General features: G+C 31.6%; 3 protein-coding genes across 5 annotated transcripts; 2 read left to right on the top strand and 1 right to left on the bottom strand.

Annotated features, from left to right (window-relative positions):
* The first annotated feature begins 21531 nt into the window (after positions 1 to 21531).
* Positions 21532 to 22823, top strand: LOC112289285 (DNA replication complex GINS protein SLD5). 2 transcript variants are annotated; one of them, XR_002971825.3, is made up of 3 exons: positions 21532 to 22277; positions 22409 to 22560; positions 22701 to 22823. XR_002971825.3 is itself a non-coding variant. In XM_024534382.3 (2 exons), exons 1-2 carry the CDS (start codon positions 21694 to 21696, stop codon positions 22506 to 22508), a joined length of 684 nt encoding a protein of 227 aa, XP_024390150.1. In that variant the 5' UTR covers positions 21532 to 21693; the 3' UTR covers positions 22509 to 22823. The 2 variants fall into 2 exon arrangements, 1 of the variants encoding a protein (XP_024390150.1); XM_024534382.3 differs by having other exon boundaries at positions 22409 to 22823.
* A 6359-nt stretch (positions 22824 to 29182) lies between these two features.
* LOC112289199 (uncharacterized) lies at positions 29183 to 36087 on the top strand. 2 transcript variants are annotated; one of them, XM_024534214.3, is made up of 22 exons: positions 29183 to 29854; positions 30182 to 30261; positions 30544 to 30630; positions 30927 to 30977; positions 31218 to 31335; positions 31641 to 31697; positions 31841 to 31905; positions 32073 to 32156; positions 32303 to 32353; positions 32584 to 32646; positions 32872 to 32915; positions 33053 to 33122; positions 33268 to 33330; positions 33551 to 33640; positions 33831 to 33869; positions 34037 to 34186; positions 34383 to 34460; positions 34646 to 34731; positions 34924 to 34972; positions 35081 to 35161; positions 35347 to 35440; positions 35780 to 36087. In XM_024534214.3, exons 1-22 carry the CDS (start codon positions 29737 to 29739, stop codon positions 35902 to 35904), a joined length of 1743 nt encoding a protein of 580 aa, XP_024389982.1. In that variant the 5' UTR covers positions 29183 to 29736; the 3' UTR covers positions 35905 to 36087. The 2 variants fall into 2 exon arrangements, with proteins under 2 accessions (XP_024389982.1, XP_090111070.1); XM_090254944.1 differs by lacking the exons at positions 34924 to 34972; positions 35081 to 35161; positions 35347 to 35440; positions 35780 to 36087 and having other exon boundaries at positions 34646 to 34735.
* Positions 36088 to 55072: 18985 nt separating this feature from the next.
* Positions 55073 to 59379, bottom strand: LOC112289983 (lysine--tRNA ligase). Its single transcript, XM_024535801.3, has 13 exons — positions 58901 to 59379; positions 58606 to 58771; positions 58270 to 58449; positions 58070 to 58176; positions 57766 to 57840; positions 57427 to 57552; positions 57002 to 57284; positions 56667 to 56763; positions 56373 to 56544; positions 56019 to 56162; positions 55826 to 55894; positions 55567 to 55710; positions 55073 to 55437 (listed from the first exon to the last, which is right to left on the bottom strand). The coding sequence occupies exons 1-13, from the start codon at positions 59111 to 59113 to the stop codon at positions 55354 to 55356; spliced, it is 1860 nt and encodes a 619-aa protein (XP_024391569.1). The 5' UTR covers positions 59114 to 59379; the 3' UTR covers positions 55073 to 55353.
* Positions 59380 to 72089: the final 12710 nt, after the last annotated feature.

Raw genomic sequence — 72089 nt, 5'->3', positions numbered from 1 at the left:
TCAACATAACAAAGCATACAATACAATATATTTTAGACTATTACAACCAATTTCACTATCCACAACATGTTGAAAGCAGGTGACTATGGATCTTATTATGTATTTGCTGCAGATGCCTCATAATCATACTGCAGTTGCTATTTTTATGGATCAACTCTTGAAGCAACTTCACTTGGCGACAATGCGCTTGGATATTGATACCCTAATAATTGTACAAGACTTCTTTGATACCATCTTTCGTCACCATGGATTTTCTCGTGTCATCATTTCAGATTAGAATCCATACTTCACGGAAAGTTTTTGGTAAGCCCTATTCAAGCTACTAAGTACACGACTTGCCATATCTACAGCCTTTCATTTCCAAACATATATACAAACAAAGTGTACAAATCAAACCTTAGAGGATATATTGTCGGCATTTGTGGTGGTTCATCATAATGATTGACATGAATACTTGACGTCCTTGGAGTTTGCTTATAATTATAGTATTCAAGCAAGTATTGGTCATTCACCATTTTTCTTGAATACTTGTCAACATTCAATTACACTAATAATTTTTTATTCTTCCATCAACACCAATAACCTAACTATGGAGGAATTTATACAACAAGTTACAATGGTCTTACAAGAGTCATGGCACTACGTCTTGATTGCACAAAATCAACAAAAGTAGTATGTGGATAACCATCGACAACACAAGACCTTTCGAAAGGATGATCAAATATTACTCTCTACACCAAATTGCCACTTGCTACATCAACCCAAATCTGTAAACTAGCACCTCAGTGGTTTATCCCTTTTCACATTTTTGTAGTAATTTCTGATGTTGCATACTCCCTCGAGCTTTTGCCAAATATTTAGATTCATCCAATCTTCCATATTTCACAACTAAAGGAATTTCACACCAAGAACAAAATCTCATTAATTGCTAAGAAACAATTTTGAGATACCATCGAGAGTGAAATGAGGATGTTCAGCATTAGTGGCGGAGGATTCACTATAGCAAAGTATAGATAAGATAATTGTATAGATAGATAGAATCATGGAAGTTTTTAGAATTGAGGTTAGGTTAGTAGATCACATAGGATCCATTGTATAATGTTCTAGAAAGAATTTAAGACGATTATTTAAGTGGGATCCATCATCGAACCTTCTAGAAAAAATTTAAGACAATTATTTAGATAGGACCCACTATGAAACATTCTAAAAAAAAAATTTAAGGCAGTTATCTAAGTAGAGTCAATCACGTAAGAACATTCTAGAAAGTCCAGGTTAGTAGGACAAGATATAAATAGGAATGGCTAAGGCCTTTTGAGACATCTAATCAAATATGGCTTCAGATCCTATCTCTTGGTAAAGTTTGGTTCTGCATCTTTTTGTTCAATTATGTTTTATTCTATTTTTGTTTGTTCACTTTGCCTTATATATCATATCCTATTTAATTCTATTCAATTCTATTTTGATCTATTTTATTCTATTTTGTGATGAGATTTTATGTTACTATGGAATAGAAGGATCTTGGATTTTTGAGATAGTTTGGTTTTGTTTCATGAGTAGTGTGGAATACATACTTTTCTATTTTGGCATATAATCTTGTATCTCTAAATTTTTGTATTATACAATGAATATAAAGTTCATATTCAATTGTATTCTTAGAGTAGATTAGAATGTTGTCTAAATAATAGACAATAAAATCATCAAGAGACTCACAAAAAATGTCATTCATAAGATGTTGAAAAGTAGCTAATGCATATATAAGTCCAAAATGCATGACATTATATTTAAAATATCCATATCTAATTCAAAAAGTAATCTTCTACTCATCTCCTACTTTGATGTTGACCAAATTATATGTTTCTTGTAAATCTATTTTTATATAGATCTTTGCTTGATTGATGTGAGCCTAAAATCCTCCACTCTATGGAATTAATACTACACAATGAGCTCAAGAGGTAGAATAGAAGAACTCCCAATTGTGAAATTGTTAAGTTAATTTAAATGGGAGTATTTGTAATTCAATTAAAATTAACGCCTTCCAAGAAAAATAATTTCACTATGTAAAAATGATAAAAATAATTAATTAAAAATTTGAATTTTTTCATATTAAATTAAAATATTAAATAAAATTTATTATACAAAAATGATAAAAATAATTAATTAAGTTATTATTATTAACTCAAAGTAAGAATAAAAACTTAAGTTAAAATTATAAATTAAAAGTTAAATTTAAAAGTTAAAGTTGAAAATTAAAGTTATAGTTAAAGTTAAAAGTTAAAATTAAAAGTTAAATTTAAAAGTCTAAGTTAAAAGTTAAAATTTAAAAGTTAAAATTAAAAGTTAAAGTGAGAATATTAAAAGTTAAAACTTAAAATTTAAAAGTTATTAGCCAAAAGTTGAAATGTGCAGATTACAAGTCACTCTGAAGATAAAAGTAAAAATAAAATAAGAAAGTATGAGGCCAAATTTCACCGCTTGATGAAACCTATGCCACACAACAAGTTTAAGAGGTTGAATTAGAGAGCTCTCAATTGTGTAATTTTTAGATTAATTTAAATCTTTATAATAAAAATTCAATTAGTTTTAGGCCTTCCAAGCAATGGTTATCAACATTAAATTAACATGTTAATTGAAATTTACTATGTAATACAATAAAAGTAATTAAATTATTACTATTAATTGACCATAAGAATAAAAACTTAAGTTTGAATTAAAAGTAAAGTTAAAAGTTAAGTTAAAAAAAAATTAAAGTTGAAAATTAAGATTAAAAGGTTAAGTTAAAATTTAAAATTAAAGGTAAAATTAAAAGTTAAAATTAAAAGTTTAGTTTAAAAGTTAAAGTTAAAAATTAAAAATTAAAGTGAGAATATTAAAGGATAAAAGTTAAACTTAAAATTTATTAGCCAAAAAGTGAAATGTAGAGCTTACAAGTCACTGTGAAGATGATAGTAAAAATAAAGTGAGAGAGGTGAAAGCGAAGATACCTTGACAACACATAAGAATTGAGGGCAACGACCCCCTTCTACTCTAAAATAATCCAAAATTTGTAATTGGCTTGTATTTGAATGATTCTTAGCTTCTTGCAAGGCTGACTTGAAGATGCTTTTGATCCAACAATCTTCGTTGCAATCTAATGAGCCAGTCGTGAGAATTCTTCCTTTGAAGTTGAGTGATCCAAACTGCCGCGGAGACCAACCCTCTTCACTTAGAAATTCACTAAAAATTCAAATTATCTTCAAATTCAACAAAACTTATGCCTTTCAGAGATTAGCTTATAAATATTGATGCTTTCAAAATTTCAAATAAATCTAATCACCAAGCACTGAGAAATGCATTTCCAAACTCGATTGACTCAAACTGCAAAGGCAGTCGACTCCCTCAAACTCAAAAATTCACCAAAAATTCTTTCTTACTCCAAATCAAATAAGTCTTATCTTTTTGGAAAGTTAACATCAAAAGCTACAACTAATCAGAATCTCACATTGAAGAAAAAGAAATTAAGTGACTGAATGAAGAAAATCCGAAGCCCTTGAAACCCTTGGGATATTTGAAAGGCCGAGGAGATATCTACCTCAATGAAAAATATTCTAAAACTTAATGACCATCCTTCACAATACAAAGTCCATACATACACAATCACAAGGTTCACAATGAGAGTTAAAATCTAAATAAAATTAAGATTAGGATTTTGACCAAATTTTGGCATGGCTCGGCCCTTTACCCAAAAGAAGAGAGAGAGAAGGCTTGGAAAACCAAGCCTTTCTTATACAATTGAATAGAGGCTCGTAGAAGGGTGGCTACATCTCCACCCTTGATTTTTAAGATCCCTAATCTAGATCTACGGCCTTCATTCATCCAAGCACCAATCTTGTTACCAAGGCTGATGGCTCTTGTAAGTGGTCAAGAAATCATTTTTTTGTAAATCTAACTTCACTATTTTGTTCAAAACACCTTTTTAAGCCAAGATCGACTAATCACATGCCTCAATCCATGCTCAATTATAATTTTCATGGAAGTTTTTACTTACAAGGATCTTGGCAATTTTTGTGAAATTCTTCAAAATGAGAATTTCATTGTTTTTCTTGTATTTTGAAGGAGAGGTTGCTGATCTTGTTTTCTTCACTCCATAAGGTAAATCTGGTGCCACCATTGCATTAAAAAGACTTCCATTAAGTAGAAGAACCTCCATGTCGCTTTAATTTGTCGAATTTGGAGGAAAATCCAAAATTACCATTGCTAACTTCTCTAAATCTTTTAGAGAATTATAATTCCAACTCCTAAATCATGTGAATGATTATAGATGCACTCATAGGCTTTTAGTAAATCCTTATAGTAATGACTAACAACCACTAAATTATTAAACTAACTAAGTTGCTATTATAATTTTCTAACTCTTATTTTTTTTAGTCCTAATTAACCTAATTCAAGGAATTAGGCTATGATTTATACCATCAAGGTTTGTAATCCTAAAAATTCTATAAAACTGAATTCCACTTATATAAATCCTAATCTAACATGTTTAATTATCATAAAATAGGAAAATAACAAAAATTTATATTTTAGAGTATAATTGAGAGCTCATAGAGAGGTAAAAGCAAAGATACCTTGATAATGTCTAAAGATTGAAGGCAACAAATCCCTTCAACTCCAAATTTTGCCAAAAATTTTAATTAGCTCTAAATTGAATTGTTCTTAATTTATTACAAGGTTAACTTAAAGATGCTCGTGCTTTAATAAATTTTGTTGCAATCTAGTGAATTAGTAGTGAGAATTGCTCTTTTGAAGTTGAATGATTCAAACTGCTATGACAACCAACCCCCTTCACTTATAAATTTGATAAAAATCCAAATCTTCTTTAAATCTAGCAAAACTTATGTCTTTCAAATATTAACTTATAATGCTCAATGCTTCCAAAATATCAATTAAATCCAATTATAAAGCACTGAGAAATACCTTTCTAAACTTGATCAATCCAAACTACGAAGGGAATCAACTCCCTTGCACTCAAAATTTCACCAAAAATTCAATTCAAGTCTAAATCAAGCAAGCCTTATCTTGTTGAAAAGATAAAAACAAAAACTATAATCATAAGGAATTTTATATTGAAATTAAAAAATAAAATGACTGATTGAGGGAAATCCGAGGCTCTTAAAATCCTTGGAGTACTTGGGAGGCCAAGAGAGCTATCTACCATAATAAAGCATTTTTTAAAATCCAATGACTATCATTCACAACTAAAAATCTATACACATCTACCTACAAAGTTCATAATGTGATTTAAAAATCTAAATGAAATTGAGATTAGGATTTTTGGCCAAATTTTGACATGGCTTCGTCCTTCACCAAAAGAAGAGAGAGAGAGAGAGAGGGCTTATATAATTTCTCTCTCAATTATATAAGAGAGGGCTTGGTTTCTCTCTCTTATATAATTGAGTGGAGGCTTATAAAAGGGTGGCTGCATCTCTATCCTTGATTTCTAAGATCCCTAATCTATATCTATGGCCTTCATTCATTCAAAAGCTAATTTCATTATCAAGGTTGATGGCTATTATAAGTAGCCAAAAAAGAAATTTTTGGTAAATCTAATTACACCATTGTGTTTAGAATATCTTTTTATGCTAAGTTTGATTACTCACATGCCTCCATCTATGTTTATTTGCAATTTTTATGAAAGTTTTTATCTCTAAAGATTTTAGCAATTATTGTAAAATCCTTCAAAAATAAAAATTTCATTGCTCCACTTGTATGTTGGAAGAGAAGGTATTGATCTTATTTTCTTCATTTCATGGAGTGAATCCAATGCTACTATTGCATTTGAAAGCCTCTATTAATTAAAAAAAACTGCTTTACCACTTGAATTTGTTGAAGTTGAAGAAAAAACTTCAAAACCGTCAGTGCTAAATTTCATTAAATCTTTTAGGAAGTTCTAATTCTAATTTTCTCTAAATCATATAAAATGATTATAGGTGAAATCATAGGCTCTCAGTCAACTCTTATAATAATGACTAATGACCTTTAAATTACTACAATTAACCAAATTATTATTTTAATTTTCTAATCCTTATCATTTTGGTCTTTATTAACTTAATTTAAGGAACCAAGCTAGGATTTATACCACCAAAGGTTAAAATCCTAAAAATTTAATAAAACCAGATTTTACTTATATAAATTTTAATCTAACATGCTTAATTATTATAAAATAAGAAAAAATCAAAAAATAAAATTTTAGAACATAAATAAGAGCTCACAATTGGTTTCATCAAAAAGTCCTAAAATCAAAGGTAGAAGATATCTATTCTTGATGGTGACCTTATTAAGTTCTTGATAGTCTATGCATATCCAGAGAGATCCATCTTTTTTCTTTACAAATAAGATAGGAACTCCTATTAGAGATTTTAAATAGTATATGAAGTTTTTGACAAAATCTTCATCAATATATTCTTTTTGTGTAGCTAGCTTATTTTGAAATAAATTGTAAATATATTTGAATGATACTTGAGCTCTTTCTTCTAAATTAATTAAATAACCATGACAACAATGCTTTTGAAGAATATTTGTATTTTCGTTTTCAAAAACGTCCTATAAATCTTGATCATAGTTAAGAATACTACATGATGTCTTTTCTTCTTCAAAAATAGGCATGGCATATAAAGCAAAACATGGTACTTCTTTTTGAGCATGTATGAAAGCTCTTCTACTTATCAGTTTGGATTTGGACATACTAGACTTATATATTTTTATTTGATAAATAAGATTCTTGTTTTAACTACTAAAAAATTTATAATTATAAGAAATCTAATTTATTTAAAGATTATATTTTTTTAACTATAATAATCCTAAAATAATCAGATTAAAAAGAAATCTTATCATATTAAATATTATTATACTATTATGAACTTTAATTACTACATATAAAGTAATAATTTGATGGATAACATGTCTAAAAGATAACAAACAACTATCTATGACTTCTACATGTATGAGTTTAGTTTTCTTGATTAAAGATATTTCTTATTTTTTGACAAAGTCTTTGTCTATAAAATAGATTGAGGCTCCTAAATCTAACAATACAAAGACATTGTGAGTTTTAGGTCCTAAACATACATCTATTGTAAAACAATGTCAAAGATCTAATCTCAAGGATGTGAGTTCTACCAATGGATCTTAATTGGTGGATTAGTTAAAAATATAGTATTGAATCATTTAATGAGATAAATACTAAGGTTGGAGAGTCTTTTTGACTATTTACATAATTATTAGAATTTAGAAGTATTTATAAGTATAAAAGTCTTATTAGAAGAAAAGTTACAAAAATAGAATATTAATAAGACTTGGAGGCAATTATCTTAGTTGGTTTAGTATTTTTACTCATTATTGAATATTAATGATTAGTAATTGAGATAAATTTCTATATTGGCCTCATATCTACATGTATTACTTACATAAATCCTATCAATGATTAGTTGATAGTTAAAAGAAGCATGAAAAAGAACTTCATGTCTTTTAAGTTATGTATGTAGATAATAGGATTTTTAGTGGATTTAAACTGATTTTATTGATATAAAAAATCAAAAAAATATAAAAATACAGCCTTTTATGGATATTAGTATTATAGAAGTATTATAATATTTTTTAGAATTTATTTAGAATTTATTTAGGATTTTTTATGAATTTTAGAGAAAATTTCAAGACCTTGGTAAAATTGAGATTTACCACCTTGAGAGCCACTATGAAGAAATGAAACAAGATTTGAAGCCTGTACAAGTTTTCTAGGCTAATTGGGTATTTTTGAACACCATGGTGTAGTCAAAAATGCAAAAAAAGTAGTTTTATTAGTAGAAAATAGGAGGACCAGTAGCTAGTGTAGTCCTTGTAGGAAGAGAGGTGCATAATTTCCATATAGATTGTAGCACCTTCGGTATAGGTAGAAAGATAAGACTAAGGCCTCAAGGACTCTTTAGAAGACTAATATATATTATTTGTGAGCCTTGGTGAGGTTCGAACTCCTGATTTCTTAAGCTAGTTACCCTTCAGGTAAAAATTATTCACTTAACTTTTTTATTTTTTAAATTCTATCTTTAATCTATCATAACGAATTCATAGTAACTTGGAATTATATGATTTTTATGTCATTGGAAAGATAAAAATACTATCTGTTTAAAAATGTATTTTTAAATTTTTAATTTTATCTTTTACTAGGTAAAAATCCAGTGAACAATCTATGACTAGTTTAATAGTGTACAATTGCTTGATTGCACTTGTTTTACTTATTTGGTGTTGTCCTTATTTTTTTCTTGTTTATTGCTACTTCTACTAATTACAAAAAACTCTTAATTAAAGCCATCTTGTAATTTGGGATGAGGAAGAAATTTATCCTCACAAAAGATATAAATCTCAAAGAAAGAAAATCCTCAATATACTCTTGTGTCACTCAAAGGAACTAGAAAGTCACTCAAAAATGATATAATATTGAATTAGAATAGCTATTGCCAAAAACAAGAATAATAGAAAGACTTGAAATGTATTGACAAGAAAGAAGAAGGCTTCACTCTTGTCTCTATATATACTCATAACTATGAGCTACATGGCAATGTCCTATAGGACCTTCAAAACGTATTGACTTTACTAGTCACATGTCTTAACTTGCAAGGCAAGTTATTTATGTATGCGCCACATAGTTAACTTATTGCACAAGCTACTACACGGAGTTAACTTGTTCCATAAGCTACTAATGTATGATGAACTTATTGGCCAAGTTTCTATCCTATAAACACACCTAAAGTCAAAATTGTGTCTATAAAGCTTCTAAGAAGATCTTCTAGAAGATTTTATGAAATTAATCTATATTTACTTACTTCTACATAATCATGTAAGTAAATATTAAGATAAATTTATATATTTATTATTATATTTCATGGTTTTTTTTGTGGGAATACATTAAGTACCTAGCTGTAGACAGTTTAGTTTTAACTTATTAGCCAAGCTTCAATAAGTTATTTAATCTTTTAAATAGAAAAAAAATAAATATTATAATATCAAAAAGATATTGTACTAGCAAAATCTTTTCAATTTAAGAAGGTTTATACAAAAAGCTTTCTAAAATATCTAGGAGTTTCCTAACATTCTTGATTATACCAAATCATAACTAACCATTTGCTGGTAAGTTAGATTTTCAATATTCTCAAAGAAAATCAATAATCTCTTTTCAAAAAAACTCATCTTTATATCAAAATTTAACCTAAGCTCTATATATCCTTGTCCAAAATACATGTAAAGTCTTGAATTCCAAAAAACCCTTTTATTTTGTATAAAATACTCAAATTATAATAAAACCCCTTCAAAACATATTTTTTCTACAAAAGTTTTTTTCTTTCCAAATTTTAGAAATTCATATCTCTCAATCCAATCGTTCAATTTTTATCAAATTTACAGATAATATAGAATTTATTCTTAAAAATTACTATAAAAAATACAACTAAAAATTTGATATCAATTGTTTGGCATCTTAAAAATCCTAGCAGGTACTTCAAACCCTAATTCACAAGCTCTTGAGTATAATTTTCTTCATATCTCACAAACCCAAAATTCAAATAATACAAAATTTATATATAAAAATTACTAATATGATTACACATATTCTTGGATGTGATTACACATTCATGTGATTACACATTCATGTGATTACACATTCATGTGATTACACACATTCTACTAACATAGATTTTACCATGTTATCTAGTATATTGTATATTTAATATATAAATCCATTATTTTCCTATGGTAGCCAAACTACAACACAACATTGTGACAATACCTTCCTTTCTAGGGACAAGTTTCATGAGAAAAAGTCATTATCTTTTATGGATCTTTACAATTCTTCATCTTGACTTTGATGGATGTTGTCGATGAAAGGTTTTAATCTTCTTTATTATATTTGCAAGATTCTTTGCTAGCTCCTATGTGAGTTCACTAATATTATTTCTACGCCAATGAACAAGTTATTCTAACCTATTTTGGTGTCACCTTCAATCTAAGACTTCTTCCACCTCAAATTCTTAATTATTATCTACTTCTATATGAGGACGTGGTATTTGTCTTCTTTCCAAAATATTCACTGTCTTTTACGACTTAAGAAGGGCCACATGAAATACAAGGTAGATCTTCATAAACATTGGTAGATATAATCAATAAGCAAGAGAATTGATTTTTTTACAAATAGAAAAAGGTCTTAGCCTAGAATAGACCAACTTATTTTAAGGACGATTAGTCTTAATATTATGACAAAGTAACAATACTTTATCCTCTATGTTGAATTGTAGCTGCTCCTTGTAATAGGCATTTATGTTGGTCTTTTTTTGTTCTTGAGCTTCTTTTAATTATGTCTTCATTATTGCAAGTAACTCTAATAAATAATTTTCTAAATTTTTTACCATAAGATTATCAACTTTTAAGAAGATAAAAGTATCAAGTTATGGATGATAACCATAATTGGTAAAGAAAGATATTTATTGAGTGGAAGAATGTATTAAATTATTGTGTACAAAATATGCCAATAGCAAAAGATTTGTCCAATCATCTTAATGATAGTTGATGATACACCTAAAATGCTACTCTAGAACTTGATTCACCCATTTTGTTTGTCCATCAATTTAAAGATGAAAAGCCAAAGAAATCTTTATATCCACTTTTAGAATTTTAAATAAGATTCTTTAGAATCTTGATACAAATTGAATCCTCCCATCCAATATAATATCCTTTGACAATCCATGATAGCAATAGATATTGTCCATGAAAAACATAGCTATTTTTTCACCTGAAATAGATTTTGTACATAATACAAAATATACTATTTTAGTAAAACGATCTACAATTATGAATATAAAGTCATATAAATCCAAGACTAGAAGATCTGTGATAAAATCCATAGAAACAAAAGACCATGATTGTTTTGGAATTGATAATAATTGAAGAAGTTCATATGATCTATAGCAAGGAGTTTTGGATCTTCAACAAGTATTGCATGATTGTACAAAATCTTTTATTGCCTTCCACATTTGAAGCAATAAAAAATATCTTAATATTAGTTCCAAAGTCTTGTTCTATCCAAAATGTCCGACTGTTAGAAAATCATGACAAACTTGAAGGACACATAATCGTACGTCACCTTCTGGAATATATACGTAATTTTCAAAATATAGTAGGTTATTTTTGAATTCAAACTTTACAGTGTCATAGGACTTAGAAGAAGTATTCTTAATATCATAAATGAAAGGATCAAAAGACATAATTGATTGAATTTGTTAAATAAAGTTTGAATCAACAATCAATGTTGACTTTATTGCTCAAAGATAAAAATACTGAGGTTTCAAGAAAATCATTCTTTGTTGATCAAAAGATACATTTTTTTTTCTTTTGATACAAGATAAAAACATCTAGAAAAGATATCTAATAAACCTTGTTGTTTTTTGGATCAATAAGTAATCTTGAAATTAAATCTAAATAAAGACATGCTCCATTGGGCTTGACGATGATTTAAAATACATGTTGATATGAAGTACTCAAGATTCTTATGATTCCTATACATGGTAACTAGACTTGAAGCACCTTCTAGATAATGACGCTATTCTTAAAATGAATCCACGATTGCAAAGAGCTCTTTGTCATGGATTTTATAATTAATTTTGACAGCTCAAAATTTCTTAGAATAAAAAGCTATTGAATGGAGTTTGTCATTTGTTTCTATTTGTGACAACATGGCACTCATAGCAAAGTCTAATGCATTTATTTCTATAAAAAATATCTTAGAAAAGTCGACGTCATACAAGATTGGTACAGAAATAAATTCCTTCTTTAAAGCATCAAATAATGCTTTTACTTATTCATTCCACTAAAATTTATATTTACAAGTTAAATGTATAAATAGAGCTACAACTTGACAAAAGTTCTTAATGAAGATTTAATAGTAATTAGCAAAGCTCAAAAAGTATTGCACATCTTATACTGTTCTTAGAATCTTTCAATCTATGATAGTTTGGACCTTCTTGGGATCTATGATAGTTTGGACCATTATAAGACCTTTGTTGAAAATGATGTATCCTAAAAAGTCAACTTGAATAATGTAGTATACAGACTTTTCTAACTTAAAATATAATTGTAGAATAGGTAAATAAATTTTGTGGTAAGTTATTGGTTGGTTATTGACAACCTTAAGAATTAGACTAATGGTTAGGCAGTTTAGTTGATAACAATAGGTTGTTAGTAGAATAAATGGTTAAGAATTCAAAGGGTCATAATCTTTGGAATCCGCTGGCCGACGGATCATCTTTTGATAGGATAAACAGATTGAGAGTCGTAAGCCGAGGGCCAGATTGAGAGTCATAAGCCAAGAGCTAGACTAAGAGTCATAAGCCAAAGTAAGCTTGGTACTACTTCTTTGTTTTTTTATTATTTGCTTATGAAGAATTGTGATTGAGAGAAGTATTGTTGAATTGATAATCGTAGAATGGATTATGGGTTGAATTAAGACGAAAGTAGTAAGCTCTGATGTTTTGTAGTTTGATAATTGATTTCAAATAGCCAGATTACAATCAATTGTGACACTAATAGATCCAATTCATATAACGAGTCTTTCCCCGTGTTTGAACTCACCTCTATTAGTTCAATTGCTTTGGTCTACTAAAACTTGAACTCAACAAGAACAACAATAATCTTACATTTTTAAATTTCTGTAATAGGCAAGAAACATGAAGTTCATATTTTATAGTATTCTTAAAGTAGATTAGAATGTCGTCTAAATAACAAACAACAAAATCATCAAGAAACTCGTAAAAATCATCATTTATAAGATATTAAAAAGCAGCTAGTACATTCTTGAGTCCAAAAGGCATGACATTATATTCAAAATATCTATACCTAATTCAAAAAGCATTCTTTCATTCATCTCCTTCTTTGATACAAATTAAGTTATCTGCTCTTTGTAGATCTATTTTGGTATAGATCTTTGCTTGATTGAGATGGTCAAAAAATCCTGAAATCAAAGGCAAAGAATATCTATTATTAATGATGATCTTATTGAGTCCATGATAATCTATACACATCCATAGAGATCCGTCTTTCTTCATCACAAATAAGATAGGAGTCTTAGTTGGAGATTTAAAATGGCATATGAAGCTCTTTGCCAAATTTTCATCAATATATTCTTTTAATGCAACTAACTCATTTTGCGATAAGCTATAGATTGTTTAAATGATGGTTGAGCTCTTTCTTACATATCAATTGATTAATTATAAGGTCGATGCTTTAAAAGAATATCTACATTCTTCTTTTCAAAAACATCTTTAAATTCTTGATATTGACTAGGGATACCACTTGATATTTTTTTACCATTAGAAATGAATATAGCATATATAGCAAAAGATGATCATTCTTTTGTAGCATGTATGAAGGCTCTTGCACCTATCAGTAAAGATTTGGATATAATATATTTATGTAGAATTATACTTTCAAAAAAAGTTAAGGTTACAAGAAATCTAATCTATTTGAGGATTATATTTTTTTAGCCACAATAATTTTAAAATAATCAAATTGGACAGAGATATTATTATATTAAATACTATTACTTTTTAATGATCTTTATTTACTACATCTAAAGGAATAATATCATAGATTATATTTCCAGAATACAACAAATGACCATCTATGACTTCTACATGTACGGATTTAGTTTTCTTGACTAAAAGTATTTTTTGATTTTTGACAAAAACTTCATCTATGAAATAGTTTGAGGCTCTTGAATCTAATACAGTAAAGACTTTGTGATTTTTAGGTCCTAAATATACATCTATTATAAAACAAGGTGATGGATTTGAGGAGAAAATAGGACCTTTATTAGGTATTGTACATGATTTTAGCCAAATGATTTCTATTGCAAGAGAAGAAACTCGTTTTTTGACACATTATCTTCTTTGGTAATTGTGGTCCTCATTTTGTAATTGCATTGCTTCTTTAGATAATGTTGAGCAGTGGGTTTAGCTTCTCTACAATATAAACACAAATCTTCTCAGTGACTTAGAGTCTTTTTCTACTCTATGAGAGATTTTAAAGGTATTGTATCAATTTGCATTAGTTTTGGCCTTGATGAATATGTTTCAAAAAACTTGAGAGCTGCCACCATTATTTGATTTATTCCTCTTTAGCAAAGTCTTTTTTCTTGAAATATTTTAAATAATCAATTATCGCATGTAATGGCTTGAGTAATAAATTATTCCTAAGATTTGATTTCCATATTATTAATAATAAATATTTGCTTTGTCATTCACGTCGCAAGCAAGATTTTGGAATTTAGCAGTATATGTAATGGTAGATCATGATCCTTATCATTAAGATAAGAATTTAGTTTGTGCTACTCATTCTCGATCACTTTCTCTAAATATAGTGATAATCACTTCTACGAATGAATTTAAATCATAAAGAAGTCATGAATCCTTTTCAATCAAAGGTACAAATTAAGAAAGAGCACTTCTAGATAGAAGTATGCTTATGAAGGCAACTTGAGTAAATCATTCAGTGTATTGGAAAGGGTGTAATTTTAAGTAGAGATTAACTTGTTATAAAAATCCTTAAAATTTTGATCTTGTTCTATCAAACTTCTTGCGCATACTAATTCTTGCCTTTCTTGAGCTTATAGAAGCAAGACCCCTTGAATTTGGTTGTGAGGCTGATTGATTTATTTCCTCAATTACACAATTTCTTGACGTAGACTCTGGACTTCTTCTATAGGTATAGAAGTAGTGCTCCTATAGATGACATGAGTGATGCATGAAATTTTTGCCCTAAGAATGTTGATAAGCTTGTGAAGATCTGCAATAATTGTAAATCTATTCTTATTTCTATTAGGAATAGCATCCATAATCTTTTCTTTCATAGAAAACTCAATTAAATCCAAAAAATTAAATTAGAGGAGGATAATGTATAATCTCTAATAAAAATTTCTATAAAGAGCGATAATCCACTCTTTTTAAAGAAATGATTAGTATTAAAAAATAAGATTTTTTGTTTAAAGGTAGATAATCTATTATCTTCAAAATACAAAAATAGATGTAGAATAATCCATTCACTTCTAAAATGAGATAAAAATAGTATATTAGCACTCTTTTCAAATTATCAAAGATATCAATATCGAAGAAAGAAAATCTTCAATACACTCTCGTGTCACTTAAAGGAACTAAAAAGTTATGCAAAGATGATAATATATTGAACTAGAATAGCTATTGTCAAAAAAAAAAGACTAAAAAGACTTGAAAAAAGACCAAGGACTAGAAAGGCATTGATAAGAGTAAAGAACACTTCATTCTTGCCTCTATATATACTCTTAATTAAGAGCTACATGGCGATGTCCTATAGGACCTCCAAAACATGAAGACTTTACTAGCGACATGTTTTAACTTGCAAGACAAATTATCTATGTATATACCACATAGTTAGCTTTTTCTACAAGCTACTACATGGAGTTAACTTATTCAATAAGCTACCAATGCGTGGTGAACTTCATGGCAAAGTTTCTATCTTACCAACACATGGAAAGTCAAAACCATATCTATAAAGTTTCTAAAAAAATTTTTTAGAAGACTTTATGAAATAAATCTATATTTACCTACTTCTACCTAATCATATAAGTAACTATTGAGATAAATATATATGTTCATTGTTGTATTGTGATTTTGCTACCATGTGAAAATAATGTGCTTATACATTTAATACACAATATAGTGAATAATATGGTGAAGGCTATATTAGTAGTTTTTTGTTGGTTATAAGATGTGAATAGATTACTACCTCAAAAAGAGGTTGTTTAAAAGGGCTTCTATTAGAATTTATATACTTTTATTTTCTTTTGATAGTGACTTTGAATTTCATCTTATTAGTAGTAAGTTTTAAATATTTAGAGTTACCTTTGTTAGATATTGGTGACCCTTAAAGTCTTATTTTGGTTCTTTAATTTTGTATTTAGGGCATATATTGAGTAAATCTTGTAAAGAAAAGAGTTGGAGAGGGATTTTTTACCAAAAAGAGAGTTTAGGACATCCATATAGATGAATGGAAATAGATGATAAAAATCTCCATTCCTATTGGTCAAAAATCATGACTAATGGGCTTCAAGGAGGCTGGCCGAGGCCATATTAGAGATTAGGGTTAGTTTTTCGGAGGCATTCGACCTTTGGAGGCTAAGGTCAGCAATTTTAGCTATGGTTTTTGGCTATGGTTTTGGTACAAATTTTTAGAGATTTGGAATTTATATGAAAGAGATATGGACACTCAAAGTTAGGGTGTTGATTTTGTATCTACTATCACTCTTTTGGATATAACGCAAGCATACAGAAAGAAACAAATGATTGGCAATTAGGATTGAAGAGAACACTTTCTTGGCTATATTTAACATATATTGCTTGATGAATTCTTAGCTTGGATAAAGGAGTTATTGGAAGTTGAAGTCAGCATTTGGAATATAAGGAGTTATAAGTGACCCAAATTACTAGTAGTTGTGTTTTGAGCTATATCTTGTGCAATTTGATAAGATTTTAGCTAAGACCTTCTAAGAATGTTTATTTTTATATTACTAAACTTTATATATAAGTTTTTTGATATTTGGGCTTTGATGTTGTGAGATATGAAGAAAATAGTACTTAGGTGCTTGTGAATTAGGGTTTTAGAGTACCTACTAGGGTTTTTAAGATGTCGGACGATTGATGGCGAATTTATAGTTGAATTTTTGTAAAGTAAAGCTTAAAGGTGAATTCTATAATATCGGTAAATTTGGCAAAATCTGAATAGTTGAATCAAGTGATATGAATTTCTAAAGTTTGGAAAGAAGAAATCCTTTGTGGGAATATTATATTTTGAAGGAATTTTATTATAACTTGAGAATTTTATGCAAAATAAAGGAGTATTTTAGGATCCAAGACTTTGTATATATATATATATATATATATATATATATTCATTGAAGATGGATATATAGAGCTATAGTTGAATTTTGTATAAAGATGAGTTTTTGAGAAGAGCTTGTGGATTTCTTTTGAAGTTATTGAAAATCTAATCTATCAGCAAATGGTTAGCTATGATTTGGTATAGTGAAGAATGTTAGAAAATTTCTAAATATTTTAGAAAGCCTTATATACAAACCTTCTTAAATATAAAAAAGATTATTAGTATAATATCTTTTTGATATTGTAGTATTCATTTGTCTTTTACTTTTAAGGTTAAATAACTTATTAAAGCTTGGCCAATAAGTTAAAACTAAACTCTCTACATCTAGGTATCCAATGTATTCGCAAATAGAAAATCGACACCATTGTCATATGGCATGATTTGTAATTTGAGAATATACTTGATACTTACTTGTAAAGAATTTAGCTTTGGCTAATATATGATGTCTTGTTTCTCCAAAAAAAATTCTTTATCTTGTACAAAAATTTAAATTATAATAAAATCCTTCAAAATATTTTTTTTTTACAAAAGAAGTTTTTATTGTGAAATTTAAAAATTTATATCTCATGATCCAACTATTCAATTTTTTTCAAATTTTTATTTAACATAGATTCTATCTTTAAGCTTTATCACAAAAAAAATGAATAACAAATCTACTACTAATCTTCTGACATCTTTAAAACCCTAGAAGATGCTCTAAATCCTAATCTATAAGCACTCAAAAACTATTTTCCTTATATCTCAAAAATCCAAAATTCAAATGCCACAAAATTTATATATAAAGTTTACCAACATAATTACACACATTCTTGGAAATTTTGAGCCAAAATCTCATCAAATTGCTCAAGATATAGCTCAAAATATTATTAGTGAATCGGGTCACTTACTACCCTTAGATTTGCAAGTGCTGATTTCAACTTCCAATATCTCCTTCATTCTAACTTCGAAGCCATCAAAAAATATACCAAAACTATAGCCAAGAAAGTACTCTCTCCAATCCTAGTCGTCAATCCTCTATTCCTTTGTGTATGCATGCATTATACCCAAAAGAGTGATAGTAGATACAAAATTGACACCTCGACTTTGAGCACCTATATCTCCTTCATAAAAACTCTAATTGACTCAAAATTTGTACCAAAACTATAGCCAAAAATCTGAAATTATTGACCTTAGCCTCCAAAAGCTCGAATGCCCTGAAAGTGTAATCCTAATCCCTAATATGGCCTCAGACAGCCTCCTTAAAGTCCATTGGCTATGATTTTTGACCAATAGGAATGGAGATTTTCATCATCTATATAGATATCCTAAACTCTCTTTTTGCTACCATAATCTCTCTTTCAATTCTTTTCTTTACAAGATTTACATAATATATGCCCTAAACACCATATAAAAGAAACAAAATAAGACTTTAACGATCACCAATATCTAACAAAGGTGACTCTAAGTGTATGAAGTTACTACCAATAAAACCAACTTCAAAAGACACTATCAAAAGAAAATAAAGTTATATAAATTTTAATAGTAATCATTTTAAACAACCTCATTTTAAAGTAGTAATTTTACCATAGTCTACAACTAATTAAAATCCAATAATATGGCTCTCACTATGTTACTAAATAAATTATACATTAAATATATAAACACATTATTTTTATATGGTAGCTAAACTATGACACAACACCATCACATCTAAAGAGAGATTAAGACCTTAACTAGATATTGTACATGATTCTAACAACGAGTCTCTATTGTAGCTAGAGAAACTTATTTTCTGATATATTGTCTTCTTTGGTAATTGTGCTCCTCATTTTGTAATTGTATTGCTGCTTTGGATAATGTTGAGCAATGTGCTTAGCTTATCTACAATATAAGCATAATTTTTCTTAACAACATTAAATTTTTTCTTGCTATATAAGAGATTTAAAACATATTGTATCAATTTACATTAATTTTAGCCTTAATAAATAAGTTTCTAAAAACTTAAGAGCAACCATCATTACTTGATTAGTTTTTTTCTAGCCAAGTCTTTGTTCTTAGCACCTTTTAAATAATTGATTGTTCTATGAAATGACTTAAGCAATAAATTCTTTCAAAGATTTTGCTTTCAATATTGTCAATAAGAAATATTTGACATTATATTTCAATTCATATTAAAATTGATTAATAAGAGTTTTGTTATTTGAGTCCACATTGCAAGTGAAGTTTTGGAATTCAACAACATATATAGTAATTAACTATGATCCATGTCATAAAGACAAGAATTTATCTTTACTAATTTTTTTAATCATTTTTTCTAAATATAGTTGTAAATACTTATAAAAATGAATTCAAATCATATAAGACTCTTGAATTTTTTTCTATCAAAAGTACAAACTAAAAGAGGGTACTTTCAGATAGAAGTGCGCTTATGAATCCAACTTGAGCAAATCCATCAAGATGTTAGAAGAAATACAAGCTTTCATAGAGTTTGACTTATTGCAAAAATCCTCAAATTTTTGATCTCGTTCAATCAAACTTCTTGAGTATACTAATCCTTATCTATATCATACTTGTAAAAGTAAAACTTCCTAAATTTAAATGTGAGTTTGATTTACTTACTTCTTTCAATTACACAACTTCTTAACATACACTTTCAACTTCTTTCATAGGTATAGGATTAGTATTTTTGTAGTTGGTATTGATAAATGTGAAATTTCCACTTTAAGAGTATTAACAAGTTTGTGAAGATCTACAATAGTTGAAAATCTATTTTCACTTTTGCCAAATATAGCATCCATGATTTTTCCTTCTATTTCAAATAACTTAATAAATCTATAAGTCAAATTAGAGAAGGACAATCTGCAACCTCTAATATCAAATGAAAATTTCTACAAAAAAAAAGTAATCTGCTTTCTTTAAGGAAAAAATCAATGTTGAAAAATTAAATGATTTATTTAAAGGTAGATAATCTTCAACCTTCAAAATACAATAATAAAACTATGATAATCTAGTCACTTCTAAAACAGGACAATAATAATGAATTAGGACTCTTATTAAATTGTCAAAAACATAAGTCTCAAAGAAATAAAATCTCAATACACTCTTATGTTACTTGAAAAGTCTAAGAAATCACTCAAAGATGGTAATATATTGAATTAGAATAGCTGTTGCTAAAGACAAGAAGACTAGAAAGTCTTGAAACAAGACTATGGACTACAAAGGCATTGACAAGAATGAAAAAGGCTTCATTCTTGCTTCTATATATACTTTCTAATTAAGAGCTACATGGAAATATTCTATATGACCTCCAATACATGTTGACTTTGCTGGACACATGACTTAATTTGCAAGGCAAGTTATCTATATGTGCATGACATAGTTGACTTGTTCCACAAGCTACTAGCATGTGTAATATATGGCTAACTTGTTGACCAAGTTTCTAGCCTATCAATTGATTACGAACACGTGTAAAGTCAAAGCAACATCTTTGAAGCTTTTAGGAAGCTTTTCTAAAAGATATTTTGAAATTAATCTATTTTTTCTTACTTCTACTTAAATATAAAGGTAATTATTTGAATAAATATATATACTTGTGATACTTTCTTACTTTTGAATCCAAATTTTTCTTTTACACACCAAAGACATGAACATAGGCTGAACATCCAAATACTTGAAGTCTAGAGTAATCATTAATCTTATTATTATAAATCTCTTCTAGAAACTTGCATTGAATTTTAGTGCATGATAAAAAAATTATCATGTAACATATTATATTTATTACTTCAATTCAAAAGTTCTTTTAAAGCCTTCTATTATTTAACATACAACGTGCCTTCTTTAGCAAGGTTATATTCATCTTCTTAGCTACTCCATTTTTTTGACATTTACATGGTGTAATGAAATGATGCGTTATCCCACATTCCTTGCAGAAGTGTTTAAATTATAAATTATTATAGATTGATATATATATATATATATATATATATATATATTAATTAAACTTTTTTTATTATTAATCAAGATATTTTTTGAATATATTAAGAGACTTATATATCATATATTACATATAATTTTATTTCTTCAAAAATACTTATATATATATATATATATATTTTACTATTTTTGAGATGATGATATCAATTTATTTAGAATATCCATCACATAATATTTTAATTTTAATTATATATATATATATATATATATATATATACTACACCAAATCTTTACAAATTAATATGCCTAAAAATGTTTTGTTCAATTCTTTTTATAACCAATCAGAAGAAGAATAAAAGTACACTAATGAATTTAACAATTTAACAATTTCGATGTATCCGATAAATCTGTTGTGAATATTTATTAAAAAAATATGTAAATGTAGTGGAATTCATTCTATTGCAACACGTAATGAGGAACTAATAAATACAAGAATACAAAAACATGTAATTGGGTAACTGGATGAACGTGGATGATAAATACCAGGTGTTTCATCCGATTTTAGAATCAGGGTGATGGATGTGAAGTGTCCGCGACAGCTTCAAATCCCGTCCCGTCGCGTCGCGGCGCGGCTTCTGTGAGTGAGGAAATGAGAGCTGGGTTGTTGCCGCAACAGGATGGCGCGCGTGGCATTGCAAGCACCCTCTGCGTTAGATTAGGGCGGAGAAGCTGGGGTTTCGGAGGCCCTGGTGGTGCTGAAACAGAGACGGGAGCTGTAGATCTCCCAAGCGTTAGATAATGGACAGCGCTAACGGCAGCGAGGAGGATGCATTGTGGGGGAATGACGATGACGGCGGACAATGGAGCCATCAAGACTTGCCCAACGACGTGGAGGTGCTCAAACGCATATGGCGCAATGAGAAATCGGCCCCTGAAATTTTGGGCTACGAGACGTTGCTCGTGGAGCGCGTCCGAGAACAGATCGCTCTGATGGAGGAGAATCTTGCAGCGTACGCGGAGAGCTTGGACGACGTGATGCTGTCGCTCTTTGAAATGGACGTGAATCGGCTCATGTTCCTGTTACGAGCGTATCTTCGCGTTCGCTTGTCGAAAATTGAGAAATTCGCGTTGCACATTATGAGGACCGCAGAATTGTGGGACCGTCTTTCTGCACAGGAGCAGGAGTACGCGCAGAAGTTCGTGGATGTCCTGTCTAAGCACATGCACGACTCCGTTTTGGGAAAGTTGGAGAAAGCGTATGACTCGATGGTGAAGCAAGCTGCTTCAAGTGAGGAGAACGACATGATCGTGGAGCCGCAGTTGGACACATATGTCTTCTGCAGAAGTAAAACCGCTGTGGGTTCATTTCAACTCGACGATAAGTAAGCCATTCATGCCTGTAAGAATATCTGGTATAGTTTCCTAGTTGATACATTGGATAGAGCTAAAACAATTATGTGCTGAATCCTTTTTTCATACTGATGCTATTGATTGTTGGCCGAGCGGGTGGCAGAGGCGATGAAACTGTGGATTTGATGCCAAACGATCTTTACATCCTTAGGTACAGACCTGTGAGGGGTCTTTTAGGGACCGACAGCATCGAACTTGTATGAATTATAAATGCAAGCCTGAAACTCACGACGGGGAAAGAGAATCTTATGTCAGGTTAACTCTCTAGTCTTTGAAATCTTGACTTTCAATGACAAAGAGGATATGTCTGCATCTTGTACTCGGTCGCCTCACGAAGTCCTAAGCCACTCGTCATGGAGGGGAAAAGTTAGTGAAGAATTTAGACTATTGTGCAGGATTTCGCGCTTCAATTTGAACAATTACTAGGGATTAGCATCAGCCATTCATTAAGGTACTTCAAATCCATTATTTCTCCATGCATAACCCTTTGAATGCTAGTATTTTTTTCGATCTCAAAACCAATCGAGGTTTTTAGGGTTTCAGTTCTTTTGGGCCTTATTGACTGTTCGAAATCCGCGTTGCAGGGGGGAGGGGGGTTCTTCATTAAGCTTATTTGTATTTGCCTAATTGCAGTCTTCTGTCTACTCGTGCTTTTCTCTAGTCTAATAATCCAGCATATTCTGTTTATTTATCTCTGTAAGTAAACATCTGAATGCAGAGATGTTCGACGAAACCTTGACCTTTTCTTAAACACAACTTAGATCGTCTTTTACAGTGAATAGACAATAATGTAGCAGATGCTGCATTGAAGATTTTCTTTGATCGTCTCAGCTTCCAATGCATTATATTGATGCAAACTCTACATGTCTAATGCTGACTTCATCCATATTTCTGGATCCGCTGAAATTTATGGCTCGTAGCTTTAATCAACGGGTGTTTTAGAGTGATTAGTTCATGAAGCGGCTATCGGGACGGACTTATCGGCACTACCGTAAATTACTGTTATGAATGTGGACTTCACTCGAAAAGCACCCATTGCATTGGCACTTTTCCTTGTGACGTAAAAGTAACTTCTCACGTAAACATGAGCGACAAAGTATTTTCTTTTGAAGAGATGAAAACAATGCCATAACTACAAACACAGCAGTACAATAAAAGAGGCTTGAAACAACAAGAGAATAAATGATATCAATGTAACAGTGATGTCAGAATTGAGCTGGTATGGAAAAACGTGGTTATCATTTCTTGCAACAAGCTCGTGGTGATCCTCGTTGAGAAGACATTCTAGCCTGTACGGGGACGCCGTTTGTGAGATCGAATGTTGTGGGGCTGCATCTTTACTCTGCCGTCTTGCCAAGAACCGTAAAGTAGGACGAGAATTTGCAATGAAATGGCGTATATGTTTGAGAGACCTTGGAAGATAACATGAGTCACTGACGCCCACCAGTTCACTACCGGGTTTCATGCAATTTTATCAAAATCGGTTTGGCTGCTGAAAGGCATATCCATGTCCATGCGACACACCCATATCGTAGTCTTTGTGAAGAATGCTGTATATATCAGCCATATTGTTTCAAGAGAGTCCACGTGAAACGTCGTGTTGTTTACCTGTTTGTAAGTAGTAGCAAGATTTGCTTGTATTCATGGAATCAAGGCCAGATGCGATATAATCATGCTGTTGATACTGAATATAAACTTACTTTTCAATTGTTGCATTTGCTTATTGATGTAAAGTCCTTCATTTTGTTTTTTTATTATATATAAAAGTTGTTTCTTTTGTACATCAAATGAGTTATACATTGCAAGATGTCTATGTAGTTGCATTTAGAACAATAATTAAATTGAAAAACTCCCTTAAAAACCAAAACATTTATTGTATTTTGAGATAGGAGTATGTTGCCTAAGACATGGATTTTCATGGAAATACAAAACATTATTATTTAAGAACAAATCATTCCAAAAAATTCAAAATTAATCACAATTATTTATTTTTTTATAATTATTTTTAAGTATAAATTTTGACCATGTTGAAAACTCTTAATTAATGCCTAATATAACTTATAGATCTAAAGATTATCCATATTTATTGCAATGATGAAAATAAAAATATCAAAGTATTAGATGTTGTTGAGGTATAGAGAGTTTGCTTTAAGAAAGCATTAGGCTTCTAGCTGTTATAAAATATTCAACCAAGCCTTTAGATAAAGGAAATACCAAATCTATCTATAAAATTGTCCCTATATGGGCAATTAAATCCATACATAAGCCTTAAGTACCAAAGATCACCAAAAAATTGATAAAATATCATAAAAAAATTGTATATCCTTAAACTAAATTTTTCTTGAACTTCAACAGCTCATATCTCACGATCGGATCGTCCAAACAAATTCAAATTTTAAATGAAGTATTAATATATTTTTAACAACCACTACAACAAATTTCAATAGTAAATTCATTACAAATCTTGAGATATCACTAAAATTCTAACAATAACTTCAAACCCTTGCTTACATATACATCTGTGTAAATTTCTTCATATTTCACAAATTAAGTATTCAAATACCATAAAATTTAAATATATAGCTTTTGAATTCAATAACACATACTTTTAGAAACTTTTAGTCAAAAATTCATTTAGAAACTCATGATATGGCTCCAACCATTACTATCAACAAAATGACTTACTTACTGCTTCTGAATTACATGTATTATCTTCAATACTCTATAACTTCTTCATACAAACTCCAAATGCAAAAAATTCTTTATGCAAGAAGTAGATCTAAAAATCATCCTTGTAGCTGCACCTCTTGATCTCCAAAATCAACCACAAAACTCCTCGTAACCTCAAAACAACAATAATACATCTTAAACAATATCTTAACATAAACTTCATGTTTGTCGCCTATTATAAAAACTTAGAAATGCGAGATTATATTTCAAGTTGGAAAAGTGTGTATTCTATATTACTGAAGTTGACTTTTTAGGATACATCATTTCTAATGAAGGTCTTATGATGGATCCTAAGAAAGTCCAAACTATCATAGATTAGAAGATTCTAAGAATAGTATAAGATGTATAATACTTTTTGGGCTTTGTTAATTAGTATTAAATCTTCATTACGAACTTTTCTCAAGTTGTAGCTCTACTTATATGTTTGACTTATAAATGCAAACTTTAGTAGAATAAAGAAACAAAAGCATCATTTGTTGCTTTAAAGAAGGAATTTATTTCTACATTAATCTTGTATAATGTTGACTTCTCCAAGATAATTTTTATGAAAACAAACGTGTCAGACTTTGCTATGAGTGCCGTATTGTCACAAATGGAAACAAATAACAAACTCCATCTAATAACTTTCTTTTCCAAGGAATTTTGAGCAATTGAACTTAATTATGAGATCTATGACAAAAAAACTCCTTGCAATCATGAATTCATTTCAAGAATGGCATCATTATCTAAAAGGCGCTTCAAGTCCAATTACCATGTATAGGAATCATAAGAATCTTGAGTACTTTATGTTAGTACATGTTTTAAATTGTCGTTAAGCCCGTTGGAGCATGTCTTTATCCATATTTAATTTTTAAAATCACTTATCGACTTGAAAATCAACAAGGTCTATTGGACGTCCTTTCTAAACGTTCTTATCTTACACCAAAAGAAGGAGATACATCTTTTGATCAATAAAGAATGATTTTCTTGAAGCCTCAGTATTTTCATCTTTAAACAATAAAGTCAACATTGATTTTTGATTCAACCTTTATCAAGTAAATCTAATTAAGTATGTCCTCTGATCCTCTTGTTCATGATGTCAAGAATCTTTTTTCTAAGTCTTATGATATTTCAAAGTTTGTGTTCAATAACAACCTTCTCTATTTTGAAGGATGCATATATATTACAGAAGGAGAAGCATGTCTACGTGTTCTTCAAGCATGTCATGACTTGCCAACAACAGAACATTTTTTATACAATAAGACTTTAGAGCTTATATCTAAAGATTTTTAGTCGCCACAAATGTGAGAGAAAAAAAAAATTATACAATTATGTGATACTTGTTCAAGATCCAAAACTCCTCACCATCGATCTTATAGACTTCTTTAACCATTACCAATTCCAAAACAACCATAGTCTTCTGTTTCTATAGATTTTATTATGGATCTTTCAGTCTCAAGTTCACATGATTCCATATTTGTAATTATAGATCGCTTCACCAAAATGGCACATTTTATACTATTTACAAAATCTATTTGATGTGAAGAAACAACTGAGCTTTTTTTTGATAATATCTATTGCTATCATACATTGCCAAAAGATAATATAATAGATAGAGGGACTCAATTTGTATAAAGATTCTTAAGAATTCTATTCAAGATTCTAAAGATAGATATAAAACTTATTTTAGCTTTTTATCCTCAAATTGATGGGCAAATGAAACAAGTAAATCAAGTTTTGAAGCAGTATTTGAGGTGTACCATCAACTATCATCAAGATGATTGGACAACTCTTTTACTATTGGCAAAGTTTGCATGCAATAATTTGGTACATTCTTCTACTCAACAAACACCTTTTCTTGCTAATTATGGTTATCTTCTATAACTTCATACTCTTGACTTTTCAAAAGTTGATAATCTTGTGGCAAAAGATTTAGCAAATCATTTATCAAAGCTACATACAACAATGAAGATAAAATTAAAAGAAGCTCAAGAATGGCAAAAGATCAATGTGGATGCCTATTGCAAAGAGCAACCACAATTCAATATAGGTGACAAGGTATTATTACTTCGTCAAAATATCAAGACTACTCGCACTTGTAATAAGTTAGACTATTTTAGGCTAAGACCTTTTTCTATTTGTGAATAAATCAATCCTGTTGCTTATTGATTACATCTACCAAAGTCTACAAAGATCCACCCTATATTTCACATGTTCCTTCTTGAGCCGTAAAAGATAGTGAATATCTTGGGAAGAAGAAAAATATCACCTCCTCTTATAGAAGTGGATAATAATTAAGAACTTCGAGGTAGAAGAAGTCTTAGATTCAAGGTGGCATCAAAATAGGTTGGAATATCTTGTTCATTAGCATGGATATGATGTTAGCAAATTTACATGGGAACCAACAAAGAATCTTGCAAATGCAACAAAGAAGGTTGAGGCCTTTCATTGACGACATCCATCAAAATCAAGATAAAGAATTGCAAAGATCCATAAAAGATGATGACCGCTCCTTGTAAAACTCATTCCTAGAAGAGGGGATAATATCACGGACATATACATTTACCTCAATAGTTACTTATATGATTAGATAGAAATAGGTAAATATAGATCAATTTTATAAAGTCTTCTAGAAAAGCTTTCTAGAAGCTTCATAAACTTGGTTTTAACTTTAAATATATTTATAGGTTAGAAACTTGGCCAAGAAACTAATCACGTGTTAGTAGCTTGTGGAACAAGCTAACTATGTGGTACATACATAGATAACTTGCCTTGCAAGTTATGACATGTAATTAACAAAGTCAATATGTTTTGGAGGTCCTATAGGACATCGCCATGTAGCTTTTAGTTATAAGTATATAAGGAAGCAAGAGTGAAGCCTTCTTCACTCTTGTCAATGCTATTCTAGTCATCAGTCTTTTTTCAAGACTTTTTAGTCTTCTTATTTTTGGCAATAGCCATTCCACTTAATATTACATTACCTTTTGAGTGACTTTCTAATTCTCTTTAAGGACACAAGAATGTAATGAGGATTCTCTTTCTTTGAGATTCATGTCTCTGACACCTTCGACCAATAAGAATAAAGATCTTTACCTTTTGCCTTCATCCAACCATGCCTTGATTTCATCCCTCCCCATAAACCTTCTAGTAGTTTAGATTTTTATCCTTAGGCTTCTTCCTTCTCTTAAAGCTCTATACAAAACATCTAAATCTTATATAATTTAAATAATATAATAAAAATGGATAAAATTCAAAATAAAGTTTCTTATATCCACTCTCTTTAAATTAATTTATTAACAATTCTAACACACATTAAGACTTATGAATATAAAATATATTTTAAATATTTTTTACATACTATAAGTATTTACAATACAACAATGCTTAAATTTAATATAATAGGTCGATTGATGTAATATGATTTATCTATAGATTTTTAAAGAAATTTTCTAATGTATGGTCTACATGTGAATAATTATTCCAACAATCTTTATATTAACTTATTAACACTTTTCTTAATTAATATTCTTTCAAAAAACTCATACATGTTTTGGATTTTAGTATCATTTTTAAATTTTTGTACTTTCTTTCTTAAATATGTGTTATGGAGATTTTATAAAATAAACACTATAAGAGTAAACATATACATATCTTAACAATTATTTTTTAGAATTTTATTTATTTAATAGCTTACAAGTTTCCATGTATAGTAGCATATATAATCTTGTATTCTTATTTTTTTCCTTGCAAAAATAAAAATACATACTAATTTCTAAATTTTGAAACATAAAATTATTTAATAACAACTGATGTGTCAAAATGCAGCTTGACAGTATTAACAAACAATTTATATTCTAAAATTTAATAAATAAAAATAAAAACTTGTGTGATTCTCAATACGAGAGTGTGCAAATGATTGAAATTTGAATAATATTTGCAGTTCCAACCAATTCTCTAAACGCATGAAAAGTACCACCCAACTGGGATGGATCTGAAACAATGATACAAGATGGGGGTTTCCAAAGGCTAAAGGTGGAAGCCCTTCGGACCCAAAGCCGAGGGAGGCCCATAACCGAGTAGGGCCCATAGCCGAGTGGGGCCCATAGCCGAGTGGGGCCCAAAGCCAATGGGGAGGAGGACCCGGCGCAGAAAGCCGAAGGCAGAATGCAGAAGAAGAATGCTCAAGGGACACACAACGAGGAGAGAAAGCGAGAGAGAGAGAGAAGCAAAGGCGACGGATGAGGAGCGGCGGCCGCATTTCCTCCTCCTCCTCCGTACCTTCCTGAATTGCGTTATTTAACCACCTCGCTGCGCCGCACTGATCACCATCACCATTCCCCAGCTCAGCACCCTGTGTGGAATCTAATCCCCAGCGGGTGGTTCTCGAGACAATCAGCTTGGTTGCGCGTGCTCCTCCTAGTAGACTTCTGTCGGAGGGCTCTGTGTGGGGTATGGGACACGCTTGCTGCATTTTGGAGGAGAGAGTTTTGGGGGAGGACTACTGTGGGTTTTGAAGACGTGGGACAAGATTTTGGGTGGAATGCTCGCTCTGCGTTGTGTTAAAGGGCGTGTCTAGCTACGGAATTGAGCGCGCTGTGACTGGTTTGGGGCTGCTGATACTGGCGGCTGGAGAAGACGCAGCGAGTGAGGGGGTGTTTTCTGTGTACTGCTGTTTCCTTGCACCGAGGCATTCGAGTGTTAGTGCGAAGTGGTTGGGTGAAGATGAAGTATGTGATTGTTACTGGAGGTGTGGTTAGTGGCCTCGGAAAGGGGGTCACGGCCAGCAGTATCGGCGTGGTGCTTAAGGCCTGTGGTTTGCGGGTTACCTCGATCAAAATTGGTACGTGCATTGTAGGAAGCTGGTTATTTTCGATCGAGTTGTGCCGTAAGATCAGGTTTTGGCGCAGGGTTTAGGGTTTAGGGTTTGGGTAAATTCATCTGCAATCACGGATTAGCTGATACTAGCGTTGCGGAGGGCGTGTTGAAGTCTTCGGATTCATGAAGCCTAGACTTTTCTTTCAATAATGTGGTTCCATGTGAAATAGTCAAAAGTATTTGACCTTCATTCTAGTTGACGATGATTTGTTTGAACTCAGTTAGAGTTTGTTCGTTTAGAACGAGTGTAATTGCTTTCTGATGCTGCTTGTCTCATTTTGTGCACCCCCAGATCCGTATTTGAACACCGATGCGGGGACTATGTCACCATTCGAACATGGAGAAGTCTTTGTTTTAGACGATGGCGGTGAGGTGAGCGATGGGGAATCTTGATTTCTGGTACAAAATAGTTAACATTGTTGAAATACGAGACTGCTTGCGAGCTGGTAGCAGGTGACGTGAAGAAGCCAATGCGCTTCGCACTTTTCTTGGTTTGTAGTCTGATTTTAATGTATATGTACTGACCGATTCGTGGGATTAAGTGACAAGGCTGATTGTCTCAAGGGTGTTCTAGGAATGTTCTCCTACAAGCTGCGTCTAGTTGGTGCTTCTCCAATTTTATGAAAATTATCTTGTGCTTTGTTGAATGTGTAGGTAGATTTGGACCTTGGTAACTATGAGCGATTTTTGGACGTTACTTTGACTCGCGACAACAATATCACTACCGGAAAAATTTACCAGGTATCAGGCAGAATACATATTAGAATTGTTCTATCATTACGTGTAATTCTAACAGTATTTGTGGTAATTCTGTATGCGGTTCCCTTTAATATACGTTCGTTGAGGGTTTTGAATTGGATTTAATATAAATACTGACCGATTCGTGGGTTTAAGGGTACTGCTCGATTTTCTTAGTATCTATTAAAATGGCTTACTTTCCTGGTGTTAATACGTCATTTTTTGGCTGAAGGGTAATACCTGGCTGCATTCTGTTCTCTAGTTCATTGATGTCGGATCCGATTACTATGGTTCTACAGGCAGTAATAGAGAAGGAGAGGCGAGGTGACTTTCTGGGGAAAACTGTACAGGTTTTTGACTCTCAAACTATCAGCCTCTATCTCGGTTTTTTGGTCAATCGTTGTCTCCTTTGTAACGGATAATTACATGCCATATACAGGTTTATATGTTGATTGGGACTGGGCATGCTACTACATTTAGCTGGGAGAAGACTACTGCGGTTCCTAGTTATCAGTTAAGTCTACTCATTTTTACCGTACGAATGATTAGATAATAATATCTTGTGGTGGTACATGTCGGTCATGAGATAGGTTGTACCACACATCACAGATGCCATCCAGGACTGGATTGAACGAGTTGCCAATGTACCAGTGGACGGACTCTCCGGGTGTGCGGATGTTTGTGTCATTGAGCTGGGAGGCACTGTTGGTATATTTCTACACTTCATTTGTTTCATGATTTCTGGACGGCGTTTATGTTTGGGGTCAGGTCTCTGTCAGAATGCAGTGTGAATGGTTGTTCAAGAAGAGAGTGTCCTCCATTGCGGCGTCTCTTCAAGTAATTGTGTCCCTGTGTGGGTTGGGCTTTTATTTCCTTGATTTTTCACCACGTTCATGCTCTTCTCCAGTTGTGTACTCTACATTGCAAAGCAGTGCAGATTGATTGTGGATTTATGTTCTCTTCTTTATTAGACTACTGTATCAATAATTGGGTTAACCGAACTTAGTATGCAGGTGATATTGAGTCCATGCCTTTTGTTGAAGCTCTTCGACAGTTTCAGTTCCGAGTTGGTAATTTCCTAAATCACTCCTTAGTTTTCAGTGGCTGGAGACAATCCTGTTGATGTGATAGCAATTGCTACTCTTGTTACGTTGAGTGTTTTCATCGAACTAGCTTTGATAAGTAGTTCCTCACTTGACGATTTGTCGTGCAGGTAGGGATAACTTCTGTTTAGTGCACGTGAGCTTGGTTCCCGTTCTCGGTGTGGTGGGCGAGCAGGTTGGAACAATGATCTCGTTTATACTATGTTTTTAATTATGTTCCTAATTTAAAGGAACTATTGGGACTTTGGGTTGCGTACTTGCCTAATACTTTCAACTGTTTACGCTTTTTAGTTTGAATTTGAGCCCTTCATTGACCTTGTAAATGTCTGAATGTTTCAACAGAAGACGAAACCAACTCAACACAGTGTTCGGGAACTTCGGGCACTTGGTCTAACTCCTCACTTGCTGGCTTGCCGAAGCGCTCAGGTAAATCCCCAAATGATATATATACACACACATATCTTTTTGCCTTTGTCTTTACAAGTTATTTGTGCAATAAAATAAATTTGAAGTAAAAAGATTGTAGTAGATTATTTTACAGGGGTCCTTGACATTTGGTTTCTTTGACGCAGCCCTTGGAGCAGGTCACTAAAGAAAAGCTCTCTCAGTTTTGTCACGTTCCAGTAAGTGGTGTACATCTTCAGTTTATGAGTTATCTGCCATACTTACGACATCCTCTTCGCTCTTTTGGAGGATGACATTCTGTTGGATTCGTTTGATGCTATTTTCCTAGGAAGGCATGTGATTTGCACATCGATTTCCCAAGGTTACACGTTGGTATTATTTTATAGAGTTTCTGCACGAAGGATTGTAAGAATTAATGTCAATGTTACTGAATGGATTGGATGTGCAGGCTGAGAATATAATTAACATATACGACGTTTCCAACATATGGCACATTCCTCTATTGCTGCGAGTATGGTTTCTTTTCAACAAGTACCTCCTAGTATTGTGCGCGTTGTAGTAGCAACTTCAATTGTGATATCTGGTTTGAGAAGAATATTGCAGATCTTAGACGTCTTCTTTGCTATCAGTTCTGTATCTTCTCACAACAGATGTGGTGAATAATTAAACTACCGAAAAGTCAACTCCTCTAAGTCATTCTAAAGCCGTGTTCTGTGAATGTTTACGAAATGAACAGGATCAGCAAGGGCACCTAGCAGTACTTAACAAACTGCAACTGAGGTGGGTCTCTAATGTTTGCGTGTCCCTTTCTGTATTGGAAGTTGGTTTTGTGTTGGATATGTTAGTCTAAAAAGGAAAACAATCGACATCTTAGTGCTGTAATCGACATTGTCGTATTTTTATAATGTATTATGCAGTTCTGCACCACCTCCAGCGTTGGATTCATGGGCTGCGCGAGCTGAGCGATGTGACAACCTTACTATCCCAGTAATTCTTCTGACTTTCAACTTCTTTTTGTAATGAACACAATATGGCAGTCTTCTAATTCGATGATGTTTGTTTGTCTATTTTGCATTGTCTTCACTGTGAGAAGTTTGTTTTTTTTTTACGTTAAATGGATGTTTCTTTGCAGGTGAAAATTGCTATGGTCGGAAAGTACACGGGTCTTTCTGATTCCTATCTCTCAGTCCTCAAGGTAGTATTCAAAATCGATCTTAATGTACTTTTCGCAGTCTATTATCTGAAAAAACTGTGCTTCATACACATTCAAACTAATATTGCAGCCGACCAGAATGTCATTATAGCTGAGTCAGTGTTCCAGCATTCTTTTACATATCCAGCATCATTCATCCAGACTTTGGTAATTTGGATCCAGGAGTTCTCTACAGAATTTGATTTTTTGTGGGTATGGTCAGGCATTGCAACATGCATGCATTGCATGCTCAAGGAAGTTAGTGTTGGAGTGGGTTGCCGCCACCGATCTAGAGGATCGTGCTAAGGAGCAGGTATTATTGACTGTACCTGATTAGCGAAGGTGTAAAGAGTGTTGAACTAGGCCATTGTCGGGATACATGGGTTATTTTTGTGAGGTGATAAACATGCGTATGGTCGACTTTGGGCATACTCAAAATAATAAGAGTATGTAATTTGCTCTTGTATAGTTGAGGCTGAATTGTTTTCTATCCACTTGTGCAGACTCCAGAGGCATATGCTTCCGCGTGGAATACCTTAAAAGTATATCATCGGACCTGTTTGCACCACTGTTTGTGCATAATCTTACTTGCACTCGGTGTCATTCTAATTTGTGTGCTTGCTTAATATGCTTGATGCATATTTGCGATATTTACGATAGTTCAGCTACTTGTTGTGGCGTATTGATTTTTTAATTATGTCTTGCACAGAATACCCATGGTGTGCTTGTGCCTGGTGGATTTGGTGATCGAGGAGTACAAGGAAAGATCTTAGCTGCTACTTATGCACGTGAAAACGGAGTACCGTACCTGGGGATTTGTCTTGGAATGCAGCTTGCTGTTGTGGAATTTGCTAGAAATGTATGCATCCTTTTTTCTTTCACCTATATTTCCGATTTTTCTGTTGTGTTTTGCAACTATTTAGTAATGGAATGTAATGATGATCTAAACAAGATGGATTTCTACTTTAAACTATGTTCACTCGAGCGAAGACGAGTAAAATATTTGATACCTTCTTAGAAGTAACCCTCTGTTAATATTTGGTCGTGGCTGATAGGTCCTTGGGTTGAAAGACGCTAACAGCACTGAGTTTGACTCTGCCACACCGCATCCTTGCGTTGTTTTCATGCCAGAGGTGTGTAATCTTCTTCTTTTTCTTTAAGCCTCTTAAGTTAAACTGATTTAGAAGCTTCATTTATGGTTGTAAATTGAGATATCTGAGCTACTCAAGTTCCTCGAATTGTTTCCCGAGTTCTTCATTAATGCAACTCCAAGAGATTTGATGTGCCATTGAGTGCTTTTACGTTTCTGACTGTGAAGGTCTCCAAAACACAAATGGGTGGTACAATGAGACTGGGAGCTCGCAAGACATTGCTACAAACTGCTGATTGCATATCCGCTAAATTGTAAGTTTTGTTAAGCTACGGTTGAGCAATTGGTTAAGCTGTTCTGCCAATTTAGTCCGTTTCCGCCTGCTGCTCATATCTTTGCGTCTGTTTGAGTTATTCATCTTTTTTCAGTTTCTTTTCTTTGTTTCGTGTTCGTAGCTTTCGAGTTCTGTTTTATCTGAACGTTTTTGATCCGTCTGTTTCTTGTAGGTATCAGAAGGATACATATGTAGATGAACGGCATAGACATCGTTATGAGGTATTGATCATTTATCCTTCATGTTGTGTCAGACACTTGAGAAACTATTTACATTTTTTCTATTGCAATCTACTTGCCTGTTTAACCTAAGGTTACTTGTATTGGCAGGTGAATCCAGAGATGGTTGAGAGTATAGAAGCTGCAGGACTTCACTTCGTTGGGAAGGATACGACGGGACGTAGGATGGAGGTATCTTATAGCTGACTATTACTACACTAAGAACCGTTAGTTGAATTATATGTGATTTGCAAAGAGATGCATTTGCTATTAGTTCTCACGCTAGTTTCGAATTCTAGTCTTAGTTCTTAGATGACAAGGTGAACATAAACCATGCTCCTAATTCGGTGCTTCCATGCAATCTTGTTTCTGTTCAGATTTTGGAGCTGAAGGGGCATCCATATTACGTAGGTGTTCAATTTCATCCAGAGTTCAAATCGCGCCCCGGCAAACCTTCTGCGGTCTTTTTAGGTGAGGTTCCTGGTTAAATTGGTCCTCAAATTCAGCCCTATTGTGTGTTAATCTGCATGTCAACTTGCGGTTCATTAGTTACCTCAGCCATTTTGTGTAAGGTCATTTCTCTGATATGGAATGCTTAGTCCTAACTTAAATTGGGTAGCTTTCAAGCAATAAATTTAACTTGGATTTAGTACATTGCGACGTTAACATGGAATCTCACCCTCATCTCTAATTTACTTTTTCAGGTAGTGTACATAAACAAGTAACATCCTTGAGGACGAAAGTTATGATTCAGCATATTTTACGTGTGATTTTGCCGTAGTGGTAATAATTTTTGGTCCTCATGTGCAGGTTTGATTTTAGCTGCGTCAGGTCAGATGGATTCTTACATCAACGGAGTGCATCCATCCACAAAACTAGCGAGATCAACATCTGAGACTATTCATCCCACTCCCGACTACAAGCATGCTGATTAATCTGTATGCATTTCTTCAGACTGTGCATAAAATTTCGCCGCCTAGAGTAGATTTTTCCCACTATATCTGTTTTAATTGGTTCGGTTGCCAGAGTACCGTAAACCATTTTTTTCACCAAGTGCGTAAATTGTGAACCAAGTATTTACCGTTTTGAGAGAAATGATTCTTCCCCAAGTTACTGGATTTTTCGCCTTGTGACGGATGTGGAGATGATTTTGCAATTCTGGCACTGTTCATGCTTGTGCATTTGACACACTTTAACCCTGTCTGCAAGTGACTGTGTGTCATTTCGATATAAGACCCGTACTATTTGGTTATTATGAAGTCGAAGAATGTGCAGTGCATTTGGTGCACTCAACAAAGTCCAAAAAAGGAAGACTGTTTATGCTGCGAAAGCACTGATTTAAGTGGTCCAAACCTTTCTTTGCATGTAAATTTCATGAGTATATTTCCGAATACAACCGCTATGATGTGTTGTCGTTGGTGTGTTCACCTCATTTCCATCAATTGAGCGATTTGCATATGTGGACTTGTGTATTATGCTGTGAACGATTGGATTCAAATGTAGCCAAGGAACACAGTGCCTAACAGTAGTATCGATACTTGCACATGCGTAGTGGATTGACAGTATTAACTACAGTTGAAATACCCAATATTGCAACCTGCGTACAAAGTTTTGATTCTAATTCGTTCATGCAAATAGTGCTGAGACAAATCATATCTCAATATGTTAACATACAAAAAGAAATAAAATAATGTAAAATAAACTACTGCTTTACTTTGAGCGCATTTTAACATATGGTACTCAATTATTATTATTATTATTGTTGTTGTTGTTCTATTATCTAATAACTTGGAAAATATATTCGACATTATAACAGTTTTTCCCGTGATATTTGCCCAAATGATGGGAGAAAATCACGATGGAATGAATGGCATGAAACTCGTCGCTCTTAAAGCAAATAAAACGTTTGTTAAGTTTTTTTTATAAAATTTATGATTGCATGGCACTCTTTATATCCCTTTTTTTATTTGAAACATTAAAAAGTCATTATCTTCATGCTGGGTTTTTCCTTTACAGAGGTTTGGATAGAATGTAGCTGGGATTTGAATTGCCAACCTAACAGTACTATATGAGAAAATTTGCTCATGCACAAATTTTTGAAGTCATTTCGTTTTATACAATATTCTCCAAATATTTTTTTTGTGACAGTAATAAAAAAATAATAATTAGATTTAAAAGTGCAAAAATTTTAAGTTCCACATTTTTTCATGATAATATTTTTTGCAAATTAAATCCTTCCGAAAAATAGCACAAAAAGACCTTTCGAAATGAATAATTTTCATCCCAAAGATTATTTTTATGAGTGTGACTATTTTTATGGGATAATTATATGACCCCATTGTTGACATAGTCTCTAAAAATCTAAAGTAAGAAATGAAATAAATTAATAATATATTTTTAAGGTGAGAAAATTTAATCAAACAATCAAGGTTGACATTGGATTTACACCATGCAATGTGGTGTTGTGATGAGGGTTGTTTGTTAGCACTCCCAGCATGAAACTGAATGAATATTGTGTTGTTACAATTAATGCACTTTAGAATGTGGTTGAAAATCAATTTTTGGCTTGACAATTAGAAGAAATAAATACATATTCATGAATAACCTATCTAAAAAAACACTGGAAGTAAAAAATATTGGAGCACATAAGGAGTGAAGTGGAGAATATAAACATCTATTCTCAATATTTTCAATTGAACTATTTTTTTTTTTTTTAACATCAGTAAGAAAGAAAAGCTTAACCCAAAACACAAAACATGTCAGACTTAAAATTTAAAAAGTAAACTTGAAAAGTGCAAGCCCAGGTCCCCAAACTATCTTTTCTAAATCATAGAGGACGTGTCTCAAAAACAACACCCTTGGGTCACCACCTCAAACAAGGTTCTCCAAAATGATCACCAGCACATATACACACAAAAAAAAAAAAAAAAAAAAAAAAAGGAAAAAAAAAAGACAAAAAAGACAAAAAAAAAGACAAAAAAAAGATAGTTGAGGAAGAAAGATAGAGAGAGGATCAGAAGCGTATAAAAGAAGACACACACGCACATATCTATATATATATATATATATCATTGAGTCACACAACTGATTCCACGACCCCAATTCGGAAGAACAAACCTCATTCATACTCTCTCTTAGAGGCTTGGATGGAATCAATCCCATGAGACCAGGGGTTCCGTCCCCAATCCATGAATTGAATGTGGACCAATACAGAAGCGACAAAAAGGACCAAGGTGCTGCTTTTGCTTGGAGGCGGGGGCCGCCTGGAAATGGCCTTTATAATCCATATCAATGGAGGCACAAAAGGCAAAGTAAAGGCAAAGGAAAGGGAGGGATGGGGCGGAGAACAGGCACACAATCCCATGCACTCACTCACTACTCACTCACTGACAAAGCCTCTCCTCTCCTCTACATCATGCTGGCATGCAAATATGGTATTGTGCTGAGCTGGACTGTCTGCGCCCCTCCTTCTTGACTCTTCGCCCAATGGAATTCTTATTCGTCTTCGTCGTCATGTACTTCTCGTAAATCTTCGACAAGCTTCGCCTGCCCCGACCCTCTCCTCCTCCTCCTGCCCACACCCTATGCACGCAAATAGAGTAGAGCTGGGTGTGGGCACACCCTCCTCCTCCTCCTCCTCCTGTCAAGAGCTCGCCCCCACTGCTGAGGACCTGCTGCCCCTCCCTCTACTAAGTTACTGTACAGGGCTGCTGTTGTCATCGTCTCTCTCGTGCTGGACTACTCCCCCCCCCCCCTTCCCCTTCCTCTCTCTCTTTTCCTGTCTGTCTTTCTGGGTCCTGCTTCTTTCACGTATTGTCATGAAAATCTTCGATGACAGTGTCTTGCTTCGCACGGAAACTGCAACAGATATGGGTTTCTTTGGTAGTTGATCAAACTTAAGCCTTCTGTTTGTAATATACGTATCCAAGATCGGATCATTTGGGGGGGGGGTCCGGATCGTGGTTTCGGATTCGGTGTTTCGAATAATGAATACTTCGTTCAATCTGAAATATAGGGCTTTGCTGATTGCATCGTGATTTAATGCCTGGCATGAATAATCGTCTTTTTCTTATTCGTTCGTTCATTCATCATTCCCTTCTTCAATATTAGAAAATGAGTGTGCCATGTTCAGAATTGTCCTTTTGCCCTGTGAGTTTGCTAAAGGGTGGGCTACAGGGTAAATGACTTTCATGTGTGGTGAAATGCGTGTACTGTAATGGCATCTATGCGTGGAATCATCGCATTGTACAAAACAGTTTTTATACAACGTTTACTTCGTCATTTTTTTTTTTAAATGAGTAATAAATTACTTCTCATTCTTTCTTGTGAGTCTGACTCCAGTTCAATAAATAATAAAGGGGGCTGGGCTGTGGAAATTACAAGGGGAATCCTGTTGCTCGACCACTGAGTTGACGAGTGATGATTCCTGATTTTCGAACAAGCGAACTGCTACATCTTTATAATCTCTTCTTCACATTTCCAAATTACTTGATGAAATCATGTCTCGCCGTAGGAAAAGGGAATGAAATTGAAATCGAAATTGGAACTAGAGACTTTTGAAGATTAAGCGCGATAAGTCGCTACTTAACTGTTACAAATCATCCAGCGATCTAACCGGGATATGGGAATTCGAGCCTCATTGGCGAAGAATGATCGACGCCTTCCCATTAGGTCCGTCGATCGCGGTGGAAGGAGAAAGCAGAGCCGATTTGACGGTCCAGGGGCCACCAAATTGGTGGTATTTGAGGTTGCGTTGCGACAAACGAAGACTGAGTAAAAGAAACCGACAGTACCCATGCTGCCCGAAGTTCATATGAAGCTTTGGTTGAACATGATACTAGGAGTTTGTACTGCTCTCTATTCGTCAGTTTGTATCAATCAGTAATTTTGAAATGTAAAAACATTTTTTTAAATGGCTTTGAAGGATTCAACCCGGTCTGCAGTACCCTTGAGCATCATCTTTACAGGTGACATCTTTACAGGCGGACTTGGAAGAGCTCTGTATGTTCTCGACACGGGCATGGTTGCATTTAAAGCGTTCATGCTTCTTAGAGGTATCCGAGTGCAACCTTATGACACCAACACTCCATAGTAACCATACATCTAAAGAGGTTACCGATTGGGTTCTGGGTTATTGTTGTTGGTATTTTTGTGCCTTGTTTCTGTTTTAAAATATTGTGGGGAATGCTACTCCCGTTTGGTTGTTGTTCCATACTGTGCGGTGTGGTGCTTTGCACAGCGAGAGAGAAGGGAGGTTTTAACCACTGAAAGGAAGAACAGAAGAAAAATCTGAAAACGAATAGGAAAGAGGGAGTAAGCGTGGCTTTTGTGGTTTACGTAAGTCGAAGTTTGTTGCAGAGTGCCTTATTGAGTAGTAAGGTCCTCCTCGTTGTGTAGCGACCAGGCCCACTGTGCATGTAAGATAACTGGTAGAAGTTTCAGTATACATCGCATAGCTTTGTTCAGTCAACGATAGTTGCATTATCTTGAGATTACATTCTCGAGGTCAGAAGCAAGTTTGATTCTTGAGTTTCAGGAGAGTGATTCACATTTGAGCTCTTTGTTTTGAACGGTCTGCTTGGTCAAACATACTTTCGATGCTGGATCATTCAAGGAATTTTTCGGCGGATCCTCAACTAAAGCTCAAGAATACAAAGTTTAGGAATGTTGGATGAAGGCTGACTCTGCTTTGTGGCCCTTACCCGACATAAACGTAGGTAGTCGACATCAATCCGAGTGGAGATGCTGACCGAGCGACTCTGATATGTTTCTATTTGAAGTCGTTGCAATTTGAGCGTTTAGGTTATCCCATTAGAATTTAGGTTTTATTCAGGCAGTTGGGAGGAATAGCGAGGACTTTGTCTTTCAAGAACGTGCCATTCTCTATTTAGGGTTGTAAATTCTTCAAGAAAGAATTAGACGCACTTTGTAGAACCAGGAACGATGCTTTATGTGACAGGTTCGAATAGAACCTCGTACAAAGATATACTTATAAACTTCCGTCCAGATGCCTCTTCTCAAATATGGAAGCGTAAAGTCTTGATAATCGTGCTCCCAGGCATGGTCACGTCGTAGCATACACATTTCAGCTTTGGATCATAACATTCAGCATTTACATCAGATCATCTCGTAAACCTCCGTTTTCGCAGTATCAACATTCAACTTACCGCAGGTATACTTTTGCCGTCATTCTGCTGTGACCCAGCGATCTTGCTGCTTGTGAGGAACAGCGGACAGAAATGCCGGACAAGTTTAGTATTCCGCTTTTAGGCTACAAATGCCCTACGTGTGCGTCTGCTTCTGTAGATTGCCTTCCAGCATTTAGGGAGGACTGTTCAAGGTCCCAAAGAGAAATATGTTGTCTCTACAAAGCTGCTCAACAAGGCCAACCTGCTTATTACCTCAAAAAAGCGAGTCAGCAGCGCAGCAATGGTGACCTTCTCTGTAAGGATATGGCAGCGAGCGTGAGGACTTGCCTACAGTCACTGGTCCAAGGATCAACGCATCAGCTACTTCCAGAAAACAACTTCGTACCTGAGAATGCTGGAGCTTCAAACTTGCAATCTTCATCGGTGGCTCGAAGAGCCAGGCGGAAGTGCGCAAAAATCCAACCAAGAATGCGTCCTGGATTCACGAAACATACTATCGAAGTACGTCCGCCGGGGTTCAAGAAGAAGTTGTGGTTCGGGACTTACGAAGAAAGAGAACTTGATCGAGCGATTGATGCCATCAACTTCTACATGGAGAATGAGGAGCCTTACAAGTTTCCCGACTCCCCACAGATCTTTTCTAGCATACCACTGGATATCAGATATAAAGATTTGCTGCCTTCCTGCGAGGAATTCGTCTTTGTAGGGGAGAAGCGTGTACGCAAGAGCGCCCAATTCGCCAAACTAGTCAAAGCGGCGATAAACCGTGTCACTGGCAAACAGAAGGCCAAAAGAAGCAAAAAATTCAAGAAGCCGAAATTGGATCTTTGTGCACCTGCACTGCTTCCTACATCCAGTTCAACAACAGCTGTATCTGCAGTGACCACTTTGTGTGATACGCCATCCTCATCGACCAGTAAGCCCTGTGCCTTCGATGCAATATCCTCATCAATCGGGCCTACTGCAGGTTCCGCATCTTCATCAAGTGATAAGTGGTTTGATGATGTTGCTCGTCACCAAAATTCTGTGGCAGCAAACTCACATCCTGCGTCACTGGATTCCTTATTTGATTCATTGCCGCCAATTGAAGACGTTTGGGAAGGTCTAGAACCACTATCTACAGATGACATTCAAAGTGGTATGATGGGGGACGATGGATCCTTTGGCTGCTGCTGGAAGTGATTGACAAGTACTTAGGGTCCAAGGCTTCCTTCTCAATTCGTGAGCTCATCAGGAATGTCAACAATGAGCAGATAGCAGTGTGAGCTATTTATGCTTGTTTTACTTTTTCGCATATTTCCGCTTTTCTTTTGTTGGGTTGGTGTTTGCCTGACACTCTTTTCGTTATGAACAAAGAGTTGGTTTCCTAACATAGTGCACTCCTAACATAGCCATGTTCTGGAGTATATCTATTGCGAATCAGGGCCAGGGAAACAAACGGATCAAGTTGGATGGCATTTTAGTGTAAATAATCATAAGTACATATTAGTTTAGAAGGACGTGGCTTCTCACCTCCAACTTGTGCACATGATCGTAAATAAGCTGCTTAATGTAAACCATCTGCAGAACTCTGTAACATATCCCTTCAGAGTCTTATGTATGAAATGTGAAAAACATACACTTATCATGAACTTAATAAGCGTAGGGGTGCCATAAGACATAAATAAGAGAGCAGCCCGGTTTGTTTGTTTGTTCACTCGTTTTCATTGCAACGTTAGCAGCTGTAACGCCGCAATTTACACCGAAAACACAGGATTCGAGTTAGACTTGATGCCTTGCAACAAATCCTCGTACGTGAACTCATGCCCCTAGTTTCGTACCCGAAACAGCGCCACACTGCACAAATTAACATCTGCGAACTCCCAGCCGAGTGCAACACACAGCATGAGGATCAAATGTGAGCACAGTGCACTTGAAGAGATGGAATGTCGCTAGCTTGACAGGCAGTGACACTAGTCTAGCCATGGCAAAAAATCGCTCCAAAATACTGCAAATCTCTCATGACCACTTCAGAAACCACGATCCTTGAAATTACTCGTAGCAACACACTCCCCGTGGTGTCTGCATGAAAGCAGCATCTACCGCGGAGGAATATATATCATTGACTGATGTGGATAAATACTTCTTAAGCTACGTGTTCGTGACACATGGCCAGTGCTCTTGATGGAATAAATATGATAAACGTAAATGAAAAGTCTGTAGAATATATGCCCAGATGACTGAATTAATACACAAAATCAAAGAAAACAAGTGGATAAATGTTTTCAATGCCCAATTTTTAGTTCCTAAGTCAATTTCATTTATTAACATACGCACACACACACACACACATATATATATATATATATTTCAAAATTTCGTAGTATCGTCAAGTGGGAATGTTCATTCAGTGAATGACTCAAACTAACTATAATAACACAAAACATGTACAGTAGCAATGTGTGTTGTGAAAGCTCTACAATACCATCGCTTAATCGAAGCATTTACGAACTCACATCACTCATGAAGAGTTTATTGACTAAACCGACAGCTTATCAAGGAGGTTCACGGCCAGCCATGGTCCTATCCACGCAATCTGATTATCTCCTCAACAAAGTGATTTTGTGATTCTTGCAACAGCAACACAACCGAGATTCGGATGGAGTATTCAAAGCCGAGCTTAGCTCAACAATTAACAATCCCCGAGTGGAGAAGTTGCCTGGTCTACAACTGCACTGCTGGCTTGAATCATCTCCGCCAAGCAGCCATAGAGATAACTACCTCTTTTGTCCACTGTTACATAAAAACAAACGTCGAGGTATTGAATCTTTGACCTAGCTAGAAATACGTCTCTTTGACAATTATTCATTGGGCCGCCAGATAAATTCTGTCGTGCTTAGAGCATATCCAGTACTTGGAGAAGAGTCTTATCTCATCAGTCGGAGAGGCATTTCCTTGCAAAAAGAACCAAGCTGTAACCCAATCCAGAACCTTGACTGAGAATCAATTCTAGTGCTTCGAACTGGAATGATACATCAGACCTGCCGCATGAGAATCACATGCTTCTAATATGTAGTCGCTGGGATAGTGGGCGCCGGCTCTTCTTGGCAATTCGTCCCCATGGATACGGAACTTTCCTATTTTATAGTGTCATCCTCCCCGTCTTTCCTAAAATTTTCCATTACAGCTCCATCACGAGGACCTGATAGATTCTCATGATCATCGCTAGGCACAGCTCGTGAGTGTGAATCAGTCGTCTCCATGGGATTAGCGGAACGTATTTCGCCATACCCACTTGCAGTTTGGTTAGGGACGTTTGCGTCAGCCGAATGCGAACGATGGTCTTCGGCATAGCCACTTTCTCGGTTGAGATTGCCCGTTGCAGACGAATGCGAGCGCCGAACCTCGCGATCTTTAGCCGCGGGCCGGTTAGAATTGGAATTCTCTGGCCACTTTCGGTAGGCGATTGTCTCAGAATGCTTCTTTCCCTTTCTACGCCAATTTGGAGCGGGATGAATGTAAACATCAGCACCTGGGCCATCCGGAGCACTGAAAAAATCATGTCGACCTAAGTTTACACCCGCAACAGGAGGACCCGTGGGGTCCATGGCATGGCCTACTTGTCCAATATCCTCCTCGTCCGACGACGACATCGAGCTACTGCTAGACATCGAGAGAAGTCGTTCGCGCCTGCGATTGGGATCGTCGTCTTCCGAGCTACGGCCAGTTTTCTCTTTCATTTTGTCGATCAAGCTCCGCTTCGTAGCTTTATCCTTCGTACGTCCATGTGTTCCCATCAAACCCTTCACTTTACCAATAATGCCCGGCTCCTTGTCCACCATCACAGCGCCAACCAAGTTCGGGTCACCCGGCTGCACATCGCGCTCAGGTTGAACCGTAGTTCTGCCTTCAGCGGCTGTAGCTGGATGCCCAAACCCCTGCTGGTCTTCCATTGCTCCTTTTGACAGATTCTAATCAATTTGAAAAATGTGTTTCACTCCCAACTTCCAACCAAACTCAACCAAACACTCTCAATAACTCAAAATGCTATATCTCACTCTCAAATTCCACTAGATCCACCCAACACACAAAACACAACAAACATTCCCACCTCAGCTTAAAGAAAAACAACACACCAATGCATACAATTACACACCAATTTCCCACGTCATGGTCCAGAGCAATGGAGTAGCAGGATGAGAGGAGAGGACCATATGAAAGACAGAATGGAACACATCGTGGTGCAAACGTTGGAGCAGATGATGGTACCCTATCTCGGTCACGCTCTCTGCAGCTAACAAGTGCCCCCTTACAGAACTTTTCACTCCCACGCGTCGCCTGCGAGGGGCCTCAATGAAGTGAATCCGAAAGGTGGGGTCCATCACAAGAGCTACCTAATCACTAGCCAGGATGCCACACGAACGGTTACTACTTCGTTGTCCGATCTCAATTCCACCCCATTTCAGCGTTTTTACTGCGTTCAAACTCGGCAAAACCGCTGCTTTTCGTACCGCAACTTGGTTGGTCCTTTCCAATCCAGTTGTGAAGCGTGCGATGGATTTGAAGCTACGACTAGCAACCAATAGATTTTGGAAAAGGAGAGGGGGATGGATGGAATCAGATATCAATTGCGAAGGATCCGGTCCAAATGCTTCGCCACATTTAGTGCTGAAAATCTTCAAGCAAGTCCTCGTGTGGGGACACGCGGTGAGCTTAGAGTTCGCCACTTGGCATGCTGAATCACACCGACGGCTCGATTCAGAGAGGGAGGAGGGAGGAGGGGAGAGGGATTTCGTAAGATCTGGGAGCCTTTCCTGGAACAGAAGATGTACATTCGTATACTGTTAAGTTTATGAGAAGGATGTCATGTTTTTCCGGAGTTTTCAAGACATTTTGCTTCAGTTATAAGTGAGTGCAATCTTTGTGGCCAATATTAGAAACATGATTTTTAACTTGCATAAATTAAAAACACTCATGATTCTAAGAAACTTGTCTTGGAGTTACACTTTTGTTAAACCACTTTGGTTGTTGTGGTTTTTGAGTAAAAAGGTTGGAAACACATATTTAGAATGTGGTTTTCCGAGTAAATTTTAATCCATGTAATTATAACATCCAAACATCATTTTGTTAAAAACAAATGCAATGATTTGTACTTAATTATTTTTTTCTTGTACAAGATTAATATTGGTTCAAAGAACTAATTTAAAAAATCTTCTATTGAAAATATTAAAACAAAGCATAATGTTTTTAATATTTTCACATCATTTTTCAGTTTATCATAAATTTAGTGGAACAAAAGTTAATCTTTTTGCTTCTTCTAAAATTATTATTTAGGAACACAATAACAAGATGTCTTGGATAAATAAAAACAGATATATATATATATATATATATATATATATATTAAAAATAAAATAGAATACTACCCTCATCAATTATTAATGATTTTTTTAAGTTGGCTGGTTATAATAAAAAATTGTATTGAAAAATTATAATCAAATTTTCTAAGATATAAAATACTAATAAACAAACACAAACTCTTTACTATGTCAACTGGCATTTTTTAGATAATCAATTTTGATTTTTCAATATGCATTTGAAAACATCTTTGGAATGTTATAATCTTTTAGCTTTTAAAAATTATATTTTCCTTGGTATCTAAAATAACGTATTATTATTATTATTATTATTATTTTGGATTTTTTTATTCTATTACTTAGATAATGTTATTTTATTTTTAACGTTTCTTTTGGGATATTTTTCTTACAACATTTAATTAGTTTGAATTTACATGACACTCAATTACTTGCAACCATTTACAAACTGCAAAATCATATGATTTTTCTTAACAATATTATAATTATTAAATAATATGATTTTTTGAATTGAAATCAAGGTAACACTTGAATTTGAAAATTTATTGTTTTATTTTTAATTAATTAATAAAACAGTGAACTTTATCAAATTCAACTATAAATATAAATCTGATCAAACTTCTGGTTTTTGATTGAAATTTCAAAGTACATTCAGAAAAAAAATTAAAGATATGTGTATACTTATGTAAAAAATACTTTGAAATTTACTAAAAATTCAATTTCAAAAATAAAATTTATTAAAAATATATATTTTTTAATATGTATTTTTAATTTTAAAAATAAAAATAAAAATATTTAAAGAAAATTTAAAATTTATTTTTTAAAGATACATTTGACATATACTATTAATACAATTAAAATAATAAAGATAAAATATACAATAATTTAAATCTGATACTATCTAATGTGAGATTTTTTACTTACAAGAAAATTTTGTACAAAATAATTAAAGATTATAGAACATGCAAAAATATGTTATCCTTATAAGTAGTTTTATATACCATTCTTAAATTAAGTTGTATTAAAAAATTAGAACTAAAATACAAATAAAAAATTAGATAAATAAATTAGTAATATTATACTTTAGCAGAATAAATTAATTTATTTTGAGCTTTTTGTCAAATTTAAAAACAAAAATATACTTGATATAAAAAATATAATAAACGAATAATAGGATAAAAGCAAATAAATATACTTATGACAAAATCTAATAAGAAGTGCTTCAAATTGAATATTTTAAAAAATTAAAATCAAATAAGAAAATATTAATTTTTATATTAAAAAATTCAATACAAGTAATCAAATTATAATTACAGTGACAAACAAAACCGAGTACAAAATCTGAACACTCATAGTTCATTGATCCTTCCAACTGACACATAAGTCAATTGATAGAATTACTTTTTTATTGTGTGTATTCATCTAGTCTTCTACATGGATGAAAAATCTCATTATCATTTGAGGTAGGGTTTATGAGAAAAGTGTTATAGAAGCACACAGACGTGCATACTCAGTTTTGGTTGCTTCTTCTTGTTGAATTTCGAAGTTTCAATGTATACTCCTTGTTGCAAGATTTGAGGGCATTTTTTATTTGTTGTGTTGCTCTTGTTGTGTACTATCTATAGTGAAAGTTGATTTGTCAATTGTATCTCTATGCCTCGGTTGTGTGAATCATTGAAACACCAAGCATTGGTGCAGCTTAGGAGTGGTGTTTCTACAAGAAAAGTTGCAGACTCACTTGGAATGAGTCAGTCTTCAATAGCTCATCTGAGGAGGGAGATTAGTGGTGAAATAGAAAAGCAAAGAGGAGGACGTCCAAAGGTTTTAAGAGAGCAAGAGAAGCGACTTGGTGTGCACCTTGTCACCGCTGGTTGTCTCAAAACGGCAAGTGTAGCTGCAAAACAACTTTGAGAAAAAATAGATAAACACTTCTTAGACATCACCTTGAGGCGTGATTTGAGAGAAGCTGCTTTGGGTGCTTGTGTGCAACAAAAGAAGCCTCTACTTTCCAAAAGACATGTTCTTGCAAGGTTGAGTTTTGCTCATAAATACAAAAATTGGACCGTTGATGATTGGAGAGGGGTTATTTTCAGTGATGAGACAAAGATTAACCTAATCAACTCAGATGGTAGGTCTTGGTGTTGGTTGAGAGAAGGAGAACGACCTGGACCTAAACATGTTAGTCAAACTGTCAAACATGGTGGTGGTTCAATTATGATTTGGGATTGTATGACTGCTTTTGGGCCGGGTGCTTGGTATCAAATTGAAGGTAGAATGGAGCAACACTTGTACAAAAAAATTTTAGAAACCTACTTGTAAAGTACCACATAGAATTACAACTTAGATCCTATTAAGGTGGTTTTTCAACATGATAATGATCCCAAACATACGGCAAAAAGTGTTCAGTTTTGGCTCTCTTCATAGCCATTTCAGCTCCTTCGATGGCCAGCTCAATCTCCAGATTTGAATCCAATGGAACATTTTTGGGCCCTTCTCAAACAGCGTTTAAGCTAAGTCACTCCAAGGCCAAGAGGTGTTCAAGAATTGTGGGAGAATGTTTGTAGTATTTACCCTAGTTTTGATGCAAAAGATTGTGAGAAACTATACAAAAGTATGCCAAGAAGGATTTCAGCTGTTTTGGAAGCAAAAGGTTATTGGACTAAATATTGAAGTTTGAAGATTTTCTTTGAACAATACTGAGTACAAGACATAGTTGTTGATTTGACTTTGTAGAAGGATGTTTAGTTATCAATTTGATGTATAACTTTGTACATGTGTACAAGACTGTGTGTATTATTCCATGTAACTTTCAGATTTATAAAGCAATCATTGAAATTTCTGTAATTGCTCTTGAAAGTTGGCACTTCAGATTTTGTACTCGGTTTTGTTTGTCACTGTATCTTATAAATAACTTCTTAAAAGTAATAAAATATATCAATATAATTATTTTTATAACTAAAATAAGTATAGTAAAAATAATTTTTTATTACATTCAAAAAATAATATACTCCAATTTTAATTAATATTAATTTATATATAAAAAAATTGATTTGACAAAAAAACAAAGAAGCTAATACTTATAAGAATTAATAATTTTACATCTTTAAATGTTTTTACAACAAACTTAAGATTCAAGTTTTTTTGTGTTTCTAGAGTAGATTGAAATATTGTCTAGATAATAAGCAATAAAATCATTTAAAAAACCTCATAAGACATCATTTATTACATGTTGAAAAGTAGGTGGTGCATTTGTGAGTCTTATGAGTATAAAATTATATTTGAAATATCCATATCTACTTCAAAATGCAATCTTCTATTCATTTCTTTCTTTATTACGTATTAGATTGTATGCTCTTAAAATATCTCTTTTAATATTCATCTTTTTTTGATTTAATTGATAAAGAAGTCATAGTACCAAAGGTAGGGGATATTTATTTGTGATGGTGATCTTATTAAATCGTGAATAATTCACACACACCCATAGTGATCCATCTTTTTTCTTCACAAAGAAGATATGATCTCTTGCTTGAGATTTTGAATGGCATGTAAAGTTCTTAGCCAAGTTTTTGTTAAAATACTCTTTGAGTGCAACCATATTATTCTATGATAAGCTATAGATTTATCCAAATAATAGTTGAGCTCTTTCTTAAAGAATTGAGCAATCATAAGAATAGTGCTTTAGAAGAATATTTGCATTTATCTTCTCAAAAACATCATTATAATCTTGATATTGGATTTGAATGCCATTACAAGTCTTTCTACCATAAAAAATAAGTATGGCATAAATATCAAAAGATGATATTTTTTTATAGCATGCATGAATGCTCTTGCATCTATAAATAAGGATTTGGTTGTATTAAACTTATAACTTTATATTTGGAAAATAAAAATCTAGATTATGCTATGAGAAATATTAAGATTATAAGAAATCCACTCTCATCAAAGATTATATTTTTTTAGCCATAATATACTTAAAAAAATTAAATTCAATGAAGATTTAATAACATTAAATATTATTAATTTATTATGATCATTAGTTTCTACATTTAAGAAATTAATTTCATACATAATTTTTTTAAAAGATAACAAACATCTATTTGTGACTTCTACATATACCACTTAATTTTCCTCATTAAAGGTGTTTTTACTTTTAAACTAAATCTTAGTCTATTAAACAAGTTGTGATTTGTGAATCTAATAAGATAGAGGCTTTGTAATTGTTTAGTCATAAAGAGACATCTATTATAAAGCTAAGTTAGAAATTTGAAGAGAAAATATGATCTTTATAAGATCTTAGCCACATGGTACATATTATATTTGAACAAACTTATTTCCAATATATTCTCTTTGTTAGCAACTACACTCCTCAATTTTATTTATGTTACTTCTTTGGACAATATTGAAGAGTATACTTAGGTTCTCTACAATATAAGCTCAATCTTTTTTAATAGTATCAAATCTTTTTTTACTAAGTGAAAAGTTTGAAATTTATCTTCATGAATAAGTTTTTGAAAATTTAGGAATTTTCATCATTACTTCACTTGTTTCTCTCTATTAAAATCTTTATATTTGATATCTTTCAAAAATTTCATTGTTGTATATAATGGCTTGAGCAATAAATTATTTCAATAAGTCTACTTATAATATTATCAATAATAAATCTTTGATTTTATTTTTTAATCTATATTAAATTTTATTGATAATAACTTTATCATTCTAATCTATTGTAAAGGAAAAAAATATTTATTCTAATAATTACTAAGATAATATGAATAAATATAAATTAATATAAATTAATTAATTTGATAATATCGTATAGAGAAGCTTCCTAAAAACATTATATATGTGGTTTCACCTTTATACATATCTATAGGTCAATAATAGGTTGAATATTTGATCAATAAATTAGCCATATATTGCATATATTAATTATATGGCAAATAAATAAGAAACTTGCTTTGGAAGTTAAAACATGTGTCTTGCAAATTGGACATGTATTGACAGTCCTAAAGAACATTGCTACATAGCATTTAGTTAGATAGTATATATAGAGGTAAGAATAAAGCCTTCTTTATTCTTGTCTTTTTTTTTCTTTTCTTTTTTTTCTTTTTTTTTCTTTTAGTTTAGTTTCAAAGGTTTCTAGTTTTCTTGAGAATAGTCATTATAGTTTTTTTTTTTTTTGAATATATGTATTTATTTATTTCTTTTTTATCATCTTTCTTTAAAAGAAGTCTCACTTGTTTATTTGCATTCATTGAGTTTTTGTCTTTGATACTCAATACCATATATAGTCACTAAATAAGATCTTTCTTATAAAGATAGGAGTTTAGTCTTTGCTATTCTTTCTTGATCACTTTTTCCAAATGTAATTGTAAATATTTCTAAGAATAAATTTAGATTATATAGATGTTGTGAAATCTTTTCTATTAAAGGTGCAAACCAAAAAAGATCACTTTCAAATAGAAGTGTACTTATGATTTCAACTTGAATAAATCCATGAAGATATTTGGAAAGATGCAACCATAGATAAAACTTCTTGTTGTAGAAACCCTTCAAATTTTGATCTTTGTCTATCAAACTTCTTGAGCATATTAATTCTTATTTCTCTTATATTTGTAGTAGTAAGACTTTTTGAATTCAATTATGAAGTTGATCTACTTATTTCTCTCAATTATATAAATTTATAGCATAGTTATTTAATTTCATTATTATTATTTTGATAAGTATAAGAATATATTTTTATAATTGATGTTAATAATTTGTGGAATTTCTATCCTAAGGGTGTTGATAAGCTTGTAAAGTTCTACAATAGTTGTAAATCTATTTTGACTTCTACCAAGTCTAGCATCCATAATATTTTCTTCTATCTCTATAATAAATGATTTTAATAAATCCATAAGTAAAATTAGAGGAGATTAATCTATAACCTTAAATATCAAATAAAAAATTCTTTTAAAAAAGGTAGTCAATTTTTTTTAAGAAAAAAATCAATTTCAAAATATATATATATATATATATATATATATATATATATATATATTTGAAAGTAGTTGGTCCTGCAACCTTTAAAACATAACAAAAGAAGTAAATAATTCATTTACATCTAAAAAAATATATAAATATGAAATTAATACTCTTGTTAAACTGTCAAAGACATGAATCACAAAAAATCAAATAGTCAATATATTCTTGTATCACTTGAAAAGAGTAGATAATTAATCAAAAATGGTATAATTTTAAGATTAGAATAGCTATTGCCAAAAATAAGAAGACTAGAAATCCTTGAAACAAGACTAAAGGCAAAAAAAGCATTGACCAAAGTAAGGAAGGCTTCACTCTTATCTCTATATATACTTTCTAGATACAAGCCATGTGATAACATCTTTTAAGACCTTAAATATGTGTCCAACTTGCAAAATATATGTCTAACTTGTAAGAGAAGTTTCTTACATGTGTACAATAAGACCAACTTATATTATATGTTACCAACATGTGTAATATGTGGCCAATTTGTTGGCCAAGTTTTCAACTGACCAATTGCCAAGAAACATGTATAGAATCAAATCCGCATTTTTAAATCTTCTATAGAAGATATTATTATTTTTTATTTTCATTTACTTCTATTTAATTCTTTTACTTTAGATGAATACATATGTATATATATATATATATATATATATATATATATATATAAAAAATTCTTAATTAAAAGATATAGTTGTTAGAATAAAATTAAAACCTTATATTATCTTTTACAAATATTGAAAGAATGTTTTTGATTTTTGATTGTAGTAACTTGAATAGTTTTTTATTTAAAATATTCCAAGATGACTGATTATTTAGAGTTGTTTGGATGTAAGTAGAGTAAATGATATAAAATCAATAAATAGCTAAAATTATAATTATTATCATCTGATAGATTTTTTAATTAATATGCAAAATAATCTCTATAGAAAGTATATTAGATTGACAATCAAAGTTCAAATTTATTTTAAAAAGAGATTATTTTGTAGAATTCTATTCTAATCAAGCAATATTAAGAATTTATTGTTGTTGATTGTATCTTTATTAATAGTCTTATCTACTATTTATTTAAAACCATTTTAAATAGTAATTAAAATTCTTAATGATATAGATAAGAAGTTAGAATAAAAATAATAAATAGAAAAGAAAAACCAAAAGAATTAGTGTTAATAATTCATATTATAGTTATTTCTCTTTTTATTGTCTTTCTATAATACACTTTAGATATATTAATCTTAGCATAGTTAATAGAAGTGCATCATGGTAGCTAGATAAGACTTCAATTGCAATAATAGCATCTACACCAAGATTGTGCAAACTTCAAGTCTTTTGTATATCATCTAGAACTATCACTTGGAGCTTAAGTAAGTATGTCTTTCCAATCAAAGCAGTGGATAATAATGACGATAAATATAAAAGGTGATTGGAATTTAAGTGTCCTTACTTTAAAGTGATGTTAAACTCTTCAAAGACTTTATTATTAACATTTTTCAATAAGGTATTGTCTATGGGAAGGTACAAATTTAGAGCATGCAATAGAATTTATTAGATTATTTGACAAAGATTTGATAATGCCTTTGTAGTCATTATTTATCCAAATGATTAGTTTTTGAAATAGTTCATACATCTTTTTATTACCATTATTATTATTATTATTATTATGTTATTATCAAAAATAAAAATGTTGAAATCTAATTTGTACAAAAGTGTGTTCTCTTAACAACAAAATTAAAAAGCCTCATGTCAAGACTTTGCATCTAGGTTTTCATAACAACCAATTCATATTGAAAAAGTTGTATAAAGAATTATCAACAATTAGCATACAAAATAAAGCAATGGCATCAATGTGTTTGCTAGCATCAAATATGAGTTTTTTGCTTAACCATTGTTTGAATCACAACTACATCATGATGTACACATCAACTTTGTTTGAATACTGTTGGTAGCAAGTGCAATAACCATAAATTGGAAAGAAGTCAATATCTAAATATATATATACACACACACATAAAGAAACAAAAAAATTAATATAAATAAAAATAAAAATAAAAAATAAATAACAACAATAGAACAAAATCAACATTACTCTTACAAAGTTGCTCACAAGAGGCACAATTGCAAAATATGTAGAGGCTTACTTGCACAAATACATCACCTCTGCACATATATCAATAAAGTTTATGTGCTACAAACAAAATACAGCATGTCACATGCCTTCAACCCCGACTTTCTAAAACAGCTATTTTCAAATACAACACAACAGCAGAAGTCAATTGAAGTTTTTAGTCAATGCCCATCCACAAATTCTGCTACAATTTGGCGTAACTTCCTACTATCCTCTTAGATAAAGACAGCTCATTTGTCACCAGCATACAGATACTAAGACTTGGTCCAAGCTCTTATGATCAAAAATTGTTAAAATATTCCATCATTAATGTCAGTCCAGCAACACATCCACCGGAGCCTACTATATATATATATATATATATATTTATATTTGTGTGTATAAGTATATCACTATTCATTTATTCGCTCACTCAAGTAGCAGTTTACCGATTTACAAAGAGCACAAGGACTAGCTGGCAGACAGATGAATCATTCAAATATGAAATTACATATACCAGTAGCTTGCAATCTGGCCCAATTTTGGAAACATAACTACCTTGTATATAAGAGATAAACGTTGGCCATAATGATAACGCCAGAGGTCATCTCAAGAAATAAAAAGAAATGCATCTGAGGTTCATGACCAATACAACCAAATTGTCTCACTCTGCAATATCAATTGTCTCTTATAAAATTTAGTTCATATTAGTAATGAAAATCTTGCTTTATTCCAAAGCGAATGCAGATAAATCTACGAAGCCGAATCATCGGCAGCTCGCACTGGAGGCTCGATCACATCTTCATGGGGCTTCATGGCCGGGAACAACAAGACTTCCTGCGAGCAGTAACAGAAAAAAAAAAAAAAAAAAAAAAATGATTTAGGTATAGTATTGACTGCGAAGGGGCTTTCAGCTTAAATCAATAGTAACAAATGGGGATGTTTAAACATAACGAAAAATCTGACCTTGATGTTCTGAGAGTCAGTCAGCATCATTGTGAATCTGTCGATACCCATGCCCCACCCAGCCGTTGGTGGTAGACCGTACTCTAGTGCGGTACAGAAGTTTTCATCAATGGCCATTGCTTCGTCATCTCCTTTCTCACGGTCCTATTAGGCGCAAGCAGATGATCAAAGAAGTGCTCCAAATTCGACACACATACCTATGTGAACAATCTATCAAAACTTCAAGGCAGCAACTATTCTGAAGTAATGAGTAAGATACCTTGACTTGATCAGCAAATCGTTCACGTTGAACCACTGGGTCATTCAACTCTGTGTAAGCATTGCACACCTGTAGCACGACGTCACATTTGTGTAAAAAATTTAAGACACGAAATAGCTGATGATATCTATTATATCAGAAAGCATCTGTGCAATCTCCTATGTCGGTGAATAAGCACCAATTGTTTACATACCTCATGCTTATTCACAAACAGTTCGAACCGTTCTGTTAAGCCTGGAACGGACCGATGCCACTTGGCAAGAGGACTCATGAGTTGGGGATGATGCATGATGAAAGTTGGGTTCACACACTGCTCCTCAATAAAGTGGCCTACAAGCTGCGTTTCACAAACAAAAATACGTTATTGCTAGTGTATGGTTCTACAACAACGAATAATGTTCCAATTAAAACTTCACGCATAGATAAGTAAACAAACAGCTTTGATCAAACCATAGAAAAAGTACATGTGTGCGTAACTCTCAAAAATAAAATGCTACAAGAATCAGGAACTGAGAGAGACAACTTCGAATCTGGTAACAAGACTCACCTTGTCAAGCAAACGAGTAGTAGTTTGAGGAGGAGGACATTTGACATCAAACTTTTCACAGGCTTCTATTAAATACTGGTTAACCTCAGGTGCCTCTAAAAGCTCCAAAGACTTTGGGAGTTTAATCTTTCCTTCTGAGAATTCCTCGAGGCCCTTAATCATGTCGATCCTCCTGCAAAGCAATCGGACAGAGACCATATTCAGAAACAGAACAGCAAGAAATTTAGATTAGAAGCATTACGCCATCACAAACACGATTACCGACACAAAACACTCAAGAGCTCTACGCAGTACCTGAAAGGAGGAGTAAAATCAATTTCAATTGCAGGCTGGTCCAATCCATTTGAATGATACTGAATTTTGTAGCTTCCAGTAATTTCTTTTACCATGCCTGAGAAGAGGTAAAAAACACCCATAAGAGCAGTTCAACAGATCTCGAAAATTAAGGTTGAAACAGCTCGAAACGCCTATGATGTGCAATGGAAACACAACTGTCGATCTAAAAACTAATTCTACCACCTGTAACAAAATACTCTGCGAATTTTTCTTCTACGCAGTAGGCAAGTATATACGAATGCAAAGAACCGATGTCCACTTAATGAAGGTAGAATGGAAGGGAAAATGATTACCAGAAAGCATTTCCTCTGTGACTTTCATCAAGTCATCATAATCAGCATAAGCCCAATAAAACTCGCAGGCAGTAAACTCGGGGTTGTGGGTGAGATCAATGCCCTCGTTCCTAAACTGCTTCCCAATCTCGTATACACGGTCCAAGCCTCCAACAATCAACTCTTTCAGGTAAAGTTCAGGAGCAATTCGCATAAACAGATCCATGTTCAGATCATTGTGATGTGTCTTGAATGGTTTAGCAGCAGCACCTCCGGCTATCATGTTCATCATTGGTGTTTCAACCTGCATTCAGAATTGGTAGTTCCAACCATAATAGTAAATGTTATGCAACTCAAAGCCAAAGACATTAATCGATGACTGGTGCCTGATTAGCACAAGAAGAATCACAAAAAGAATAAACTTGAGAACTCTGAGAAAGCATCACCTCAACAAAATCTCGCTCATCCAAAAATCGTCGGACGAATCGAATGACTTGTGACCTCGTCTTGAAAACATTCCGGATGTCCGAGTTGAGCATGAGATCTAGATACCTCTGTCTGTAACGAGTTTCCTGTAATCCAGATATACAACGCTCACCATGATCAACGAACTTTGAAGCCCTCTACCAAACAATCTTGGCAAGGCGCTCAAAACATCACCAGCAGGAGTCTAGACACACAGTGTAAGATATAACTCGTTGACGATCCAGAATTTTGCTAGAAAGGCGTAGGAAGTAGAAACAGATTGATACGCTCTAATGTAGAATCATGAAGCCGAGACAAACCTGGTCCTTCAACACATAACGATCCAAGTTTCTGGAAAGTCCGGGGTGCCAATGATCGGGAACCTTGCTATCCTCCTGAAAAAAGATACCTTCATGTTACAACCAGAGGCAAACTGTAACTCAACATCTACCTTAAATAGAGTGCTTCACAAGGAGTAGTGTACGTGGTCCCAAACAGACTTCGACCCGTTTGGCAAGATATTGGTGAAAGTAGAGAAAAGCAAGTCAATGTCTATGTGTGGTGCAAGCAGCCTAACGAGGCAGTAGTAAATTCACTCAGCTTCTTGTCGAGGTTCTTCTCTACCTGGTCTTTGCCTCCTTTGCCGTAAGTCTTGGGTAACATGTGCAGACAATAAGATAGCAACTCGATAGACCTTACGAAGATGCTCAACTCTCCTTTCTTGCTCTTCCCTGCCAAGCATCCCATCAAAAGGTTTCGAGTGTTTTCTCTAAAGATTTGATAAATAACTTGACCACGCATTTATGGAGTAAATTGCAATTTACCTGGGAAACCATTGATTCCAACGATATCCCCACGCTTGATACTGGCGTGCAATTTTCCAAAGTCTTCCTCAGACAAGCTGGAATAATTCAATTGCGCGATGACCTGAATCTTCATGCCATCGGCGTGCAAATCGTAGAACATCAACTTGCCACCACTGGCTCTCTTGCTCATCACCCTTCCTGCGCGTAATTCACCGGAGGTTTGATCAGTATCCGTTCCACGCATTCCACAAAAAAATTAATTAGATGCTAAAAAATAAAAAAAATAAAATGGCTCAACTGCGTCTAAGTGGGATTACGTTCTAGAAACTTCTAATTAGAGCCTTGAGAACCTACCCGCAACAGAAAAAGACTGATCTTCGAGGTGATCTCCATCCTGAAGAGACCCGAATTTCGCGATATAATCTGGAATCGTGATGTTAATTTGGAACTTGTGAGGATAAGGATTCTTTGACTTCTCCTTCAGCTCGCCCAATGCACGCAATCTATTGTTCCTGTATTGCTGTAACCCACACAATCCTCACTATTACAAACGAGAAAACCTTTCGGGAACCCAATGCACACCGACAATTCACAGAACTTCCCACTTCCCATTTCTCAAATCTAACCTCTACAATCACTCTCCACTCACCGTGGGATCCATATCCTCATCATCCTCTCCCTGCTGCGAAACCTTAGCAGCCTTTTTGGGTGCAGCAGCCGCAGCAGCCTTCTTCAGCTCATCCTTGGCTCGCTTCTCCTCGGCCGCCTTCTTCGCCTTCTCCAGCTTCTTCAACGCATTCTTGCTCAAGGGCTCCGTCACCCCCTCAGCCACCACTGGCGCGTCATCCCCACCTCCTTCCATGGTTCTTCGAGTATTCTACGATAGCTCGGTGGATAGGCAAAGTATATAAGAAACGCATGCAGGTGGGTCCGATCGGCGATAGCAGGCATTCCAAGAAGGAACAGAGCCTGGAAGAATCAGAGATGGAGTCTTGGGCAGGGGTTTAGCGTTTGCCTTGGGAGTCTCCAATCGGTGTTGAATTTTAGGGTTTGAGCGTTGAAACCCTAAAAACACTTGGGAATTACTTAATTGCTTGATAGCTGGATTGATTGCATTACATCCTTCACCACCTCACATTCCTGGCCCCTCTTTTCCAGTCCCAGTTCAATAATCCCCTTCTGGGTGGCATTTGGTACTGTAATGTACTGTCTTCACTTTTCTACTGTTTTTCCAGTACTTGTGCAAATAGTTTCATATTCGTTGTTGTACAAGAATGGATTTGAGAGAAGCTAAACTATGATACCTTAAAAGGTGACTTCATAATTTTATTTTTATTTTTTGTCATTAAATTTGTCTTTTAGTTTTTTGTATGTTTTGTTGAAGGTGATGTCAATATTATATGTAATATTGGCATCTTGAAAAATATGAATATAAGTGCATGTGTATATATACTTATATCTATATTAATACATACATCAAGGAATATATTTGATGTTTTTCAAGCAAGTCATGTAGTGCATTTATAAATTAAAATAAATATTTTTATTGTAGTGAGTATATAAAAAAATTATAATATATATATATATATATATATATATACATGAATATGGATTTTTTCAATGATATTTTTAAACATGATAATCAGTTGTAAGTAAAGACATAAGAAAAAAACATGATTTTTAGAAAATATGAAGTAGATAATATTTATATATAAACTACTCTAAAAAAATGTCATAGAATATTTAATAAATTAAATAAAAATATTTACACCAAAATATAATTTTTGTTTTATTGATAAAAATAAATAATATTTTTATTCAAATTGAGATTTATTGTAATTATTGTAATGTATTCTTGTTTATAATTATTTAATAATTTATAAAATATGTATATTGGGAAGAAAAATTTACAACAATAATTTGTTTGTGGTTGGAAAAAAAAGACTTAATATGTTACAATATGTACTATTTTTATTTTTATTTAAGCCAATATTGTATCTAATTTTTAATTTTTATTAAATATTATTAATCTTATAAATTTTATTCATTTGTTTCATTAACTTCCAATCAATATCTCAATAATTCCTATAAGATTTTATAAAGTACAAAAATAAATAAAAAATATTTATAATAAAATTGTCTGATTTGTTTAAGATTAGGAGTAGTATTTTATTCATGTAAAGGATTCTAAATAGTATCACTTCATTAAATAGTCTAACTACTTATTATTTACCATCAATAATGTTTCAACTTTACTTAATAATTTAAAGATTTTTTATGATATATTGGTAGTCATGCATAAACATTTCTACTATCAAACATAAAACTATAACATATATATCTATATATATCTATATGTTAAAATGATCCAAATTTTTACTAAATCGATCCATTTGTCTACACCATTATTTCACCCTCATCCCCATTCTCTTCATTCTTGTAATTCCTAACATTCTCAAATTCCATCCTAATTCTCAATCCCTTTTGTCCAATCCCGACCTTCCTTCAATCCCAACCCTTGTTCTGTCGTCTAAGAGATGAAATCAGAGGATGGTCTTAGAGATATATGTAGCGAAAATATGACAACTAAGGATGGAGGTTATAGATATAAAGTGTGTGTAATTCAACCTTTGCCTCTAGCTGCAATCAATTGAGGGAAGTGGTATTCTACAAAGTCTCAATTGAAGTGAAGATGGTGCAAAGTAGATTGAAGCATTAAAAAAAAAACTTTTAAAGAGATTTAGCTCTACTTAAGAGATATAACCATTGCAGAGCCAAACTTTGCTTTCTCTCCATACAATTAATAAGATACAAAAGATATGGAGGAATTACAATTATATATTGTAATTACAAATTTGGAAGTTATATCATCTTTATTTATCATTCTTTTACAACACTCAAAAATAAACTAAAACATTTGTAGAAGATCTCTTTATTTAAAAATAATAAAAAAAGACTACAAACAAAGGATAATAGAACATATTCCATTGCCATGGAACAAATGAAAGAAACATATTGAAAGATTATACAAGAGTATTATCTACAAACTATTATCATGTCGAGTGCCATATCCAAACTAAGCTTTATTTGAGAGTTGAAGATAGTAAAGCAGTTGTATAAAGTTGCATGCCATTTTTCCAAAGAATCAATACATGTGGCAATTGCAAATTAGATTGCTAAACGAAATTTTTGTGTGCAATGAGTAGGAATTGAAATAGAATGATTGGCAATCTTAAAATTCATCTATTTTCTTCATACTTTGTCTTATTTCAAAGAAAGCACATTAGTTTCTCAATGACAAGTATAAATTTTGCTTTAGATGGTAGAGTTGATGTGACTTATATAATTGCATGTATCAACTTTCTTCCAATCCATTTATTCTTCTCATTCTACCTAGCTATTGTCTCCAATACCTATGAAGCTTTCTAAATCACTAAAAAGCTTGTCTTTTTTACTTTCCAAATTGAAACCTTTTATTTTAAATCAATGTCTATAAATTCACAAATTTACAACCTAGAACAAACTTTTAGAAGAGATTTCAATTGTGTCTTTGAGAGAAGACTTCACATTGTCGTATATTGTGAAGTATGCTTGAGAATGCACCAGGCACCTTGCTATGGAAGAATAAATAAAACTTGCAATAAGAAATTCCTAACAATTCTAATAGAATCCTTAAAAAAACTCTAATTAAATCTTTAAAATGTTAGTCCATCTTTAATCAAATCCAAAAAAAGTCTTATAGAAATTATAAAAGAAACATAAAGAAATCATAGATTAATCTTTATATATATATATATATATATATATATATATATATATATATAAAGAAATCCTAATAAATATCGAAGTAAATTTAAAGAAATATTAAAAATAGAGAACTTAAATTAATCTTGATAAAATTCTAAAATAAATCTAAATAAATCCTAATAAAATCCTAAATTAATTCCAATAAAATTTTAATCAAATCCTAAAGTTATTATAAACCAATCCTAGTCAAATTCTAATATAATCCTAAATTAATCCTAATCAAATCTTAATTAAGTCCTAAAGAGATCCTAAACAAATTTTAAACAAATCTAAAAAAACTCAAAGTAAATCCTAACCAATTTCTATAGTTGTTTTAAAATCTCAACAAATATTAATCGAATCCATTGATCTCAATTCAAATTTCATTCACATTTCCATCTACATGTAATTAATAAGCATGGAAATTTGAGAAAAATTGAATTTACCAATTAAAAGAAAAAAGGTCCTAAACCTCTTAGATATTGAATACCTTCCTTTTTCAACCCAAATGTTAATTTTCTAGGAGCAATTCCTCCTTGTTGAATTATTTAATTACTTAAAAATTAATTGGTATTTAGATTTTTAAGTCTAGATTGCTTCTACTAATTTTTGCTTTAATTAAATAAATAGAATTTTTAGGATTGTAAAAACTCTCACTAATCCTAAATTTTAAAAATCCAAGACTCAAATCCAATGAAAATCTCATATCCTTCAATCTAATTATTTGATTAATATCAAATTTTTCAAAAATATTGAAGACAAGCATAAAGACAAATATACAAAATTTCACTTGTAAATATGCTACGACTTTAATACAATACTGAAAATTGTAAACTTCTTTTTATTTTTCAAAATCCAAAACCATTGAGTACATCTCTCACTTTGAAAAGCCTTCATAAACTCATTATAATTCAAAATCACATGAAACCAACTCTTAAGAAACCTTTCACTTTTTTTTCTTTGAAATTCCATTCTTTAATCAACCAAAGAACCTTAGAATTGCCATAGGTACCTAGTTTTGTGCCTTAGAGTTTGATTTTAATCATGATTTACAACTAATCCTCTCTAAATATTAATTCTTGGTATTGTGGGATAATTTTTGCTCAAACATATTTTTAACTTCTTCTTAAAGATGTCTATATAATTTATTTTTTTAATCTATTTTTTAATCTTATTTATAGCTTTAAAAAGTAACTAATTTTTTTTTTATATAAAAAGGTAATATTAATTTTTATTAATTTTTACTACTTCTTTATCTATTATTTATATTTCTAAGATAATTTTCTAAAATATTTTTATTTTAACTCTTCTATATGATAATCTTTTCTTTTTTCATTTATCTAATGGTTGTATCACAACATAACATTGCTATGGAAGAAATCACTTAAAAATTGCAAAGTATTGTGAAGTTATATTCAAAATTATGAAGAAAAGAAATGATAAGAAAAGAAAGATGACAATCTTATAGGCTGTCTTAACAAGCTGAAATTAGGTGGAGCAATGATTGCTATCATACACATTGGGATGCAAGTCTAGTACAAGTTGTTAGTATTTATTTATTTATTTTACTTTCAAGAATGAAGGATAATTCATTGCAGCTAGAGACAAAGGTTGAATTACACATTTTTTGCATCCACAACCTCCACTCCTAGCCACTTCTTTTTGCTATTTAGACCTTTAAGACTATCATTTGATTTTATCTTCTAGACGATGGAAGGGGGATTGAGACCAAAGATGGGATGAGAGAGACAAAAAGAACTGAGCACAAGGGATTGAGAATGAAAATGGGATCTAAGAACATCAAGAATTATAAGAACAAAAGAAACAAGGAAAAAGGTGCAATGATGGTGTAGATAGATGGATCGATTTAGTAAAAATTTGGATTTCTTTAATATATATATATATATATATATATATATATATATATATATAAATTAAAAAATTAAAATTAAAATTTATAATAATTTAATTTAAAGAAGACTAAATATATAGCTTATATATATATATATATATATATATATATTTACATATTAATAATCCCAAAGTTTAACATATTTATTAATCATTACTTGGATATTATTAAAAATAATAATAGATAGAAAAAAATTATATATTTTTATTTTTTTGTTATAAAATAATCTAATAATTTAGTGATATATATATATATATATATATATATATATATAGAGAGAGAGAGAGAGAGAGAGAGAGAGAGAGAGAGAGAGAGAGAAAAACAAAAAGAATTGTTGATGCTACATTTTCAATTAATAATGTTACATGCTATATAATCTTGATAATATGTCTCAATATTTTGTGCATTTATTCTTTTCTTTATTTTAAAAAAGAGTGTTAATTGTGAAAGAGATAATAAATATTTTATAAAAAAATAAGAAATATTTTTTTAAAATATTTTTTTTATTAAATTTATTTTATTTTTGGATAAATATTAGAGTTATTATTGAAGACTAGAACTTTTAATCAATTTAAGTTGTACAAATATTGTATAAAATGTAGCAATATCAAATAAAGATGTATTAATATTTTATTATTTTATTATTATATATATAATAATAATAATATAGTTATATATAGTAATGTCATAAATATACATATTTATTAAAATTAAAAGAATAGATAGAAGTAAGTAGATTTGATAATATCTTTTGAAAAAATTTTTGAGAAGCTTCATAGATATGAATTTGGCTTTATACATATTTGTAGGTAATTGATAGATTGAAAACTTGGCCGATAATTTGGTAATGTATCACATATGTTGGTGTCTTGTGGTAAAAGTTAGCCATGTAGAAGGAAGAATGAAGCTTTTTTTATTATTGTCAATGTTTTTCTTATCATTAGTTTTGTTTCAAGAGCATTTAATTTTTTTTATCTCTAATAATGGTAATTTAATATTATACCATCTTTAAGTGATTATCTATTCTTTTCAAGTGACACAAGAGTGTATTGATCCTTTAGTTCTTTGTGATTTATGTTCTTGATAATTTAATAAGAGTGTTAATTTATTATTTATATTTTTTTTAAGATGCAATAAGATATGCATTTCTTTTTTTTGTATTTTAAATATAGAAAACTAACTATTTTTAAAATAATATTATTTATTTTTTAAAATTAATTTAAAAAAAATAAAAATAGACTATATTTTTTTGTGGATCTCTTTTTTTGATATTAAAGGTTACAAAATACTTTCTTCTACTTTGACTTGTAGGTTTATTAAATTTATTTATTACAAAGATAAAAAAAATATTAAAGATGCTACAGTTACTAGAAGTGAGAATAAATTTGTAATTATTGTAAATTTTTTTAAACTTATCAATACTAAGAGATTGAAAATCTCACATTTTACCAATATCAACTATAAAGGCACTATTCTTAGGTGTGTAGTAGAAGTTAAAAATAAAATTAAATGTCTATTTTATAAATTTTTATAATGAAAAAAAATTAACTTCATAATTAAATCTAAGAAGTATTACTATTATAAATATGAAAAAAAAAATGATTAGCATGATAGAAAAGATTGATGGAATAAGATCTTTTTGTAATTTTCATCTTTAATAGAAAATATTTTACAATGCCTATACAATCCAAATTCATTTTTAAATTTTTTTATAGTTGCATTTGAATAAAGTAATTATAAAAGAATAGTAGAGACTAAACTCCTATCTTTACAAGAAGAATCAAGTTCATCAATTACATATGCTATTGAATTTTAAAACCTTACTTGCAATATGGATTAGAATGATAAAGCTTTTATCAATTGATTTTAATATGGATTAAAAGATAAAATCAAAGACTTATTAATGACAATGCTAAAAAAAGATTTTTTAGAATAATTTATTATTCAAGCCATTGCAAATAGCAATAAATTTTTTAAAAGATACCAAGTACAAAGATTTAAGTAGAAAGCAATAAATTAAGTAATAATAACAATTCCTAAATTTTTAGAAACTTATTTATTACGACTAAAATCTATAAAAATTAATATAATATATTTTAAATTTCTTACTAAATAAAAAAAGACTTAATGTTATCAAAAAAAATTGTGCTTATATTGTGGAGAATCTAAACATATTTTTCAAAATTTTCCAAAGAAGAAACAAAAATTATAAAATAAAAAGAATAGTTGCCAAAGAAGATAATGTGTTAGAAAACAAGTTTATCTAAATATAGTAGAGACTATGCGGTGTGATAAAGTCACCTATTGTTATTTATGCCACACTTATTTTTGATGATGGAAAGACTTGAAGTAGCATTCTAAGCTAGTATCAAGATTATCATGATGTTATCAAGAAAAAAAAAATAGATATTCTTTTAAAATATTATCCTTATGATTGTTCAATCAATCTTCAAGAAAGATCTCAATTGCCATTTGGATCAATTTATAGTTTATTATAAAAGAATATTGTTGTAGTCAAAGAGTATATTAACAAGATCCTAATTGAGAACTTCACATACTATTCAAAATCTTAAATAAGAATTTATATTTTTTTAATTAAAAAATAAAAAATATCATAGATATATGTGAATTATGAATAATTTAATAAGATTATCATTAAAAATAGATATACTTTATATTTGATGTCATATCTTTATAATTTTAAATTTACAAGCTTCTTTTCAACATCTAATGAAAGATGATTTTTTGAAAGTTTTTAAATATCAAGAATGTGAATTTCAAAAAAATAAAAACTAAATATACTCTTTTATCAATTAAAAAGATTAGAAAGTCATTCAAAGATAGTAATATATTAAACTAAAATAGCTATTGTCAAAGATAAGAAGATTAAAAAGTCTTGAAACAAGTCTAAAGACTAAAAATACATTGATAAGAGTGAAAAAGGCTTTATTCTTGCCTCCATATATACTATCTAATTAGGAGCTATACTATGACATTTTATAAGACCTCCAATGTATGTATAAATTAAAAACACATGTCTCAAATAAATATTTATGTGTATGAAATTATTTTCATTTCTAGAGATAAGTTCCATAAAGAGCAATCATCATATGTTGATAAAATTTAAAATACAATAAATTATGTTTATCACATATTTTAATCTTTATTTTTTTTTAAAGATGGTTGATAGATCTTATAAACCAACAATAATATTCCATATTAAGATGAGAAGACTATCATGTTATTTAATCGTTGTTGAGGCCTTTATAACTCTCTTCAAATAAAATATTTGGAGTACTATCAGGAGTTGTTCCTATTTTTGAAAAAATCACCAAACATTAGAAGTCTCTTCCAAGGTTGTAATATCAAATATATTGTATCTTGCCATCTATTGAAAGGAAAACATGTCATTTTAGAAGATCTTCACTTAGATTATATTGTCTTGAAGGTTATAACAATTACAATGTTTCATTTGATAATTCAGCAAAAAATAGCTCTTGAATTGAATTTTCTCGTTGTTGGTTTTCCATCTCTTTACTACCACAAATATATAAAAACTAAAAATAAGAATAGAAAGTAAAATGCTATCATTCCTAGATCTTTTTTTTTATAGCAAAGATTTATTATTCATTACATTAGTTTTGATAGATATTGCCAATAAAAAGCTTCAACTTTCTTTGTTGCATTTGCAAGATTCTTTACTATCTCTTATATGCATTCATTAATATCATGTCCATGGCAATGAATAAGATATTTTAACCTATTTTGGCTTGGCCTTGAATTTAAAACTTCTTCTACATCAATTCTTGATTATTATCTATATCTATAAGAGGATATAACATTTATATTTCTTCTAAGTTATTCATTATTTTATATGGCTTAAAAAGAGATATACTGAATATATGATGGATCTTCATAGATTATGATAGACATAATCAATAAGAATTAGGATTGAATTATTCACAAATAGGAAATGCTCTAAGTCTAAAATAATCCAACTTATTACAAAGGTGGCTAATCTTGATATTGTGAAAAAGTAATCATACCTTATAACCAATGCACAATTGATATTATTTCATGCAATAGGCATCTATGTTAATATTTTTTTTTTCTTGAGCATCTTTTAGTTGTGCCTTCATTGTTGCATGTAACAAAAATAAATGATTTGTTAAAACTTTTGTTGCAAGATAATCATTTTTTGAAAAATCAAAAATAATATAATATATTATTATAAGAAAAATTTGTCAATAGTAAAAGATTTGTTCAATCATCTAGTTGGTAATTAATAATACACTTTAAATATTCTTCCAAAACTTAGTTTACACACTATCGTATTGTGGTTCGGCTACTATATGAAAATAATGTAATTATGTACTTAATATATAATTTATTAAGTAATATGGTAAGAGCCATGTTAGTAGATTTTAATTGGTTGTAGAATATAATTTGATTATTACTTTGAGAAGAGGTTGTTTTAAAAGATTACTATAGAATTTGTATAATTTTAATTTCCTTTTGATAGTGGCTTTTAAGATTGGTTTTGGTTGATAGTAACTTCTAAATATTTAGAGTCACCTTTGTTAGACATTGGTAACATTTAAAAACTTATTTTGATTCTTTTATTTGATGTTTAGAGCATAAATTATGTAAATCTTATAAGAAAAAGGATTGAAGAAGGATTTTGATAGCAAAGGGAGTAATTAGGGCACCAATATAGATGAATGGAGATGGATGATGAAAATCTCTATTCCTATTGATCAAAAATCATGACCAATGGGCTTTGAGGAGGCTGCATGAGGCCATATTAGGGATTAAGATTAGATTCTCGGAGCCATTTGAGCTTTGAAGTCTAGGATTAGCAATTTTAGCTTTTTGGCCAAGGTTTTAGTACAAGTTTTGTATGGTTTGGAGTTTATATGAAGGAGATACAAGTGCTCAAAGTTAAGATATTGATTTGGGAGCTACTGTCACTCTTTTTGGCATAACGCATGCGTACAGACAACAATTGAGGATCAATGACTGTAACTGAAAAGAGCACTTTTGCGGTTATACTTTTTACATACTGCTTATTGGATTCTAAGTTGAAATAAAGGAGTTATTGGATTTTGAAGTCAGCACATACAATCTAAGGGTAGTAAGTAACCCGATTTGCTAGTGGTTGTCTCTTGAGCTATATCTTGAGCAATTTCACAAGGTTTTGGCTCAAAATTTCAAGAAATGTGTAATTTTATGTTAATAAACTTATTGCATAAGTTTGATGACCTTTGAGTATTGGATTCTTGAGATATTAAGAAAATAGTGTTTGGGTGCTTGTAAATTAGGATTTAAAGTATTTGCTAGGGTTTCTTAGATGCCAAAAGTTCGGGAGTGAATTTGTATTTGGTTTTTTTTTTGATAAAAGTTAAGGGTGAATTCTACCTATCTTGTAAATTTGAAACAAACTGAACAGCTAGATCAAGAGTTATGATTTTCTAAAGCTCGAGACAAGAAAATCCTTTGTGGAAAAAATATGTTTTGAAGGAATTTTGTTATATTTTGAGTTTTATGCAAAATAAAGGAGTTTTGGAAGCTTAGACAAGATTAATATAAAGATTTAAGCTACACTCTCTATAGCTAGATACCCAGTGTATTCCTAGATAGCAAATCATGCCATACGACAATGCTTTGTCTATCCATCAATTTGAGGATAAAAGATCAAAAATAGCTTTATATCCACCTTTAAATTTTTTAATATAAATTAAGTCTTTCTACTCAATATAATATCTTTGGACAATCTATAATAGCAATAGATATTATTAAGATTTTTATTTTTATTTTTATTTTTTTTATCTATGATAATTTTATTACATAATATAAAATATACTATTTTAGTAAAATAATCTATTATTATGAATATTGAATCATATAAATTTGAGACTAGAAGATTTGTGATTAAATCCATAGAAATAAAAGATCATAGTTGTTCAAGAATAGATAATAATTAAAGAAGTCTATAAAGTCCATAATAAGAAATATTTGATCTTAAAAAAATGTCACATGTTTGTAAAATGTCTTAAACTACCTTCCACATTGAGGCTACCAAAAGTGTCTAGACATTAATTCTAAAGTCTTATTATATCTAAAATTTTTGATTGTTAGAAAGACATGACGAGCTTGAAGAAAATATAATCATGCTTTATCTTTTGGAATTTATAATTATCCTTTGAAATAGAGTAGATTATTTTAAAATTTGAACTTAGAAGTATCATGAAATTTAAAAGAATTATTCTTAATATCATGAATAAAAAATCAGAGGATATACTTGATTGAACTTACTTGAAAAATGTTGAATCAACAACTGATATTGATTTCATTGCTCAAAGTTGAAAATACTTTTTTTTAAGAAAATAATTATTTTATTATTTAAAGCTACATTATTTTTTTAATATAAGATAAGAACGTCTATAAAAAGTATTTGATAATTTTTTTTATTTTTTTTAAGTTGATATATAAACTTAAAATTAAAACTTAATAGAGGCATGCTTCAATAGACTTGGTGATGATTCAAATCTTGTACCAATATGAAGTACTTGAAGTTCTTATGATCCATGTATATTGTGATTAGACTAAAAGCTCCTTCTAAATAATAATTCCATTCTTAATATAAATCCATGATTGCAAGAAGCCCTTTATAGTGAAACTTGTAATTAATCTCAATGATTGAAATTATTTTGAAATAAAAATCTATTGAATAGAGCTTATTATCTTCTCCCATTTGAAATAAAATTATATCTATAACAAAATTTGATGCCTATATTTTATAAAAAATATGTTATAGAAGTCGATGCAATATAAGATTGATATAAAAATAAATGTTGTTTTTAAGGCTTCAAAAGATGCTTCAACTTCTTTGTTATTTTCAAGTTTATCTTTATTAATTAGACTTATTAGAAGAGCCACAACTTGAAAAAAGTTATTGATGAAGATCTAATAATAATTGACAAAATTTAAAAAATATTATATATTTTTAACTATTTTTAAAATCTTCTAATTTATAATAGTTTGAACCTTCTTAGAATCTATCATAAGGCTTTTATTGGAAATAATGTATTATAGAAATTCAACTTGAGTAGTATAGAATACATACTTTTTTATTTTTTCATATAATCTTGTATCTTTAAGTTTTTATAATATTTAATATCTTATTATAACATGATTAATAGATAAAAGAGTGAAAAAAATATTATGTATTAAAAGATTTTATTTCAAAATATTATAGCAAATTATCTTAGAAATATAGATAATATTCAAAAGATTATGAATTAAAAGTAAAAATATTATTTTTTTACAGAGTAAACTTCTACTTATTTTATAGAGCCATAAACAAGGCAGAATAAGGTAGATTAGAAAAACAAAGAATATAAATATATGTAAGAGAGAATAAAGAATAGATTTTAAGAAAAATTATGTCAAAAAAACCAAAAATAATAATAAGAGAGAATTAATTATCAACTTAGATCACAATTAGATCTAAAAGTATAAAATTATACACCTATTGTGACTTTAGGATTCTTTTGTAAATTAAAAAGTGGAATTTAAAAGAAGACTTCATAAGATTTCTTTATGAATTTGTTTTGAGAAATTTGAATTTATAATGACTTTTTAAGAGCTTTGCAAAATCAAGGTTGTTTTAGATGACCTTAGATTTTGTGAAATAAAATAAGATTTACAATTTGGATGATTTCATGAGTTTTGTAGGAGATCTATAAGTAAAATTTTGTAGAATTGTAAGTATGATTGTATTAAATATACATTGTGAATTTAAGCTTAATCAAACAATTGGATTGAAGGTTATTGAATTTTAATTGGATTTGGATCTGAAAAATTGGATTATTAGGTCTAATATGGTTATCTAAGATTTACAAAAATTTGCTTGTTATGATTTAGATTGAGTAAGATTATCTAAAACTTACAATAATTTTCTTGTTCTCTTGTATTCTTCTTGCTACAAATTTGCTTGTAGAATCGAGATGCAAATTATTGAAAGTCAAGTTAACTATTAATTCCAATTAAAAAATAAATTTTCATGTGGGATATTAGGTTGTATATTCTTTGTAGAAATATTTTTGTATAGATCTTTGTTAGATTCAATTGATTAAGA

This window comes from Physcomitrium patens, chromosome 12 (assembly GCF_059467195.1).
Source record: "Physcomitrium patens ecotype Gransden chromosome 12, ASM5946719v1, whole genome shotgun sequence".
Lineage (NCBI taxonomy): Eukaryota > Viridiplantae > Streptophyta > Bryopsida > Funariales > Funariaceae > Physcomitrium > Physcomitrium patens.
This window is presented reverse-complemented; position numbering and strand designations above follow the sequence as displayed.

Bases quoted from the DNA above. Each gene is read 5' to 3' on its own strand.
- LOC112289285 (XM_024534382.3), top strand. From the start codon at position 21,694: ATGGACAGCGCTAACGGCAGCGAGGAGGATGCATTGTGGGGGAATGAC. The intron at 22,278-22,408 runs GTAAGCCATTCA...AGCGGGTGGCAG, and splicing joins TCATTTCAACTCGACGATAA to AGGCGATGAAACTGTGGATT.
- LOC112289199 (XM_024534214.3), top strand. From the start codon at position 29,737: ATGAAGTATGTGATTGTTACTGGAGGTGTGGTTAGTGGCCTCGGAAAG. The intron at 30,262-30,543 runs GTGAGCGATGGG...TTGAATGTGTAG, and splicing joins TTTTAGACGATGGCGGTGAG to GTAGATTTGGACCTTGGTAA. The intron at 32,916-33,052 runs GTGGGTCTCTAA...TGTATTATGCAG, and splicing joins CTTAACAAACTGCAACTGAG to TTCTGCACCACCTCCAGCGT.
- LOC112289983 (XM_024535801.3), bottom strand. From the start codon at position 59,113: ATGGAAGGAGGTGGGGATGACGCGCCAGTGGTGGCTGAGGGGGTGACG. The intron at 55,895-56,018 runs GTATGTAAACAA...GTCGTGCTACAG, and splicing joins TGTTTGTGAATAAGCATGAG to GTGTGCAATGCTTACACAGA. The intron at 55,711-55,825 runs GTATCTTACTCA...TGCGCCTAATAG, and splicing joins GATTTGCTGATCAAGTCAAG to GACCGTGAGAAAGGAGATGA.